Raw genomic sequence first — 60,255 nt, forward strand, 5'->3', positions numbered from 1 at the left:
CGGTCCTTCGGTTAGAACGGATTCCATTTCATCATCTAAGGTGACTAGATGCAGGTGCATGCGTGCCTTCCAGTTGGCAAAGTCATCACCTTCTAGCATTGGAGGCCTATCCTGATACATGTTTGCTTGAGTATTGAAACTAACTGCTCTGATACCAATTGTTAGGATCTAGGTCGCCGCTGGTGGACCGGGGGTTGGACCGGTTAGCGGTTCTCACTCGTAGGGTGGTGATTAATCCGGTTAGAGATTAACACCGGGGTTTCAATACTACACAACCTGTCACAAACCCTTGAACTAGGTTCAAGCGCGGAAGAGGTTTGCTTTCAAGTTGAAGAGGTACACGTGTATGATAGGCGGAGTCGGTTTCGGATGATGGAGATTTGAAGAATGGTGGGTCGGTTTCGGTTATCTGAATATTCGGTATGGTCAGTATGGAGTCGGTTTGGAGCGGTATGGTTAATTTAGTCGGTTATATAATGAAGCCAACAGAAAGTAAATAACACAACAGATTTTATGGATGTTCGAAGATAAAACTCCTACGTCACCCCTTCCTCTCGAAACCGCGAGAAGGATATTCACTAAGGAATACAAGTACAATTCGATCGAGACTTATTTCCTGCTCGATAACACTCTTACAATTTACACCGAAATTGTAGAACACACTTTAACTTTCAACACTTAGGCTTTCTAGAATATCACACTGTTATCACTTGTAGTAAATGCTCTTAGCTCTTGTTATCCCAATGTATGTCCCGCATTTACTCTTCTGCAACTGCCTCCTTTTATAGGTGAAATATGCCAACGGTCATATTTCAAAGCCTTGAATCTGATTGGCTGATCAGAGGTGCAGTGATTCAGTGTCTCAGACCTGCCGGTCGTCTCCTCAGACCTGATATCCTGTTTCAGACTTGCCGGTCTGTAAGGCAAACCTGCTGGGTTTGTCTTTTACTCAATGTAGGCACTGTCTGTTTGGACAGTTGTCTGTACTTTGAAGATTTCCTTTCTGGCTTATCCCGAAGTAGAAGGATCCGGTAGTACTGTTTTCTGCAGCCTACAGTCTTTCCTTAGACTTGTATGGATATGGAAGTATTCAGTCTGTTCCTTTGGTATCATTCTCAACAGATACCTAAAGTGTCTTCTTGTACTAGTCGGCCACTTGACTTGGCCATAGTCGGCCACTTGACTTGGCCGAATATCTTTTGGTAGTGAAGTAACCGGACTTCTTCCGGTTATTCTTGTCTTGTGGATGATCGGTTGTTTGATGGTTCCGGTTTTGAGCTTTGGCCGATCCTTCCTTTGTTTGGTCATGCTCCGAATACTCTTGATCGGTATGGTAACTTGACCGGTTTGGTTTCTTCAGTTGGTTCTCTTATTCATCCGGTCCGGTTCCTTGTTCCTGCATGGAAGGTTTATTTAAGTTAGGTTTATTTGAACCGGTATGAATTTATCTAACACAATTGTTTTATATAATGAAACTCTGAATATGGAATCAAGAGGTACTAAACGAAAGCTAAATAATAATAATTCGGGTACATTATGGCACAAACGCTTAGGTCACATCTCTAGAAATAGAGTTGAACCTCTTATGTCAGATGGGATTCTAAATTCCATTGATTTTACGGACTTTAATGTATGTATTGAATGTATTAAAGGAAAACAAATCAAAGATAGAAAATTGAATGCATATAGAGCTACATAAATACTTGAGTTGATACATACGGATGTTTGTGGGTCGTTTCCGACTCCGTCTTGGAATGGTCAGCGATATTTCGTATCATTCATAGACGATTTCTCTAGATATGCATACATTTTTTCTTATTCAAGGAAATGCTCAAAAATTGGATGTGTTCAAGTCATTTAAGGTTGAAGTTGAAAATCAACTCAACAGAAAGATAAAGAAAGTTAAATTCGATCGTGGTGGTGAATATTACGGTCGGTATGACGGTTCAGGTGAACAACGTCTAGGGCCTTCGCTAAGTACCTAGAGGAGTGTGGTATCGTTCCTCAGTACACCATGTCGTGCTCTCCAAGCATGAATGGTGTAGCAGAAAGACAAAACCGTACTTTACAGGATATAGTGAGGAGTATGGTTAGTCATGCATTCTTACCAAAGTCACTCTGGGGTGAAGCACTAAAGACTGCAGCATACATTTTGAATAGAGTGCCAACAAAAATAACGACTAAAACCCCTTATGAGCTTTGATCAGGGCGAAAACCCAGTCTAAAACATTTTCGTGTTTGGGGATGTTTAGTAGAGGCAAAGCTTTATAAGCCTCATATAGATAAATTGGACCCCAAAATAGTTAGTAGTTACTTTATTGGCTATTCTGAATGATCAAGGGGCTATAAATTTTATGATCAAAACTTAAAGTCAATTTTCGAGACAGGAACAGTTGTATTCTTTGAGGATGTTGAGTTTGGGGTGAAGAATCAAATAAAGGATTTTGTCTTTGAGGAAGAGTCAGCTTCTAATTTGGTTAACAAGGAGTTGACTCTTATTCCAATTTGTATGGACAATGATCAAGATTCTCATCTGATCATTGATAATATTGGAATAATTCCATAAAATCAAGACGATGTTGATCTCCCAGAGGTACAAACTCAACAACCTCAAGAAGAAAGTATTATTGAGGAACAAGTATCATTACGGCGATCCACAAGAGTAAGGAGAAGTACTATGTCGGATGAATATGTATTTCTTCAAGAACATGAGGATAATCTTGGCATTATGGAAGATGATCCAATGAACATTCATCAAGCTATAGATAGTTCTAATTCAACAAAGTGGATTGATGCAATGAATGAAGAGTATAAATCTATGCAAGACAATGAAGTTTGGGAACTTGTCCCTTTACCAGAAGGGGTGAAGTCTATTGGTTGTAAATGGATTTTTAAAACCAAACAGAATTCTAAAGGTAATGTGTAAAAGTATAAAGCACGTCTTGTGGCTAAAGGTTTTACTCAAAAATACGGGATTGATTATAAAGAGACTTTTTCTCCGATTTCAACTAAAGACACTTTTATAATCAATCCCGTATTTTTGAGTAAAACCTTTATCCATGCACCAACGAATATTATTCTTATGCGTACTATCCCATACACTTGGCGTACAACCATCAAAAAGCTGACACGTATCTACGAATTAGATTCGACAGTTTCCATGCATCAAATATAAAAGGGCATCAGAGTACAACGACTAATCTCTTGATTTCTTGATCACCTAATCTCTGACCTCTCGACTCTTTTTGATTGACCTCTCTCTAGCTTTTAAGCATACACGTTACGATATACGTTGAGAGATAATCTTTTGTATTACTTGATAGTAATTTTAGTGTTATAAGTTGGACATAAAGTTGTTTGTTCAACAAAGAGTGTGATAGCAAGGAGTTCAGAATATGCAGTTGTTAAGACTTGTGATCTAATTAGGTTTGTGTAGAGGCTATACAAATCAAAGTTTTCTAGTGGAATCGTTCTGGAAACAGAAGAAATGGTAACGTAGGAGTTTTCTCTCTGCACATCTATAAAATCTTGTTTTGTTACTTTACTACTTTTTATAGTCTTTATCTACCGCTTCAAATCTAGCAAGCATTTTCCGCACTTGAATCCGTTAAAGAGCTTGCTACGATTTGTCAAATAATAGAAATAGATTTTCAATCTCTAACAGGATTAAAATTGCATTGAAAGTGAAGATTATCACAACAATATTCAAACCCCCTTCTATTGTTGACATCGATCCTAACACAGTGCAAATCTCTACTCAGTGAACTTCGAGTCTTGCTACCTTCAGCTCCAATAATTTGGTGTGATAATATTGATGCTGCCTTTTTATAAGCAAATCCAATATTTCATGCGCGAATGAATTGAAGTTGTGACACGGAAAGATTGTGAACAAAATTCACATACGTGCTTCTGATTCATAAGAGATTCTCAATCCGCTTCTTCTCTCTTTTAGTGAACATAATCTCTAATTGTCGATGCTCAGTGCATTGGCGAGATCCTTGAGGAAATGAACCTCCTCATCTTGAAGCGACAAAGAAGTGATGACGATGTGTTCTTCAAGATAAATGGATTCTCGATCTAGAATAGAGCAAGCCTCTACTTCTCTTATCATATTCCTCTAGCAACTAGACATGCACTAGACGACGATTATGACGAGGCGATTTTGAGGACATCTCGAGTAGGCAATTTCTAATCGATCACTAGTGTGCAACTACTGTCTTGGAAATCTGCGAACGGAGCAAGACGACGAACAAGTCGATGCAGCTTTCCAGGATTCCTTTTTCCAATTTCTTGAAGTCTTGAGGCGTGTTCAAATCGGCCCTCACGATTTCAAATCTTTTAAAATATGCCTGTAAGTTATATTATGAATTAATTTAATTAATTCATAATAATTCAGCCCTTGCACTTTCTGTTTTGGTATAAATAGGTCCTTGAACTCTTTTAACGTCCAATTTTGACCACAAATTTCCATTTTCAAATTATTTTTAGAGAAATGATTGGGAGAGAGAATTACACGGCACAATATGATTGGCTGACAAATTAAAATAATTTTTATCTCTTCTCTTTTTGCTCACACTTTTTTCTTTTTTCCAAACTAATGAGGTGATGTTACATCATTTATTCTCTTATTCCTTCATTTAAATTCTCTCTCCCTATCACTACTCTTATTTTTAATAATTTCGAAATGTTTTGCCCATTGGACTATTTTTTCACGTTTAATTAGATTCCTAAACTTTATATATGTCCAATTTTGACTATAAAGTTTTAATCAATTTTTGAAAATTAAGCCTTGTTTAGTTCCCTTTTACATCAAACAACCTTGATTTTTCAATTGTAGCCACTAAATCATTTTAGAAAAAAAATCCAATTTTTAGCCTCTAAATCAAGGATGGTTAAAAAAAAATCTACAAGAATAATATTTTTCCTCAATTTTTAGGGTCCGTTTGGAAAACTACCTAGCGTTGAGGGCTCGTATCTTGAATTCTACACCTCGGAAAATTACAAAATTTCTAAAGCGGGTCCATAAAAATAATTTTGATCACCACGAAATTTTTAGAATTTTCGGAACAAGTTTGGAGTTCTACAGCTCTAAAAATTTCAAACTCGAGTGCAGCTTGCTCCTAAAAATGTGTTTGACATGCACAATTTTTTTTGAAAAATTCAAACATTTTTTGAAAAATTCTTAATTTTGGTGTGTCGTAAATAAGGCTCCAATTACTTATAATTCTCAATCCTCATTTTCTTATATTCGTGAACTCTTTTTCTACAGGGATTCACCTTTTGAACTAAGAAAGCAAATAATAAAGCAAGATGTAAATAAGTGGATTCACATTGATGTTCACATGTGCCCCGGATGTATTCGAGGTTTCATTATATCCTCTTTGTCTAAAATCCTAACAAGTGTTTTGAGTCAACTTTAAACTAAGAATAAGGTTACCTCTTTTAAATAGAAATAAGACATGATAATAAAAAAACCAATAGAATTTGAATAGCTTGATATCAACCTTGTCTAAACTTAATGGAAACAAACTTAGAGTCATTTTTAAATAAGGAATATGGTTAATTCCTTTTCTTAAACACAAGGTTAGGATATTCACAAGCAAAAAAATTTGAATTCAAAATGCATTGTAACATACCTTCACAAAATGCAACGACCAACTACATTCGAGTAAAGATTGTCCTTTTGAATAGGCGTATAGGACATAACGCTACAGTCCTTTCATAAACGTAACCAAGCATCGGACCATTAATACGAAAATACTTTGATTTTCTTTCATTTAGTTTCTTTGTGAAGTAACTAAAGTGACGACTCTTAAAGTCAATAAGTTACTACATTTCACGTACTAATCTAAAATTTGTACGGGTCAACCAAAAAGTTTATGCTGTAGAACTCCACTTTGGTTCATCATCTCTAAGATATCTTACATGGATAGTACTCCTATCTACTTTTATGAGATTCGAAAGAAAGGTAAACTAATGGGTTCTATAACATAACTTCTATAGAAATTTTCTTTCTAAAACAGTGCACGAGTTGTGTCTACTATACAAAATCTTCGTTGTGTCCCTTCCATGGGCGAAGCACTTGAAAGGATAAGTAAGATATGGGATCGTCTAATTTCAGATCGCACAAATCGTCTTTAAAAATGGGACATTCGAATGCATATGAAACATATCATTTCGCGTCTAAAAAGAGAAAAAATTAATTAAAAAAAAAAAGATAGAGAAAAACTCTTTTTAAAAAGAGACGAAAAGTTAAAACTGAAGAGACCCTATTAAAAAAAAAACAGCTTTCAACATGATGTTATTTTTCTACACATTAGGCTCTAACCAGATGGAATGGGTGAGGTATATGAATGTGACATAATTTATGGTAATTTATATTGGACAACTATATTTTCCAGTTTTTAGAAATGATAGTTCATTTAACTCATTAGTACAATTTGATATGATGGTCAAATGAATTATTTTTATTTGATGATATTTGTTCTTCTTTTTTAGGTTATCATGCAGAAAAAAGGAACTGTAGCTTGTTTGGGATTGTTTGGGAGAGGGATAAAAACATACTTTACTATTTGCTCTTAACCAAGTGGAAGCAACAAATTCTTGAGAGATTAAGTTTATAAAATATATTCAAATTAAGTTAGAACTTAAATATATTTAATTTTAAGCATGAGTTAATTAATAAATTACATTTTATACATTAAATAAAATTTAATCAACTTTTAATCTAGAATTTAAAATTTAAATAAGTTATTTGCATAATTAGAATTTGACATTTTACTTTCCTTCTCTCCTTTTTAAATTCAATAGTTTATCTTCTTACAAAATTACTTTGTCCCTAATTTTGAAGGTGGTATATATTATTATCTCATTTTTGTTGTTGTTCCTAATTTTTAAGGCGATGTATATGATTATCTCATTTGTGTGGCTCGAACTCATCCTCGTTGTCCCTAGTTTTGAAGGCGGTGTACAAAATGATTTCCTTTGTGTGGCTCGAACTCATCGTCGTTGAAAACTGAATGCCAATATACGATTCAATTTCGCCTCTCATCTTCTCGTAAAACTGCCATATCATCAATAGAAATAATTCATTGATTCAAAAGAAACCTGCCAACAAGTTTATGAGTTTAATGCAACATGTCGAATTAGGGTTTGCTTCAGGATAGTTTCATTTTTATTTTGTCAAATAGGTCTATTTCAGTTGTTGATTACTTTATTTCCAAACAATTTGTATTAATGTTAATTAATAAGGATAATGATAGAAGGTCTTTATTGATTGACTTAGATTATTTAAAAAACAACATTTGCTAATCGAATAAGATCACATTCATAAATTTTCATTTTGTCTCTGTTCACAATTGTGTATTTAACTTGAATCCATTAAGTTTGTTAAAGTTTAAAAAAATTCTATAAAAGACCAAATATATCATATTTAATTCTCAATAAAAAAAATATCATTATCGAATCATGGTTATAAGAAAAGTTTTACTAAATTAACTCAAGTTAAAAACACCAAATATTTTATAAGTAAGAGTCCTAATTTTAGAAAAATAAGAAAGACATGCTAAGCTAGCTCAAATAAAAAAATTGGTTTAAAAGGGGTTATACCAAGAAAATAAACCAAATTTAACACAAAGTTAGAATTCTAGCAAGTTTCCTCAAAAAGAAAGTATATCTAATTGTTTTAAAATGGAATCATGTAAAACAAAAGATTTTTTCAAAATGGGTTAATTTGAATGCTTAAAGGAGTCATCTAGACTTAACTTGGTGATTCTCATTTACCACAAAAGTAAATGAGCAAAAATGATGGGAGATTTAACCTATCATCATATTAACTAAAACACAAATTCTGTCAAATTACATCTGAGATTAAAATTAAAAAAAGAGTAACAATGTAAGGGTTGATGACAGTAAAATTACAAAAGAGTACAACAAACAAAAAAAGAGTTACTACAATGATATTCTCTCTTTTCCTACTATTGATTGGTTTGATCATCATCCATCATCTCAAAGCTGACTGAAATTATACATACTTTTCCTTTCCTTTCCTTTCCTCTTTTTCTGCAGATATTTCACCACTTTCCCATATACAGATGGAATTTTTTTGTTTTTGTTTTTGTTTTCAATGATTTTCTTTTGTTGTTGGTGGTTATCTATATGTCAAATAAAAAAGGTGTCTACTATACCTGCTGCTGCTGCTGCTTTTTCTCTTAACGAATGACAACACGGAGTAGACCGGGCTGCGGTTCCGTGAAATCAAGGCCTTCTTCCTCCAGAAGATATCGCTGCACCACAATCGGGAGTCTTGCAGGTGTGGCGCGCACCCCGCGAGTTTGGTTGATTGTTCCTACGCATATATAAACCTGGACCCTTTGTTCGTCAGCTCTAGCCGCGAGTTTCAGTAGAGTCAGTTCTCGATTCAGGATATGTACGGCTTCGTTAGCTTGAAGTCCTTGCAGGTCTATTAATCTTTCGTGAACCCTCCCAGCATTCAATTGTTGATGCTGATGCTGATACTGCATCATCATCTCATTGTTCCTGCTGGAAATATATTGATACCAAGGTTCAATCTTTTTGGGACTTGTTGTTTTATCAAATCATTATACAAAATATATATTAGGAGTATAAAGATGGTATTTTAGTATTTCGATTGATGAATAATAGATTGTGATTGGATAATGGGTTCTTTAGAACTAATCTGATATAACCCATTGTCCATTCTACCATCATATCATTCAAATCATCGACTCAAATACCAAATTACCCAGAGTTTAAAAAAAAAGGCGAGAGGAGAGATGAGAAGCAAACCTCTGGCGGAGAAGAGATTCCTGGACTTTCCCATGGGCAGCCTTCATGTGCAAATTGTGTAATTGTCCTTTCATGCTCATTTCTTTTGCTAAAACCTTGTTACCAATATAGTAAGCCTGTCGTGCCTGTGCATTGCAACAAAATAACCATAAACAAACAACATTTAAATTACAGTGAGAGCCAAACACAAATCTCATGTTCTAAGGATTAATAGGATTAAACCAGAAGTTCACAGGAATGCACTATTTGAATCCTCCCCCTTTTTGCACAACTTTTTTTGAGGAAAATGCCAACTTTTTGTTATTAAAAAGGATGGAAAATGAGGGGAGTTCTGGTTTACAATCAAGGAAGAGGGGAAAAATAACAGCAACAAAGTACAGATAGTTACAACCCTATTTAACTCAAAGTAATCCCATCCTGTACAAATCCATAATAGTTGTTTGTTATCCAATTAAACAATCAACCTAGTTCTTACCTATTTTTCTCTTCCATACTCACTTGGATTAAGATGTTAGAAACAATTTAGAGCAAGATAATAGAAGGCCTAATGTTTGAAGTAATGACAAGCCCAAATAACCCACACATCAAACAAAGCCTTACTGTTTGAAGTTAACATTTGTATCTCTTGTGACATGTCATGTCCAGTTCTGAAACTATCATCTCATCAGCTTAACAATCATGCATCAACTAATAAACAAGGAACTGTTCTTCTGCTCTCTCTCTCTTTTCTTTGAACAAATTCATTTCATTAAAAAGATAAATAAAGAAAATGTTATGTACATCAAAGAATGAAAGCAGAGAAAAGAAAAGAATGGAGGTGCAAAAACCCTTTCACATTGAATCAGCTCATTGCCTTCTCCCACAAACAGGTTAACTGTTTTCTTTTACTCTTTCTATAGTAAAAAGAAATGAGTTCCAAGCAACAAACCTGTTCAAAGTAAGCATTACGTAGGCGTGCATGATCACGAGCTTCCTCTCGCGTCTCAGCATACAGATTCCCTGCCATCTCAACAAATTAAGAGTGTATACAGGCAGAAGAATTTGTCACACAAACTAAATCGAAGAACATTACCAACTACTGCATCACCAGTTTCCATCCATGAAGGAGCTGCCCGTGGTGAAGTCCGAATTTGAAACCCATCACCAGTTGTGCCCCTAGCCTGCCCGAATAAATGTGGGTAGCTTGATCCCCCAGTAGCATCAGTAGAGGCATTTCTATCATACATGTTAAAGATAATCATTAATAATTATTTAAATAAAAGGAAATAATGATAATAAATAATTATCTTTAACAATACCTCCCTATATTAGAATCGTGGGATAGCATGTTCCTTATTAGTGCTGATGTAGATGCTAAAGCAGCTCTGTCGTGTGCCCTACGATAAACAAGAGGTTGAGCAAGAGTCTCTTCCCCAGAAGTAGAATACCTTCCTGGTGGACTTTCTGCCCCAGCAGCAAGAGAAGGATAATCCGGCATACCAAAAATTGGATCTGAAATTCTTCTCTCACCTTGCAACTGCAGTTACAAATCAAATGGGCTATTAGGACACTGATAAGAATCAAGAAAGTGTTTTACATTTAAGGCAAGGATGGAAAGCAGGGTTACTATTCATGGTTTTCAAACATTAATATGAAGTTCCACAACAATTGCAAGATGAAAACTACATTTTTTGTGTAAAAGAAAGAGGACTGCAGTAAACAACACATGTAAGACAGGATTCAAAACCTTAAAAAAACAAGAATTATAAGGTGTTCAACTTGGATACACAAACTTCATAGCTCTTATCAAGATACTCCAAGGGCCATCATACTCAACTAAACAAATGAACAACCATAGACATTGTATTAATGGAGATAAAATCTAGCACATTGATGTATATCTTCTTAGAGATGTTTGAGGAGGGATTTTTTTCCAAAAAGATCTGATCTTTTGAGAGAAAAAGAAAACTGTTCGACAAGGGATATGGGTTATTTGGGTTTTTGTCCAATATGTCTGTCGAATTGAAGGTGAAAAGACAATATTTCCCTTTGAAGAAATTAAGAAGAAGGGTAGTTTTAGTATTTTAGAATATGGGTATTTTAGTTGATGGTTTGAATGATTTGATTGATGAAGTGGTTCACAATGGGATAACCCTTCATCAAACAAGGCCTAAAGCTCCGTATTCTTATCTCCTGTGGTAGAATTCCAAATCTAATTATGTTCTATAAAGCTTAAGAAACATCATTACATCTGCTTACCTCCATGCAACCATTTTTTCCTGACAAACAAAATTTCTAAAATTATAATGTAATTTGATAACTCAAAGCTACATCAATCCCAGTTGTAAGAAAACATCTTAACATAAAAGTACAATAAAGGGGATTAGAAAAAAAATCAATTTAATGATTTGAAATATTTTTGTGGCTCCGGAATTTGTTAGACAATGAAAAAGAGTCGTGTAAAGAAGATGATTAGTCTGAAATACCTCTCGTTGATTTAGCGCCTCGAATGTCAGGTTCAAATCGCATCCATTAGAAAAATACAATTCTGCAAGGCTATCTGTAGAAACAGTAGGAAATTGTAAAGTCAGGAGCTCAAAAGGACTAACATTTGGCACTTCTACTGTTGCCCGATCAGGCGGGGCAATGGTTGGTCGTCTTAGAGCAAAACTCCCATTGTGAAGAGACCCCTCATTGGAGGTGGAAGGAAGCTGGTCATTTTTCAGGACTGGATCATCCCATGGTTTAGTTGGCAAATGGAACAAGTTAGCAGAAGAAACATCATCAACATATGATGGAGCTGAAGACCTTAATGGTAGTTCAACTTGATCCTTCATAATGAATCTGCTACCCGAGGAAGCTGAGAACCTGGGCAGTTCATGGTTCTCTTGCAAGGACAAATTCGCAAATGGAAGGTCATTAATCACTTGAGGTTCTTCTTGTGCCATTAGATTGAAATCAGGAATAATATCGTCTGGAAGCTGTTGACGCCAGTATCGATGCACTTCGTCATCTGATATTGATGATTCAGATCTATCAAGCACGGATTTTCCCATTGTCTCTGAGCGAGAACTTTGATGGCTTGAACGAATGTCAGCAGTGCTGGTGCTTCCAGGAGACGGTTTATGAGAAAATGGAACGAATTCTACAGCATCTGGGTTCAAAGACTTGAGATAGCTGTTACCAAGAATGCTCCCTTTTCTAGTAGATAAGCTCATTCTTGTTTCTTCTCTGTTTGTCTATCGCTTTTCGCAAAGACGGGAGAAGAGCGCACAATCCGTTAGCCAAATCCTGCAAAGACAATAAATGCACTAGAAGTTAGATAGAACAATTTAGACTGTGTTTGGTTCAAGCGGAATTGGAATTAGGGGTCCAATTTCATATCCTTTGTCTGTTTGGTGACTTAAAATAGGGAATTATAACTGAAATAATAACTCCAATTGAATTGAATGTATGAGTTTTTATTTTTCCATTTACCTCACTTCCACTTTGGAATTGCAAGTCAATGATTTCTCCAAACATAAGAATTCAATTCCAATCTTATAAAATTGGAATTACAATTACACACATCCAAACATAGAGTCTCTAACTCATTTTGACAAATTAAGAATGACAGTATCACTCAATCATTATTCCCGTAAGCGACAAAAAGAAAACGTCTTTTTCTCTATTAGGGCTCAAGAGAGAACCACACTCACGTCACGACAACGGTGACCATCCCATTTGTCCGTTATGGAAACGACAAAGCTAAGAAACAGTAACTAATTAATACAACACACAAGATTTGCAGAAAAAGTTACAACCAAAAGTACTAGATGAACACCATGCAAGTTTTGGAATTTAATTGAATTATCACATATGACACATTTAACTAATGGAACGAAAATAATTCAGCCAAATCCACATGTACTATCAACTCATAAGAGAAAAAATGCATATCTAAAGGTACATCAAGCACATAAAACCTAAATTTGCAATTAATACAGATGGAAAAGGTTTATATGAACAGCAATTGAACAGTAAAGTTAAAGTTTCTAAACAATCGTTCCAAACCAAAATCTAAACCATGCAACAAACAGAAATCTAAAACAAAACTTCCTTAAGCAGACATACCAAACAAAGTAACATTTCCCATACATTTCAGAATCCAATAAATCTATCTATCCATCCTCCTTATCTCCAAAAAAAACAAAGAAATCCATCTGAAATAACAACAACAAGCCACAACTTTGAATTCTACCTCATGAGGTCAATTCCGATAGATCTCAAGATAAACAGAGCTTCTCAACCACATGCGAAACAAAAGAAACTAATGCTGTTTCAAACTGTACAAAGACTTAGAGATCTGGAAGTGATAGATGAATGAACACCAGCGGATTGATGAAACATAATGAACGGTGTTCATAAACCAGTAGATATATCAAAAAAGAACGAAATACTGAAAAAACAGATTCAGAGAATTGCTTTAACCTGATTTGTAGCTACGATTACCTGTCGATTTGGAGTTCAGATTTCTAGCTAATCCTCGTATCCGTCTTCCTCTTCGAATCCTCCACAGAATATGTATATGTAGAGAGAGAAGTAGAAGAAGAAGCAAACGCAGAAACCCTTCGCCACTCAATTTGACGACCCCTCTTCTCTCTCTATCTATCTCTTTTAGCTTTGCTGACCTCTCTCTCTCTCTCCTTTCTTCAAAGCTCACTAATTACAGTCATATGTGGCTTCCGTAATCATTTAGAGCTGTTTTTTATATAAATTATTTCTAAAAAAATCAAACAAGGCCTTATATTTTTTTATTAGTAAATATATCATAATCAAACTATAATAACAATCATTTTAATATAATTTTTACTATTTATAAACAAGTTAGATATATAGATATTTTTTTTGTTAATTTATTTAAAATAACCTATTTTAATAAAAATTAATTGAACTCTTAGCGTGAGCTTCAATTTATCGTGAGGAGTCGTGATATTTTCATAAATAATCGGTGTTGAAGTTGGTATCTAATACATTACTTAAATTTTGACTATGGATGGTATTGGTATTTGATTTGGTTAAACAGGTAATGCACGGTTTGGTTGGAGGAAGGTTTAGCTTGAAGTCGTGAATATTTTAGGTATAAGGGTTGTTTTATTTCTTATGATGAATCGTAAAATTTTCAACAATGAACGTTGATTTATTAGGTTTTCCGTGTTATCATGTTCTTGATTAGGTTTTGTAAAGGGATTATCGTGTGTTTTGTTTTTATCTCATATTTTGTTTCGGGTCTAATCATTTATTCGCTTTTTAAGTTTTTCTCTTATTTTGTCATTTTCGTTTATTATTTATTGCATTGATATTTTTATTGGTGGTAAACAAGATAATTATGACGGCGAGAAATATTTCTTGTAAAAAATTAAATATACATTATTTTCTACAATTTGTATTGTTTTTTATTTTCTCTATTCATTGTAATATGTTTTTAGAATTGTTATATTTGTTATATAGTCTTATTTTAGGCTTTGTTTAAAATTTTGAGTTATTTAAAAATAAATATAAAGATGTTTTTGTTTAATTAAAAAATAATTATTTAAATAAAATATTTTTAGTATGTAATATTATAAAAAATAAAATAAAATAAAAATATTTTTAGTTTATGATTAGAAAAATAACTCAAATTATGTCAATCAAACAAGGCCTTACCCCCAAAAAAGTATGTCAATTAAACAATCACCATAATAATGTTAACAAACTATATTAAATAAAAATATAAAAGATTCTTATTAAGATTATGATCAATTATCTTTAGATAATGATAATTAATTATTGTAGATAATTATTCATATTTATTTATTATTACTATTAATATTTATTTTATTAACATTTATTACTTTTTGAAAGTAAACAATTAAGTATAAATTTTATAAATATATTGTATAGTCAATTTTATATATTTATGAAAGTTACATCACTGCTATAATTTATTATATATTATTTAGTTTATATATCTACTTTGTTTTCACAAAATAAATATGACTTTTAAAAGTGAGATGTAGACTCAACTATAATTTATTAAAATCATTTTAAATATATTTATTTATTTTTTTTTTTTTTTCTACTTGATTTACATTCATTTTGTCTATAATAATTATGTGAAATATGTTTTATATGAAGTCCATTTCTATTTCTTTTTAAAATTATTTGAAACTGAGTTAATTGTTGCATCAAATTTAAATTTAATGCAATCTTCCCTTAATTGGTATCATTTACTTACATTTTTTTTTTTCAGTTTTAATACAATTTTATCACTTTGACCCATGTACATCTCAACCCACCAAAAACATAAAATAAAAAATAATAAGGAAAAAATTAAGAAAAAAAAATTAAAAATTGGTAAAGAATATTTTATTAAAATTCAATTTTATATATATATATTTTTACTTTTCTTTCAATTTCTTAAGTTTCTATTTAATAGAAGTACACTTTTTATGCTTTTTCTACTGAATACCTAAAAATGACTTCTACTTTTGACTTTCAATCTTTTTTAAATATAACTTTAATTGTGAGTGATATCACAAAATATTTTCATAAAATATTAAAATAAGTCCATTTAAAAATTAATTTATATTGATTCATACTCATGTAATAATATATAATAATATGATGTTCAATAAAACTTAAAATTATGTCTGAATAATAAATTTTAAGTATTCAATAAAGATATATAATAACATAGATATATGAATATAAAAAACTGAATTAATTTACATGCAGAAGATCAGATTTTGATAATAAATTCATTCTGATTCAAAACCATTATATATATATATATATTGAAGTCAAAGTTTGAAAACTATGATAACCACCTGTAGCTAATAATAAATGAAATGAAATAAAAATATTTAAATACTCAAATATAAATATATATATTAAATATATTAGTTAATAAATTATATAATTAGATAAATATGATATTAAATATTAAATAAAAATTAATTGAAAATATTAATATATATTTTCTTTTAATTTGTATATTAGATAATTAATTTATAATTTATTCAAGTAATATATATATATATATATATTAGATAAAAAAATGAAAATATGTATATATATAAATAAATATGAGTTTGATGAAATATATATATAAATAAATGATAGTGTAATGGAAAATATATATACAAGAAAATAAGATGATATATATAATAAGATGATATATATATTTTTATTTTTCATAATTTCTTTAGATCTATTCAGATTCATTCTTCTATTTTAAATTATGTTTAATTAAAGAAAAAGTGTTGTTAAGAGAGAAAATATAAAATCTAATACAATTTTTACTAAATTTTTGTTCAATTTAAAAAAAAAAAAATTGTAGTATTTCTTTTTTTGTTAGAGTAACATATTAATTATTTTCTTCCTTAACATAAACTAAACATTTTAACTTTTTATTTTTAATATATTTTTACTTAATTTTACATAAATAAGTTGGTCATTTTATCAAACACTACCTATCTCACAATTTCTCTATCAAATCAAATCCAAAGTGTTTCCAAATAGAGGAATTACAAACCAAAACAGTAATCCTATGACAAATGTTTTAGCAAAGAACCAAAACAGTCTAATCCTATGACAAATGTTTACTACAAAACAAAAACCACAATTGGATAGTAATGTAAAAATACACTCATTATCTTACCCTGTTTTTCTTCTTGAGAACAAATCTTATCGGTACGAAGTGAGTAGCGAGCGATGTTATGTAAGCCAATCCGAGAGTTTATCTTGCAGTGGAAGAATAGGCAAATGCACGAAGAACAACACTGTGTTCTCTCCTTCGTACTTGTCCCAAAATATTAAAAAAATGTTTCAGTTTTGTCGGTCACGATTTTGCTAATTCTGCTGATCGATTTTTAGTGAAACCAGTTCATTCTCATGTGGTTGGTTTCTGGACTTTGAAATACTATTAGGAATAGGAAGACATCTTCTGAATCGTTCGGGTAACCTACAGAAAGTCAGATGAAAATGCATATTGGTTGTTGTTCATCATTTTAGGATTATTATAAAATCTATTTATTAATAATATAAAAGATTTACAAAATTTTAATGAGATTTTGAATAGGGTATTTAGCTATTTCTGAGACTTACAAATCCAATCTCTCATAAATTGCTCGACGAACAGATGTGTTGAAGCCATATGCTATTGAGTTGAACAAACCCTGTTATCAGATTTTCAAATAAACAAACATTTAGAATCTATCAGATTTCTCATCCAGATTGAGGCATATTGGGATGTTTTGTTATGCATTTTTTTCCATGATCCAAGAAAATTACAACGATCTAGAAAATAATTTGATCATGATCCAAGAAAACTCTACACCAAATGAAACAAAAAAATTATACTATAATTTGGATCATAATTTCGAAAATAATTTGTATATAAAATGAAGCAACGATATTTCAATGGGATCATGAGTGTGACATAGATTGTGATAAAATACCAAATAGGCTCATCAAAAAGTTATTAATGTTTTCTCATCCCGATCAGGAATAGAAAACAAAAGTGTTTCCAAATAGGTTAGAGTTTAGTTTAAGAGGTTTATACTCCTTTTTCACAACAACTACACACATTTAACAGAACCCAGTGTAAACCACAGACATTTATAAACAAGACTAGTTTCCACTTTCCACATATATATAGCAAAAGAGAAATTAGGGTAAGATGGTTACCATTAGTGAGGCCATCCCAACATCAAGAACCGAGAGCCAAAATATTTCATGTCTTGGTTCAATGAAATCATGGATTCGGTTGATTGTCCCAAACATCCATGACACTATTAAAATTAGAGGATAATAACCCCACCTGTTCAAAGCCTGTATAAACCAAGAAAAGAGAAGTCTGAATTGAGAAACATAAATATAAAATGGAAGTTGCCAATTGAGAGAACTATGAGCTGCCAAAGAGGATCACTTATAAGGAAATGAAACCATTGTCATGAAATTAGATCTTTGAGGTACTGTCAACCATCTTGATCATACCAAAGATAACACTACAAGGAAGCTAAACAAAATGGCTTGTTTGTTAAATTTTAATTTGAACAGGTACTCTTGGCATTGTGTAACCGCACTAAACAGACAATGAAATATACACAAGATCGAATAATGTTTGGGTCTTGCATAGCAATGGAAAAGAGACAAAAACAGCTTTTACTCAAAATACAACAACAATTAGAGTCAAATTTCATCACATACTTGAGGGCAATAAATATGCAAAACCCAAAAACAAAAGTTGTAGAAAATAGGCTACCATTTTGATCGACAAATGAGATTCCTAGGTATCAATTCATCGTTTGGTTGGTGTTCCATGGAAGACCATAGACGGAAGGTATTCTAAGAAGGTTCATGGTCATGGACAATGCTCATTGCCTGTTGTGCATAGATGCAGAGAAACATACAACAAGAGAGTTCCAAGAGATTGGCTTCACCTACAGGATTGGGTAATCGAAAATAAAAGAAAATAGCATTTACTCGAAGATCCACAAATGCGCTTTTGGGGAAATGATCTATCTAAAAAAATATGGCGGGAATGAAATGCTAAACATTTCGACAAGACAAGAAAAGTGTGTTGATTCAGAGTAGAGTGTGGAAACAGTGTCCGAACATTACAATCTCACAAAATTGGACGTTGGGCAAAGAATGGAGATTAGATCCCGATCAGATATTTTCCATGACACATGTTTAGGCTAACTTGATGAGTGAAATTTGTGATGTGTATTTTTGCTTTTGAAAATGAGAACTGAGTATGTTCGGCGTCTCACTAAAATTAAATAAATCATTTTCATTATTACTATAAGTTATTCCTTTTCGCCAACAAAAAAAGAAGATAGATCACCACATCATTCTGCATACTGAATAATGTAAAGCTACCCTTTTTATATATAAGCCTTGGCAACGTCTGTTAGGTCACTAACAACAGGAATACAATTTGTTACCAGGGATTATATCCTCTACACCCTATCTATTTATCATTCTCAACACAAACCTTGATCTATTCATGACAATGTTCATATAATCATATTGAATATTAAGATGGATAATTACAAACAACAATGTTTTCACTTCCCCATTAATGCAGACATGATTGTTCTTAGAGCTTGTTTGATGTGGGGTTATTTGGAAAAAAAAATATAGGTTATGAAATCAAAATCTTGTTTGTTGAAAAAGTGGTTTTTTTGGTATTAGATTAAATTGCTAATTTGTCCTTTTGTATTTAAAATTAAACAAAGTAAGGCTATTTTAGTTAATCAATTAAGTGATTTGATGTGATAATTTTTTTTTTAAAATAACCCAAGATTAAACAAGCTCTAATGTAAGGCATACCTTCATGTCTGGTCGTCCATCCGGTTGGTAAAGCCTATTTGACATACCAGCAGCCATCTGAAATATTGTAACAGAATAACTATGATCTCAATTCAAATATTTTCAACCAGCACGAGATTTAAAAGGAAAGAATCCATACACGTGCTACGTTATTCAGCATGCGTATCACTTGAAAGTATGTGATCCCATTGAAAAGAATAGCACCCCAGAGAGGAATATAAAATGTTATGAAGTGAACCGCCTGTGACAACTCAATTCATTAATTAAATTGCAAAACCATAACATATTTCTAGGCACATCTTCTATATACTCACCTTCCCTGTTGTTCCGAGCTGTGTCAGACACCAGGCACCAAGACCCCTTAAATGCCCATGATGGTTTCCAATAGATCGTACGACAGTAGTAACTAGTGAAGTTCCTGTACAAAGAAAAAAAAAGCAACAGAGAATAGGCAAGAAAACCGTCCAAGTGTTAGACAACAATTAAGAAAATCAATATTTCTGTCTCCAAAGAAATGCTTACATACCCCAAACATACAAATGGAACATTGGTTCAATATCCTCAACATCTGTTTTGTGTCGAACAACTGTACGATGAAGAGTAAAGGCAATTGTAGTGGTCCACAAAAAAGATGCCACACAGAAGAAATGTGTGATATATCCTTGAGCATAGCAGAATAGTCCTTTAGATGGATCCCTACATAATGCCAGAGAAATCTTTCAGTGGTTCATGGTAAGACATGAGATCTAATAGTGTATGCACTTGAACTTGAGATCTACACACCCAATAATACTGAAGAAACTGAATAACATGTCCTGCACACAAATAAATGCAATAATTAGGAACTGCATTTTACAAGCAATTGAGTAAACTAGAACAAAGAACAACAACATAAAATCTGATCAAGAGAAGTTTATGGCATTTCAAACAAAGTGTACATGCATTCACTTATCTCCAGCATCTATTCTCTAAGGATGGTCATGAAAATGACTCAATATCCAATTGATGACATATGATCAGGACAAGCATAGAAGTCCCTAAACCTTCTTTTGACAAAAACTTACTAAGAAAAAGCTTATGACATGCTATGCCAATTCAACATATAATACTGTACAAACAGTAAGTCCTACTGTCTCTTTCATCCACAAAAAAACCCATAAAATAAACATTGAACTTCTAAATGCTCAAGTGAAAAAATAACCTATAATAAACCAATAACTGTGTTTCTACATGCTCATCTATTGTCTCCAATATGTAAATCTCAAAGTCTTTCAGAACTATCTTAGAATCTGACAAAAACTCAGTATGAGAGAAAACCCAATTATGAATGATCCTAGTTTAAATTCCTATAAATAGCTTGGCACACTTGTTAATAGCTAGATCAGCACAAGGAATGCATATATCTAGTTCTTACAAATCCTTTAATGTGAACAATGCAACCCAGAAATCGAAAGGTAGCATTCAGCGAAACGCAATAGAAAGAGTAAATTAAGCTTACAGAAAGGGCTAAAAAGAAGACAAGCTTGAAGGAAAACTTGCGGAGGTCCTTGAAAAGGTAGTAGCAGAGAACTATGAATCCTGAACCAAGAAGAGAGAGACTGGAAGTGGCGCTATTGACGGTTGTCAAAATTCGGCGCTCTTCTGACGTCCAATTGCCTAAGAGAGCCTGCACCGTCGCCATATGAAGAAGAAGAAGAAGCAAGTTACTTGATGATGCTCATATTGAAAACTGCAAATCTTGGCTGCTAAGCTATTGATTGATCTTACGCCATTATCAACTATCAAAGAGAAGTGAACAAATATTTTTATAAGTAAATAGAAAGAACGCAAGATTTCAAATATGTCGCTTTGGCCGAGTGGTTAAGGCGTGTGCCTGCTAAGTACATGGGTTTCCCCGCGAGAGTTCGAATCTCTCAGGCGACGATTTATTTTTTATTATCTCGTCTCACGCGAAAGACACACGTTCATGAGTTTGAATCTCTCGTGCGACGGTTTATTGTTTTTTCTTTTATGTGACTATCAAACAAGACTAAAAATAGCTTCAAATGCAATATTCTGACGAAATTATCCCGTCTTACGCGAAGGATTCTGGACTTTTCATATGTCTTCCTTTCGCGTGACGATCTTCCCCTTCGCGTTACACAAATGAAATAACTTCAAATGCAATATTCTGACGAAATTATCCCGTCTTACGCGAAGGATTCTGGACTTTTCACATGTCTTCCCTTCGCGTGACGATCCTCCCTTTCGCGTTACACAAATGAAGTGTTTTTGTCAAAAAAATTTGAAGTGGTCACGCAATTTAATTTATGTGCTGATTCCATCTCACGTGAAGGACAAGATCATTCTAAACTTTTCACCTGCCTTCTCTTCGCGTGACGATCCTCCCTTCGTTACGCGAATGAAGTATATTTGTTAAAAAAAATTAAAGGTATGCAATTTAATTTATGTGCTGGTAAACCCATTTTGGGTTATTTCTTGAAATTTCCCTGAAAACAATCCTTCATAAATCATCTCAGTAGATATCTGACAATCAAATGTTCTACTATATAATTCCAGAATTTAAATAAATAAGAATTATTTGAGTCAAAATTCTCTTTTGATATTTATTTTATTTTGCAGTCTCCAACGAGACTTTAATGTGAATATATATTAGTTTGTTTATGTGTCTAAGATTGAGTAAAATATTTACTAATTGTATTCTAATATTTTTTTAAAATTAGACTCTAAAATAGATACACCTATTGTTAAATAAAATAGTGTATAAAGTAATAAAATAAAACCAAAAAATTAAGTATGTTTGGATAAACAAACCTAGAATCAACTAAGAAAACAAATGTTCTAAACCTTTAGAATTTGTAATCTGTATTTGGGATAAAGTATTTTGATATGTCACTGCTCTTTTATCTTTCTTAATAGAATATGAAATTATTTTTCTTCAATCATCCTCATATGATGTCGGCTAGCATACAATTAGTGTGGCATGTGTTTTGGACTGCCCAACCTCCTCAAAATAGAAAAACGTGAAAGAAAATTTTAGCTACCCTAGTTTGAATTAAAAAGTTTATTCTTAAGTAAAATTTGAACATGTGATCAAATAAAAATTATCAATTTATATCTTGAACCATTACACTAAACCTTTTAAGTTTAAGAAACAATTAAATTTAATTAAAACTTTTTTTTTGCGTTAAATGTAGGGATGAAAGAAATTACCGGTATTATAGGTATATCGAAAATATCGTACCGCAATATATCGAAAATATCGAATTTTAAGGTATACCGAAAAAATGTAAGGTATGATAGCGATACCGAAATTATTGGTATAGTAAAGTAAAAAAAAAAATTAAAATTTTGGTATATCGAGATATACCGAAATAGTATTTATAAATGAAAATATAATATATATATATATATATATTATTTATAAGGAAATAATTAAATAATTAAATAATTAAATAAATTTAATATTAATTTAAGTATAGAAATATAATTTTTGAATAATATTAAAATATAATTATAATAAAATATTATTTAATATATACAATCTCTATCTACTGATGAGATTGAAAAAAAGATCCAACCAAAATTTCAATTTCTTCGAGTGTTGGAAAGGAAGTGAAATTTGGTATTCAATCATTTCACTTATTGTTAAAGATATTTTTACAATCTAGTCATTAACAGTTGTTAGTGAGTCTGTTTCAACTTGGATAAAAGAATAGTGGTTATTTTTAGAAATAATTTAAGTCATAAAATGGTTGAAACATTGATTTACACAAATGATTGACAGTAAAAAAAATTGATCTTATAAAAATATCTTACCAATAATGATGAACTTAAATTTAAAAAAAAAATCAAAAAAAAATGAGAAGAGTGATTTTATTTATTAATTAAGTCTAAATTAACTAATATTTATTATTAATATTATTATCTAACCTAAATTGTATTATCAATTTATAAAACAAATTTGTAGATACAAATGAATTTCACTCTCTCGTTTTTATTTTAGTCTAACTTGAAGATTATACTTATGTTTATTCTTATTAACTTAATTTTTTTAACTAACTTTAATTTATAATATTTGTTAATTTTTATAAATGTTGGATTTTAAAACGAATATTTTAATTTATGATAAATTTGTTTTTTAGTTTTGTATTAACTATATTAAATTGATTTTTTAAAGTTAATATATTTTTTAGGTATAAAAGATATAATATCGATATCGTACCTAAATTAAGATATACCGAAATCAAAGTAAGGTAAATGTATGATTTTTTTTATATACCGAAATTAAGGTATACCGAAATCAATGTAAGATAAAGATATGTATTTTTTATATACCGAAATTTTTGATAAAATATAAGGCATGAATAAAACATTAAAATATACCGCAGTACAGGTACCCTATCCTAGTTAGATGACAGTCTGCATATAATTGTTGCAAAATAAATAAGAAAAAAAATGTATTTTGAGCCAAAATTTACCTTCCATAGTCCTCTATTTGACTTCACAAACATAAACATGTAACAAAAATGATTGGATTTTAATTATTAAATATTATATATATATATATATATATATATATATATATATATATATATATATATATATATATATATATATATATATATCATTAATGATTTTACAACTTTCTAGAGGATTTGAAAAAAATTAAATTAATATGGTTTTTTTTTCAATGATTCCTATATTAAAATTAAATAAATGAGTAGTTAAGTACAAAAACAAATATGACAGAACCATAATAAAAATCAATAACAAAAGATAAATTAATAAGTGAACTATTTGATTTTTTCTATCTATATATGCATATATTTTTGTTTGAAAAATCCCTTTAAATAAATTAATATATCATAATCACAACCATCTCAATGTTTAAAAGAATAAGTCAATTATTATAATTCAATTTAGTACCATAAAACAATATAAAATATTCTCATACTAATTCCATAGACAACATAGGCTTACACAGGGTCATCCATATTTAATAGGATATTTAATAGGGTCATCATATTTATATAGCCTTATTTTTTAATATTTAATAGTATTATTAATTATATATTATATTATTAATCTTATTTTTTCTTTTTTTTCTTTTCTTTAATATTAAATATATATTATAATATATATATATATATATATCATTTTTTTAATCTCTTCTTTTTGTATTATAATATATTAACTATTTCTCATTATTTTTTTAAATAATAAAAAATTTATTTATTATTTTAGGGGACTCAAATTTAAATTTGCATTGATTCAAAATTCTAAAGACATACCCTGCATACCATGATCAAAAATATTTAGTGTAATTATTTAATAGATAAAAATAAAGACATATAACCTTATTTTATATATATATATATATATATATATATATGATATTTCACCTAAAATTTTGGTTCCGCCTATTTTAGTATATACATTATGCAATTTATTAAAATATATTTTGTCCCTCAAACTGCATTTTTTTAAGGGATCAAACTAGGCCTACTTATAGATAAAAAAAAAGTAAAAAAAATAAATAAGGCCTACATCTATATGTAGAGCTGGTTTGATCTTGAGTTTATTCAAATTTTCGGTAAATTTTTTTTTTGACTAAATTAAAAAAAATGTTTTTTAAAGTTAAAGGACCATTATACTTTTTATATAAATTTTGAGAGAGAAAATATTGAAAGAATTTTATTGCTTGCACTTTTTCGGTACATAAAAAGTTTAGTTTAAATAATAAAAATTATATTTAAAAAAAATGTTTAAACAAATTAAAATCATAAGAATTATAATTGATCTGTCAATCAAAAGAGAATTTTCAATCAATTATTCTAATTGATTAGTGGCAACAAGAGCGGAATATTCTCAACCTCTTTAAGAGCCAAGAGTCAAGTGCCAAGAGCCAAGAGCCAAGAGCCAAGAGCCAAGAGCCAAGAGCCAAGAGCCAAGAGCCAAGAGCCAAGAGCCAAGAGCCAAGAGCCAAGAGCCAAGAGCCAAGAGCCAAGTGCCAAGAGTCAAGAGCCAAGAGCCAAGAGCCAAGAGCCAAGAGCCAAGAGCCAAGAGCCAAGAGCCAAGAGCCAAGAGCCAAGAGCCAAGAGCCAAGAGCCAAGAGCCAAGAGCCAAGAGCCAAGAGCCAAGAGCCAAGAGCCAAGAGCCAAGAGCCAAGAGCCAAGAGCCAAGAGCCAAGAGCCAAGAGCCAAGAGCCAAGAGCCAAGAGCCAAGAGCCAAGAGCCAAGAGCCAAGAGCCAAGAGCCAAGAGCCAAGAGCCAAGAGCCAAGAGCCAAGAGCCAAGAGCCAAGAGCCAAGAGTCAAGAGTCAAGAGTCAAGAGTCAAGAGTCAAGAGTCAAGAGTCAAGAGTCAGAGTCAAGAGTCAAGAGTCAAGAGTCAAGAGCCAAGAGTCAAGAGCCAAGAGCCAAGAGTCAAGAGTCAAGAGTCAAGAGTCAAGAGTCAAGAGTCAAGAGTCAAGAGTCAAGAGTCAAGAGTCAAGAGTCAAGAGTCAAGAGTCAAGAGCCAAGAGCCAAGAGCCAAGAGCCAAGAGCCAAGAGCTAAGAGCCAAGAGCCAAGAACTCTTCCCAAGTGGAATTTCGAAGAAATATGTGACAAGTTGGGTACTCTCAATATCCTTTATCTAACTTGAGGGGAAGTGTAAAATTACCTCTCTATCATCCTTAGAAAGAAATATGGAAAATCAAACAATTCTAAGAATGAAATGTTAATAGTAGCAAATCAATTAGTCTAATTGATTTGCTACTAATAACATTCCATTCTCGGATTAACAAATCAATTAGTTTAATTGATTTGCTACTGATAACATTCCATTTTGGAATTGTTTCATTTTTCATATTTCCTTCCAAGGAAGATAAAGAGATAATTCTACACTTCCCTCAAGTTGGGTAAAGGTTATTGAGAGTACCCAACTTGCCACATAGTTCTTCGAAATTCCACTTGGGAAGAGTTATTGGCTCTTGACACTTGGCACTTGGCTCTTAGCATTTGACTCTTGACACTTGCCTCTTGACACTTGACACTTAACACTTGACTCTTGACACTTGGTACTTGACACTTGACTCTTGTCTCTTGTCTCTTGACACTTGACACTTGACTTTTGACTTTTGGCACTTGGCTCTTGATCTGGCTCGTGCAACTCTTGAAGTGAAAGATTTGCTAATTTTTGGACTGATAAAATGTTGGAAGAAATCCGTCGAGACACAAAGACGATGCTCGATACAGATTCGAATGAAGTGTAGTTTCGAAACGACAAAATTGTAAAAAAAAGAGAAAAAAAATGCAATAGGATTTGTGATAAATAATTTTAAAAGAATATGAGATTATAGAATCATTTGAATTCTCATCCAATGACTATTTACACCATTGGAGGGGCAGCGGAAAATTGCGAATCGGTTTCTTCAAAATGGAAAAACCCGCTCTAATACCATGTAGAAATTTTGAGAGATAAAATATTTAGAAAAATTTTTTACTTACATTTTTTCAATAAATAAGAAGTCTAGTTTAAATAATAAAAATTATATTTATAATAAAGGAAATGATTTAAACAATAAATCAATTAAAATCATATGAATTCTAATTGATTTGTCAATCAGTAACGAATCTTCAATCAATTAGCAAATTAATTAGTCTCTGATAACATTTCATTCTCAGAATGGTTTGATTTTTCATATTTCTTTTCAAATAAAATAGAGATAATTCTACATCTTTAAATATATAAGATAAAAATATGAGAAAGAATATATATAAAAAATATATATTTTAGGCCTAGTTGGAATATAAGTTATTTAAGTCATTTGGTTAACCTATTTTTTTTTAAATAATGATTAAGGATAATTTTGATAAAGTAAAGATTTTGTTTTTGTTTTGAATAGATATTAATATATAATGATAAAATAAAAAATTTAAAAAATTTGGTATTTTAGTATTTCGATAATAAATTTAGGCGAGTGAGAATATGATTGATGTGATGAGTTTTGATTTTTATTATTCAAATAACTCACAGCTTTAGGATTTGTGGGTTTATCTCAAATGAGTTATTTGGGGATTTTATCTCAAAATTCAATATTAATTTATATATTTTCATTAATCAAATCAATTAATTTATTAAATAAAATATCAAATTATTCTTATTTAAATATTTTATTATTTATTAAAGATGAGTGTATTTAAATAATATATATATTAAAAAATCATTTTTTCTCCAAATTATATCAAACTGTTTATTTTTACTCCGTATTTACCTCCAAATAACTCATATCAGACCGAGCTTTTAGTATTTTTGTTGGATAAAATGAATGTTGGAATAAATAAAGTGAAATGAAAAAAATTAAATTTTGGATAAAAAAAATGAATATGAAACAAAGTCCTTACAAGTAGTTGACCAGGGGACAAGACAAAATTAACTTGTCTCCTCTTTGATTAAGACATTAATTCTTCATATCCTCCATTAATAATATTGATCTATTGTGTAATTTAATAAGTGCCGATCTTAGATATGGATTTAAATTAATTAGTTTATGCCAATTGGGTTGGATTTTAATTAATCAATTGAACATCAACTTAAGTTACGTACTCCAATTACTTGGTAGCACGTGAATTGTTGTTAGGATGTGTTTGATTTCTAAGTTATGTTACAAAAACAACACATTTTATACTCTCATTTTGTTTGGGTAATATATTATCAATACCAACTAAATTATATCATATTCTACCTTTTAAATCATTAAATATTAATAAAATTAACTCAAAAGTTTTCTTATATCTTTTTATAAAGTTATTTAAATAATCTTAAAATAATTAATATATTTTTTAAATAATAAAGATTAATTAACTTAAAAAAATTCACTCAGACCCAATATTTTCAAATAACAAATACAATTATTTAAATAACCAAATATTTTTTTAAAATAACTCAAATCTCACTTAGGTTCAATTTTAAATTAGGATAAATAAATAACATCTTTCCTAAATTTTCTTTTGAAGTAGTGAGAAAGCCCTAACATTTTTTTTACTTTCATATTTTAATAGATCATAGCTTTCAAATAATTTATAAATACTATATTTCTTTTACACTCAATATATCATTTAGAACTTTGTTTAGTACTTTTTTTTTATACAAATTTTAATATAATTATTAATTCAACATCATTTCTTACATTTTTATTTATATATTTTTATTTGAATGTAAAATACTAACAATCTAGCATAACTCTTCAATTATTATATCCACTTCAACTTAAAACATTTTAAGTGAGAATCGAATAATCTTAAGTCTATCAATAATCCATCATTTCATACTTTCTCATTTCAAAAATTACTATTATATATTAATATTTTTTAAATTATTTTTTATATAAAACAATATTTTACCCTTCAAAATTACCACTAAAAAAATATATTTTTTAATAAAATAAAACATAATCAAACAATATTTCATAACTCTTTTATCAATTATATCACTAGTAAAACTAGGAATAATAACGATGGGTATAAAAACCATCAAGGTAGTAATAACTATTAGTCTTCAAAGCCTTCAAATAGTTTATAAATATTATACTTCTTTTACATTCAATTTATCATTTAGAACTTGTTTAGTAGTTTTTTTTCTTTATACAAAATTTAATATAATTATTAATTCACATCATTTCATACATTTTTATTTATATTTTTTATTTGAAAATAAAAGACTAGCAATCTAGTATGACTCTTTAATTATTAAACCCACTTCAACTTAAAACATTTTAAATAAGAATCGAGTAATCTTAGGTCTATAAGTAATTCATCGATTCATACTTTCTCATTACAAAAATTATTATTATATATTAATATTCTTTAAATTATTTTTTATAAAAAAAATATATTACTCTTCAAAATTACCACTCGAATTGAAATTTTTTTTTTTAATAAAATAAAACATAGGATAATAGGGATAATAACGAACAATAATAGTGATTGGTCTTTATACCAATCATTATTACCCTACATATAACGCCAATTGGTTACAAAAACTAATCGGTATACTCCCAATTAAAATCGCGAAAAAAGGCGCTAAGTTTTGTCGCATTTTGGAAGCGTTAGTAGCGATTGGAATAACAACCAATCGGCTTTAATTCCTTAATAAGTGATCAATCGCTATCACTCAATTCATTAATTAAAATATTAAATTTTTTATTTTAAAAAAAATATATATTTTATTATTATATATTAATACATTTTCTACTTTTTAAAATAAAAATAAAAATTATATCTATTTAAAATCATTATTAATATATATTTTTTAAATAAATCAAGATTTATTTAAAAACCCCACTACCAAACAAGGAAGTAAATGTAATAAACCGTACAAAAGTGGTCATACAAGTTTAAACCACTACTTTATGGTCATTATCTTTGCAATCTATTAATTAATGAGCTAAACAAGCCTTCTTAAACAAATTTATATTACAGATACTTTTATTAAAATAATCTTCAAGATAAGCTTTTTTAATATTGCTTGATTTGTAAACACTTGATCTAGATTCAATTTTATATTAGAATAAATTTTGAACTATAATTTTATACATGAAAGATATAATTGATAGAGATTCACCAAGCTATCTGTTTTGTTTGAAAAACTTAGATCCAGCCTGCTCCTGATCAGGTTTGAACAAACAGGAAATTTATAAATTCATTTAAAAATATTTTTTATTATTAAATATCTAGTTCAAATATTTACTTAAATTAGATAATATTTTAAAATACATATTTTAATTATATATATTAATAAATTCAATCATATTTCTTCGAAGTATACTCTTATTATTTATTAAAATAGTTTATATATATTAAAAATTATAATAATCATTAAAGAAAAACGAAAAAATATGAAAATAATAATAATAATAAAAAGATAAAAATAAAGCCACGTGACCTAATAAGTTTTTAAACTAGTAAGTTCTCGAAATTTTTTTTATTAACTTTTCAATCTTTTTCACCGGCTTTCCGGAATGTTTACGAATCTACGATCATGGAATGTTCGACGTTTTTTTCCAACCAAAAGTCCAGATAGGATGATAACTCAAATATGTAGGTCTATCATATTAGTCACATTAATTTAAACTTTGTAACAATTACCTTAGTGAAACTCAGTAGGTGAACGGCTGATTCAATCTCCTCGTGACCAATTGAAAAACTACATAGATGGCGGATGTGGGCTTTAGCCTAGGTAAAGTTATTAAAACATTATATAAGTTTAAACAAGAAAAGAGTCGTGAATGTTGTTGTGATCTTATATAATTATATAAGTTAAAATATAAGGAATTATATATAAAATAATATAAATTTATTATTTATTTTAAAACTATATTTATATGATAATTATATAATATTTTTTTTATTAATTTCAATATAATTAATAATACAGATTATTTATAAGATAAAGATTATATATAATAATTTATATAAATATAAGGACAAAATAGTCTTTTATATTTCTTACTATTTTTTTATTCCATTAACCAAAAATAAAATAATAAAATATATATAATTCTTTTCGAGTGTCTACTCACTTAATAATCTGTTTTTGGTAATGATTTTATATTTTTATTCTTATTTTCATGTTTGGTGTCTTTTTTACCTATTTTTTCACCGAAGTATTTGAAATATACTAAATTAGACTTTCATATTTTCTTTATTTATATATTTAGTCTTCACTTATTTAAAATCTAATTAATTAAAATTTTCACATTTTTTTAACCTAATTTTTCTTTAACTATATAATTTTAAATGTATAAATTTGTTTTTTAAATCGATATTATTATCACTTTTTAAATTTCATGTATTTATTTTATTATGGGTATTAGTGGAAAAACTCTATTAATATGTTAACTTATTGCCCGTGTAACAATAATACCTATAATCTTTAAAACCCATAAAAAAAAATCTTGAATTTGCTCTTGCTCGTGACGCATATAATTTACTATAATATAACATTTTTTTTATACACCTATTATCAGTCAGAATTACACTCTTAATAACGTTTAATCCAAAAAAAAATATTTAATAGAATTTTTGACTCCTAAATTTTCTAATAACAAAATTATATAATTTTTTTTATCAAATAATTTATATATCTTGTATAATCCATAGTAAAACTAATTTTCAAAAATGTCCAATTTTTTTTTTTTAAGAAATGATACATAGAAATGAATATTATCACGCGCCCGTTGATCTATGTCAGTCTTTGACTGATTTTTGTTTTCTCTCTCCTCTCTTCTCTTCTCCACACAGTCACACACTCTCAGTCTCTCACTCTTAAAACCACTTTACAGAGAGAGGTTAAGGTCTGTGAATGTGAACTGCATTTCCACTTCCCGATCACCGCCATCGTCACCGCAGATCATCCGTTTTTCCAGCAGATCCAAGCGTTGCTTTGTTTCAATCTGGTTTGTTATCATTCTGCTTCTATCCACAATGTTGTTTATTTTAAGGTGTTTTTTTATGTAATTATGAGAATTTGACAATGCATTTTATGTGCATTGGAGTATTTCCTGGATGAACAAAACAATCTACGAGTGAAATCCATTCAATTTTGTTCATTCAAGCTTTAGCATCATTTAGGAAGAAGTTTTGTAGAGTTGGAAATTAAGAAATTCATTAGGTGTAGCTTAATTTTCCTTTTATGCTATTCTGCAGTTAGGTGAGCTTGAAATTGAACTGCTCCTCCGAGGTCACAAATAGTTGGCAAATTGAAGATTTTTTCTCATATGTAGGGCTCTGCCTTCTTCATTGCTATTATATGTTGTCTACAACAATAAAAAGTATGGGTATATTTTGTGGTAAACACCAACATCGCAAGAAAGCAGATTCACGAGAGAACACTCACGTATGTATCCTACATGAAAACTTGTAGATTGTATGTAAATCTATAATACATTATGTTATTCATTTCAATTAGGCTATGAGTGTTGATGAAACACTTTCTGGAGCTGGATCTGAGTATAGGTTTGGATGAGAATAAGTTAACAAATTTATGAATATATGTCTAATTAAGTTATGTTTCAAAACATGATCTCATCTAAATCAACATCCGGAGGAGACACCAGTAAAAAAAGTGTTTCCAAACCCTGACTCAGCTCTAGTTCCAGAAAGTGTTTCCAAATGGATGGGTGCCATGAAATCACTTACCTGTCTTGTTCAATCAGACTGCAGAAATTGAAAGACGGATCGTGGAAGAGACGAAGGCAGAGAAACATATACAAAAACTTCTACTACTTGGTACATAACAATCAAATATTTTCTTCTTTTGTTTTTTTGGTACTTGCCTACTACAAATATCACTCTCTCTTTTGGTTGGGAGGGGGAAGTTTCTTGATTTCTAGAAAACTGATTAACATTCACCTTAGTGATTGCTGATGTATTTAAGTGAGATGAATGCTTCAGTTATACCATTAGAAAGTGTGTCTATGCTTTGAATTCCCTTCTAAATGAAACAAGTGTTCATGCTTTCACTTGCTTGCACATGGTATATTCTTGATGAAGAATTGAGTTTTACGCAAGAATATTTTCTTCACAGAACTGTATTTTCTATTCGGTTTATTTATGTATTTGCTTATTCTGAAGTGTTTCTCACAATGCCTCCATTTGATTGCAACAAGATGCTCAAATTTTTCCATGTTTGGTACAACTCTCTTCACATTTTTATGCCTGATTTTTTTACTCAGGTGCTGGAGAGTCTGGGAAATCAACTATTTTTAAGCAGGCAAGAATTGAATTATGATTTGCGTATTGCTATATTATGTGCAAAATTTGAAATTTACATGTTATGCACCAATGGGGTTTATGATTATTTTGCAGATCAGGCTTTTGTTTCAAACTGGCTTTGACGATAAAGAGCTAAAAACCTACACTCCTGTCATTCATGCCAACGTGTATCAGACTATAAAAGTATGTGTACAACTATGTGATAAGACTTTTTGCTTTTTCAATGACTGTTAAATGTAAAATCTTCTCTATGTCAGATATTGTATGATGGATCCAAAGAACTAGCTCAAAATGGAACTGATTCTTCAAAATATGATGTATCTGCTGAGAATAAGGTCTGATCCTTCATTTTCTAACCAATGGTTGATTGTTCACCATAAATTGTGTTGGAAACACTACGTGAAAGACATTTCTAGTGCCAAAATTGCTTCTCTCACTGTTCTAACATCAATGGAGGTTCTTTTGCTAATGACAAAAGTATATTCTATGCCAGACAATTGGAGATAAACTATCTGATATTGGTAGTAAGCTGGATTACCCACGACTAACAAAAGAGCTTGCAGAGGAAATAGAAACCTTGTGGAAAGATGTTGCGATACAGGTACCTTCACTTTATTTGTTGTAAATTTCTGGTCAAGTAAAACTTGATACCCACAATAACTTCCAAAACTTAAGTTTGTTTTATATGTCATGTAGGAGACATATTCTCGTGGCAATGAACTTCAAGTTCCTGACTGCACGTACTATTTTATGCAAAATGTACAAAGAATGTCTGCAACAGATTACGTTCCAACGAAGGTACCTCGTTGTACAATTCATCATAAGTTTATCTTCACTTATTCAAGTTTTAAAAAACTGGGGATTAGCAATCTTCTTCCACAATCAGAAGAAATTCTTCCAAATCTTCTCAAATTAATGACAAATATTGTCTGTTAATCTCTCTTTTATAGGATACACCAAATTATAGTTTTGGAAAGATTGACACTTTCATTAAAACTACTGTAAATGCGAAATTTGCATCAACTTTAGAAATGTGTTATGAGATAACTAGAAATTAGGGTTGAGAAGATAGAAGAAGCCATTAAAGATGAGAATGGAAGAATCCATTAAGATAGAGAAGCATAATTACATCAACATATTTAATAACTACAAATATATGGGCCACTTTTTATGTTACTACTAAATCCATTAAAAATATTAACCAAGGCCAACTAACAAGACTCTAACACCCCAACTACTGCATACTTAACCTTAACACGTATCAAAATGATACACTAGTGAAGGACAGTGTAAATAGTTAAGGCAAATAAATAAATCAAAATGGAAAATAAGTAAAGGAAACAATTAGAAGTAGGCATCATCACTTACTCCCTATGTCACTGCCTCCATATAGGTACCTGAATCATAAATCATATTGCTGAAAAAATCAAATAGATACAACAAATTACAGTTGAAGCTTAAATTTAGGGCTTTGGCCTATTTGGATTATGACATTCATGTGTTTGACCGATCTTATAATATGGATTCCATGTATATTGTTGGGAGAAGACTGTCTCGAGCTAGGCAGCACAAATTTAAAATAGAGAGATGGAGTGGAACAGTATGCGAAGGCTGATAATTTGTTTGAGCGCATGCAATAGTCTCCGAGTCTACTACAGTGATTCCTCTTTTCTTTGTTTCGTAGGAAGACGTTCTCTATGCTAGGGTTCGTACAACAGGTGTTGTAGAAATTCAATTCAGGTGAAGTTTTTTAAATATACTTCCTTCTATCATCTTCTTTTAATGGTTTACCAACACGATTCTTGTCTCAAATTAGTGCATTCATTGATATACCGTCTAGGGCTGAATCATATACTAAAGTTTCATCATCAAAGAAATCTGAATTTTCTGTGATCTTGAGAAACATCATGAATGGAGGACTTAAAATCAATCATGATTCCTTTTTCTTTTTCTTTTTGCATGAGTTTGTTCAAAATTATATGGTTTGTTATACTCATATAATTCATCCACACCCTCTTGCATTTGCAGTCCTGTTGGGGACAATAAAAAAAGTGGGGAAGTATATAGGCTTTTTGACGTTGGGGGGCAGAGAAACGAAAGAAGGAAGTGGATTCATCTGTTTGAAGGTGTAACGGCTGTTATATTTTGCGCTGCCATCAGCGAGTAAGAAGGAATATGTTTAAGTTTGACTTCAATTTGTTTTGGCATTTATGGTCAATGGAGACTGGATATTAAATTGACTGTTTTTTCAGGTATGACCAGACACTATTTGAAGATGAAACAAGGAATAGGATGATGGAGACCAAAGAACTATTTGAATGGGTTCTTAAGCAGCCTTGTTTCGAGGTTGTCATCCCTATTTCTTTTCTCTTATTCTTTCTTTATTTATAATCTATCATCTTATTCCTCAAATAACCTTGTTTGAGTTAGGTTATTTAGAATCAGGTTATTTGGAGTTATTTTAGGCCGTATTTGAAAATGTTTCCTAATACGGAAACATTTGGAAATGAAATCTAGTTTTTTTTTATATCTAGATAAAAATTCAAAATTGTTTCCAAATGGGGATTATATAATGAATGTATATTTTTTAGATTAAGGGTGTTACTTTATTTTGATTGATGATTTGAATGATGTTAGTAGATAGTTGATTGAATAGTGGGTTATTTGAAATTAATCTCCAATAACCCATATCAAAATAAGGCCTTTCTCACTAAGTGTGTTTATGACTTTACTACTTATCTTGTTTTTTATTTTATTTCTGTTTTGGGTGCAGAAAACATCTTTCATGTTGTTCTTAAACAAGTTTGACCTGTTTGAGAAGAAGGTTCCCAATGTAAGAGCTAATTAAGCATCACTAATTTAGTCCTCTAGTTGGAAAATATGATTTCAAATGGGAATTTTGATGTTTCATTCTCCTAGGTGCCACTAAATGTTTGCGAATGGTACAAGGATTATCAGCCGGTTTCGACTGGGAAACAAGAAGTTGAGCACGCTTACGAGTAAGCATCTTAAATCTATTCCCATTAATTATGCTTGTCCCTAATAATCCTGAACAAAATATAATGGATTTACAGATTCGTGAAAAAGAAATTTGAGGAGTTGTATTTCCAGAGCACAGCTCCAGATCAGGTTGATCGGTTCTTCAAAATTTACAGGACAACTGCCCTCGATCAAAAGCTCGTGAAGAAGACATTCAAACTGGTTGACGAAACCTTAAGAAGGAGACATCTATTCGAAGCAGGATTATTGTGATTTATGACGAACAACAAACGCTGATCTGAAGAAAAGAAAGATGAAGAAATGAATATTGTCAATATCCTAAAGTAAGTTTTACTGAAATTCTTGATTCAATATCCATTTGTTTAGATTTTTATTTGAGTGCTGGATTCTCCTTTATTGGTCTGTTATTCTCGTTTCTGGGAAAGTAAGATGAAATTGAAATACAGAAATATTTGTTGTATTCTTTAACACACAGTAGTACTATTTGGAAATACTTTATGGATTTGAATTCGAATTTAGATGAGAAATCGTTATTAAAATTTTAATTTATGTTTTACTAAGTTTTATTTTCAGGATCTTTTCTCATATACATCCGGATTCAGCCGCCAAACCTATTTTGAAATAGTTTTTGTATATGGATTTCAATAATATATATCTGATTAAGGCCTTGTTCGGTTATGGGTTATTTTAAAAACCAAGAGAGAGAAAAATTGATTGATGGGTGATGATTTTGAGGAAATAATAATTATTTTGGGTAAAAAGACTTAAAGGGTATTAATATATATAAATAAAATATAAAATAATAATTTAAATTAGAGGGTATTTTAGTATTTTGGTTAATGAAATGAATAATGTGATTGATGAGAAGTGATTGATTGGAAAACTGATTTGGTTTGGGTTTTTTAAATAACCCAAGGAGAACAAGGCCTAAGTTATTTTTGTAAAACCTATATCATCTACATTCTTCTGACTATATTTTGTTTTTTAATTTAGGCTCAAGATGGAGTAAAATGAGTTGGAAGAAAACTAATTTTATTAATTAAACAAAAATATTAATTTGGACAAAAAAAATTTACACTAAATTTAAAATGTGAATTAATGTGAAATTTAATTTAAATAAAATTTGCACTAAATTCAAATATGAATTAAAGTAAAATTTAATTTAAATGAAAATAAATTTATTAATTGTTACCATTAATATTAATATTAATATTAATATTAATATTAATGTTAATATTAATATTAATGTTAATATTAATATTAATATTAATGTTAATATTAATGTTAATGTTAATATTAATATTAATATTAATATTAATATTAATGTTTACTATATAAATATCAATGTAACGGAAGATACAAGCAAGACTAATGAATGCTTTTAGGGTTTAATTTCCAAATATATATATATATATATATCATTCATTCTAATTTCTTTACACACATCATCTTATTATATCTTTCTAAAATTCTAAAAGTTTTTCAATATATTTTTAAGTGTTATTCGAGTCTCCTGATTCAATTATTTTTTTTAAACTCGGTCATTGAATTAAGGTAATTTTGTCAAGTTCATTGTTGTAGTGATTATTTTTGTTCTAAACTATTGCATATTCCGTTGTACCATGAGAGACGGTTAAACTATTTTAAGTGAACTATGATCCTCATAGGCCTCAGACCAATCAAGAAAAGTTTCTTTATTTATTTTCTTTAATAAATTATTATATTTCTTATATTATCATTTAGTTGTAGTGTGATAATATTTTTGTGTATTTGTTACGAGATAAAATTACTAACAATATTAAAACAGTTATTGTAATCCCCGTAAAAACTCTTAGTTTCGGTTTTGCTGAAAAACTTGATGTTTAAAAATTTCAACATCGGGTTACGTGTTAGAAATTTTGTTTTAAAATAAAACATTATTTTTAAAGATTTTTTTAATTATTCCTGAAAACTTTTGAAATTAATTAAAAATAATTAATTTAGGGTTTAATTTTAAATAATTCGGGAATTTATGATAATCAAATCACAATTTAATTTTTTAGAAATTATTTTAGTTTAAATTAATTAACCATAATTAATTAAAAAGATTATTTATTTTAAAACAGAGTCGCCAATTGATTTTTAAAAATTAATAAAAGTCGGCACACGTGTACAAATGTATTGGCCATTGTTTCTTATAGTTTATAGTTTAGTGATACTCGGGAAATGATTTTCACACTTCATCCTTCGTACCCGTTTTTAAAAACGGTCTCTACTTAAGAGTTGAATTTTTAAAATTAGTTGTATGACATTTTATTTTACCGATTATTTTTCCGGTCCTAAGCATGCATAAGGTTTGCGCGTTATTTAAAATATTGTAATAACAATATTTAAATGCTGATACATGTTGTTGATGACGCTGACTTAGGTAGGAAATATCTGAAAAACATCAGTTATTTTAAGGATGTTAGTTTATAAATAAACACCAAACAAACCTTAGTCAAAATATATTTTTTTGTGGAAATATCCCAAAAATATTTTGAAAGCATTTTCTACTTTTTCAAAAATTTTAGAAAATGGTTTGAGAGTCCAAAATTATAAAAATAATTTTGGAACTTTAAAAAGAGAACCAAACAGGCCTAACCGAAGTTCTAAGCCTTGGGTTCTTTTTTATCGGTCAGGTCTAAAAACCCTCGGTCTAAGTCGAGACTTGGCATCTTCGGTCGGAGTGCCGAAGTCCCTCAGTCTAGGTGCTAAGGACTCTCGGTCCTTGGCTGAGATCATCGGTGTGGGTGTATAAACTCATCGATCTTGGGCTAGCTCTAGGCTAAGTTCATCGGCCAGGGTCAAGATTCATCTGTCCCAGGTTTAGACCTATATGTCCTAGGTTAGACCTCTCGGTCCTAGATATAAAAATCCTCGGTCGGACCTCTCAGTCCTAGCTCAAGAACATTGGTCAGACTTATCGGTCCTATTTGATTTCTCGATTGGATCTCTCGGTCCTAGGTTCGAATTTCCCGATACTAGGTCTCGATCCGGACCAATGATTGTTGGTTGGACCTCTCGGTCCTCAAGAATACAAAGGTTGTATATTTTGTAATTTTTATTTAAGCTTGGATTCTCTGATCCAAGATCTTGGGTAACTTTACAAAGCTGTGTTGATCAATATCTCAAGGTATCAATCAACTTGGATGATGATCAAATCGATCAAAACAGTTTGTGATAAAAAATAGATTTTTGATTTTAAAATTGTTTTGAGGAGAAAAGAACTATCCAATAGTTTCCTTATATCTCATATACTTGATTAGTACAAAAACAAGAACATTGATTGTTCGTTTTGACCGAATTAAGAACTCAAATTTTTTAATTATTTTAATTTTTTTTATTTTGATCAAACATGACCGGGATGAATCAAACATGATCCAAACATTTACCCAACATGATTACAATCATGTTGGGATGCTTTTTGGGATGTGATTTAAGAGATTAATCCAAGAACAATAAATACGTTTTTTGATTTTTATAATTCAAATTTGGGTTTTTCAATTTTAGGTGGATTGATTGTTTCCAACCTATCCATAAAGTTTATAAATGATCATATGATCGATTTCCAACCATAAAAAACAAATAAACAACAAGCATACAAGCTTATGCAATTTGAAATATAAAAAGTTAAAATTCAAATTGTAAATATGAATTAAAGGGTGATTGAAACATTACCAAGGATTGGAGAACACTCATTGATAGATGATCACCTAAAGACTATTTATATTAGCTTTAGGTCGTTCGAGGAGGATGAATTCAACTCCAAATTGATCACCGAAGTTCTTATCTCTAATTCTATTTCATTCGTGGCAGCCTAGTTCAAAGGTAAAATAAGGTTAATAGGTTTAAGGTAATGATGGTGAGGATAAGGCGAGAACATGGGTGAAAAAATCAGAGGATAAGATTAGGCGGAGATAATCCTTCTAGAAGATCGCCGGAGTTCGTCACAGCCGCCTAAAATTCACGAAGAAGACGATCAAAACGACACCATTTTGACCAGTCCAAAATGTGTTGTTGGTGGTGCGTCAGCGTTCCATTGGCGCTTGGGCAATTAGACTAACGGGGTTGACGTCCCGTTAGTTAATCCCATGTAGACTGGGCGCGCGCGTGCTTATGCTACAACGAGGTGTGTGGTATCTTCCTAGGCGCTGGATGAAAATCTAGCGGTGATCCGATGACTAATATTCTGGTTGCAACAATTAAACATAATTTTTGCTACACAAAATTGTTAATTTTATTTTTAATAAAAGAGTTATTTGAAATCAAATTTAACTCCTTTCTTGCGTTTTTCTTCACCAAAAATTCCACAAAATATTTTTGGAAACATAATAAAAATTATGTCCATTATTTTATTTTTAGGTATTTGGGGTATTTATTTAATTGTTTTAAAGCATAAATTATACATAATTTATGTTTAAAATCATAATAAAATAGTTTTAACCCCTTCTTATATATATATATTCACTTTAGAATTCCGAAAGTCTTTTATTATCTTTGTGAGTGTTTTTAGTGTGTGGTTTGTGACTCGATTATTTCTGTTTAAAACCCGATGATTGGATTATGGTAATTTTGTCAAGTTCGTTGTTAGGCTAAACTATTGCAGGTTATGTTGTACCTTAGGAATTAGCCACAGACGAAAAAGTTTCAACACAAATAGAAGACGGTGAAATTGTTTTAAGAAAACTGTGGTCCTCGCATGCCTCGGAACAATCAATAATAGTTTCTTCATTTTTTTTTTTTAATAAACTATTGAATTTATTATATTATAATTTAGTTGTATTATGATAATATTTGTATGTATTTGTTACTAGATATGATTATCAAATTTATCCATTTTCAAATGACTCAAAGAGCTTGAATAATTATTTAATATTTAATGATAAAATAAAAATAGCTTTGCAAGAATACCTAAAAAGTTAGAACTACATTAAATAAATAAATAAATAATTAAAATGTGTAACAGTTGCTATCTTTGACCATTGTTTCATTTGTGGCACGTGCAAGTTCATAATGCATTGTTTGGAATGAATTTGTTTCTTTTATGGATAGTTTGACATGTTTTTAAAGAATATTATAATATGAGAAAAAATAAATATATTATAAAAATTCTCTCTAACTAAAAAATAAATTGTAATTAGATTGTATTTATATTTATTTCTCAAGAAGTTGCGGGTCTTGTTTCGGTAGGTCAAAATATTTTTTTTTTCTCTTATTTTTTATTTTAAATAAATATTTAATTATTTTAGTTTATCTCCATATTTTTAAAATTAATTTAGATCATATATTTTCTTTATTCTCAATGAAATTCATTAACTGTTTATATCATTGTCAAATATTGGTTACAATTTTACTTAAATTTCTTTTTTAGTAAGTAAGTTCTTAAGTTATTGAAATTCAAAATATTTTACTTAAAATATAATAAATATTTAGGTTAAATCAATTTATAAGTAGTTTATTATTATTATTGCAACTATTTTTTTTAGAACATATTTTAGTATAATTTATTATTTAACAAAATAAATAAAAAAAATATTCATTTTATTTAGTTCCATATCCAAAATTAAATTGTAAAATATTATTAACAAAATAAAAATTTAGGTGTTAATAATACGACATATTTGTAATAATAAATATTCTTCTAACGACAATATCAAACAATCTTGTAATTTTTGAGTGTGACTCCACCTAGGGCTACAAATGAGTCAAGTTGTTCGTGAGTTACTCGGTCGAAGCTCGACTTGGGTTTGACTTTGAACAAATTCGAGTCGAGTTGAGCCGACTCGTTTAATATTCGTGTCGAGCTCGATGTCATATATAACTTGCTCGTTGACTTGTCGAGCTTTTTCGAACATGATAATAAAAAATATTTAATATTAAAATCGTAAATTTTAAGATAAATATTTATTCTTTACAAATATTTAAAATTTTAATTTTAAATTAAGTTTTTCGAGTCGAACTCAAACACAAATTTATAAATTCGTTCGAGTCGAGTTAATAACTATTCAATCGAGCAGAGCTGAAACGGCTGGACTCATTTACGATCCTTCCAAATCTTTTTTACCAAATATTTGAAGAGGTTCTCCCGATAAAAAGAATATGCCGAGTATATAAATAACCCGTCTCTCTCGTCATAAATAAAAAATGAAAAGAAAAGAAAGAAGAATGGAACTGGTTATGAATGAACATGGACTAAGAAAGCGGGTATAGAGAGAGAAGGACGAAAGAGAACCAGATGGAGGAAGAGAGAGAAACAATGGAAACAGAAAAGTAAGACAAAGGCAGGCAGACTGAGATTCCTTTGATAGTCACCGACATTGACATCTTCTTCTTCAAACAAACGAATATTCCTTTCCTCTCTCCTCTCTTTCTCTGTTCCTTCCTACGCGGATCATCATCCGCGCCGCGCCAGAGACCCTAAGAACCCTAAAACTCTATTCATGCATCATTTCCGTTGATTCAGGTTAGTTTTCTTACGGCTGATTGAATATTTTCGATTGTGGTAGCGATCGTCGATGTTTTCTACAGATCACAAACACGCATGCATTTACGCAAATAGTATTTAATTTATTTCTTGGAAATTTTGAATTTGATTAGAATGTGATCCTTGTTATTGATTGATTGATTGATTGATCAGGCGCTTTGTTTCGTTTGGCTGAAGAAATCTTTAATTAGATTACAAATTTCATATATGAGGCATAATTGGTCAGTTTTCCTTGATCCTGACGGTGGATCATCGCCTTACATCTTGCCAGCAGATCCAATCGTGTCTCATAGTTTTGAATTGCTGTGTCAAATTGGTTCATTAGTGAACAATTCTATTAACAACTCTAGATACTTGTATTCCCATGGCAGCCTGGCTCTTCAGGAAGCTTTGAGTTGTATATCAAAGTTTGCTGGAACATTGTTATTATGGTGTGCCAGTCGATCAAACTCCAATTTTTGTCATGGATCGTCAAGGAATTCTTCTACTGTACAATCAACAACTATAACCTCAACTAGGAATAATAATAATCTCTTGGGATTTCGCTTCGATTTTAACTCGAAAGGTGAAATTTCCTACCCAGTGATTTTGGGGAATGGAGCACAAGAGTTTTACTCATTTCCAATTTTCTCCTTGGCTGCTGCTCTAATACCGCCGTTTGACAATATGTAAGTATTCTTGTGTTACTTTTTACATAGCTCAATGATCTTTCTCATCCTATGGTGTTGTTATCAGCTCCTCCAAGACATTTAAAATTCCGTTGGAGGATATGGATATGCAAATGCAAAGATGCTTAGATAAAGGAGGGCCATGTGATGTTCATTATCGTGGTTGTGGTGATCTTTCATTTTTGGATTCCGATTGGAGAAGACACACAACTGAGCCTAGAACCGGCATTGAGTTTCCAACTATGTTGGAAAACATGATTGATGACGAAAACAATTTTAGCTCAAACCCTGAGGTTAGTAAAAAAAAAAGCTAAGGCTATTTTCGGTTATGGTGAAATTTGAATTAAGTTGTTTGTTTGATCAAATCAAATAAGGAATTAGGCTTGGAATTAAAATTCTTGGATTTCTCCTAACAAAAGAATTGAATTGTGATTCAATTGCAATTCTTACAATTTCAATTCCATTTACATGAATCCAAATATAGACTAGTGTAAAATTATGCTGATCAATTGGCTGTAAAATTGTCACACTTATCTAAACTTAAGCATTTGGAGATTCCAGGTCCTTGTTGGAACGGGATCTAAGACAATGAAGATAATCAAGATCAAAACTCTGAAAGTTTATGCGTTTGGCTTCTGTAAGTTAATCAAATAATTGACTTTATAAGTTTTAGCATGTTTGAAAATCCTTCCCTTGAATAATTTTTGTCTCTATGTCTCTTACAGATATTCATCCTTATGATGTTTGTAGAAAGTTGGGTCCAAAGTATGCATCAGTTCCATTCGCTGACTTAACAAAATGCCCAGATTTCCTTAAAGACATTCTCAGGTACCTTCACCAAAACAATACAATGGAATTGTTTTAAGTCAAATGCAGTGTTTTTTTTTTCTAGAAAAATTCCTGTTTGTTAAATTAAATTTAAGCCTTCTAGAAAGTCCTAACAAATGACAGGAACTGTAAATCAGCTTGTAGATCTGTTTTAGCTATTCTGTGAAGAATAAGGAAGACAACTGATTCATCATCAATCCTAAATTGTTGTATCTCAATCCCATCAAGAAATCGCACAACTTGTAAACATATTCGTTTGACAAATGAAATTGTGCTTAGATTATGATCTTAGAGCCGGTTTGATAGGGCTTATTTGAGATTATTTTCAAATAATCGACTTCTTCAATCACATTATTCAAATCTTACACTAAAAATACTAAAATACCATTAATTTTATAATATTTTAAAATATAAAATACTATTTTGGTCATGTTATCCAAATAATCCACTTTAACATGAAAAAAGAAATTTCCAAATAACCCTAAGATTATTCAAATAAGTCAAGGCCTCGTACATATAAATATTCTAATATTTCTGCTTGTTAAATTAAATCAAATTTAAAGCCTTCAAGAAAGTTTAACAAATATTAAATTCTTTTCCTAAAACATTCCATTGCATCCTATATGGAAGAACTAAAAAAATGACGGAACTGTATATCATCTTGTAGATCTGTTTAGTTTTTCTGTGAAGAACAAGGCGGGCAATTGAATTATCATCAATTCTAAAGTGTTGTACTTGTATCTCGATCCCATTGAGAAATCGTCAAATTTTTATTATCATATATTTCTGTTTGGCAAATGAAATTGTGGCTGGATTAGAGCTGATTTGATCTGAGATGTTTGAAATTATTTTCAAATAATTCACTATTCAATCAACTAGCACTTCTTCAAATCATTAATCACAATACCAAATATCACTATTTTATCTTTTTAAGTAATAAATACTAAAGAGGCTTTAATTCCAGGATTGAATTTCATATTCGAATGAAACTCGTAATCATAAAAAAGTAATGGTCATTTTATCCAAATAATCATCCACTTTAACATCAAACAATTTCCAAATAACTCAAGATCAAACAAGGATCCATATTTGTTGAGAAACATTTTATATATATATTGCAAAAATTGTCTTTAGATATATGTCCTTAATTGTGTGTTGGCTGCCTGTAGGGAGGACATCAACATGAGTATAAGGCTTGTGGTTAACTATAATGGGATGAAAGTTAGCTCGGTAAAAGAGTAAGTTACTAATGCCCATATCAATGCTAATACTTGTTAGATTGATCTTATAAGTTTGAAGAGCATTTTATTTTTTTCTCTATTTATCGATATTCGTACTTATGTCTTTGGTTTCCATTTATTCTAGGGCCTTTGAGAAATCACTTAGAGCGCGTTTGTTGAAGGTGAGCTATGAATGTTCATAGTAGAGAATGAACAATTTGTATCTTTTAAGTCCAAACTGCTGACAAAATACCTGAAATTTATTTTGCAAGGCAAACCCAGAGACTGATTATGCCTGTGTAAAGACATTTGGATCTCTTTTCACACAAGATGTTCCTTTACATGTGGTGAGCGTCCCTAACTAATGGCTTTAAACACATTTCGGTTAGATTCCTGAATCGATGAAATTTAATATTAAGTGCTAAATGTTGAATACTGAATTTTAAACGCCGAATCAGTTAAGTTCTAAAAAATCAATTAAATGAAAATATCTAAATTTCTATGTATTTAATATGTTAGTTGATTTGATAAAATGTGGACTTATATTGTGGGGAAAGTTACAAAAGACTATTTTACTTTTATACTGACTGACATGGTGTACTAATCCATAGCTTACCACATTAAGCTAGATATTTAAGCTTAACTTTTTTAACTTAATTTGAGCTAAATCTAAATAATTACACATTTTGCATCTGAATTTGGTTCTAAATTTATAAATATATGTATAACTAAGTTATGTTTCATAACTCTTCTTAATTCTAAACATAACTTTTCTTAATTCTTGTCTAAATCGTCATCCAGACCTAAAATGTGTTCTCAAACGAGCCAATATTTATGAGATGAACTTCATACAAAAAAACACTTAATCATTTACCTCACATAAACTGAGAAATGTTTGCAAATAGGCCATAAGTAATTCAACTCTTCACATTCCTTGCTGAAATTGAAATTATTAATTGCTCGTTTCTTCTTCTTTAGGGAACAATAATAGATTTCCGAAGAACAGCTGATGGAAGATTAATAACTGAAAGTAAGTTCGCACAGTGAAGACATCTTTGGCCAAGTTTCTTATTCCTTTCGATTTCAAATGTTTTCATTCGCTTTCTTTTTGTAGTTGGCGGTAATAGGATTGGTGCAGTCCAAAGCAGAGATTTATGCAGTAAGTGAAGAAATAACCTTTTCTTGACTTGAATTTGTTTTGGTGGGCTCATTCCTTTTTGCTGTTGTTTCATTTAGGAGCTTTTTTCGATATGTATATTGGAGATTACCCAGTCTCGGAGAAAACGAAGGAAGAAGTTGGGAAAAACATCGTTAGTATAATCAGATGGTGCTAATTACCAATCCAAACATGTAGCAACTCTTAATCTAGCGGTTTAGATTTGGAAACAGGCTTAAACAAAGCGGGAAATATTGAACCAACCGCGTTAGTATATTCTTTGTAAAATGTTTTTTAGGATAGAAAATTCATTTGTTATCTTACAAGTTCAAATAAAATTTATGTTGCAGTAATCTTTATTAGAGGTGGTCATCAAGTAAACTCATTAAACCATTAAAAACTGATTTTCATTGTAACTACTCAGACAAAAGTTCAATATTTTATTTCATAATCTTAAAGACACATTAATTTTATTTATGTAAATTTTATAAACAAACAAAGTATAACCAATTATTTAATAGAAGAACATTTAGTCAATTAAATGAACTCTCTATTGTAGATTTATTTATTTCGATTAAATTGTAAAATTCAAACAGAAAACTTTTCAATAATAAATATTAGTCCTAACTTTCAAGATCAAATGAATTAGTGAAATAGTTTTGCATTTAAAAAAAATATCAATCATTAAATGAAACGTCATTTTTAAAAAAAAATTCTTACCTTACATTTTTTAAATAACATTAAAAATTGAATATTTAAGATATTTTTATTAAAATTATATAACAAAATTCAAATAAAAATTAACAAAAATCAAGTCAGAATATTCATTAAAAATGTTGTTCTCTATATAACTTTATAAATTTTTGTCATAGTTATAAGAGCACAAAAAAATAGCATGTTAATCTTTTGAAAGGTCACTTCTTTTTTACCAGAAAAAAAAAATCTTAAGATTTGTCATTTTATTATGTTTATTTCAATATTTATTATTTAATATTTTTCTTTTAATTTTGTAAGAATTTTGAAATTATTCTTTAAAATAATTTTATATGAAAATTTGTTTTATCTTATTTTACAAAATAAATATTATTATTTTTAATAATATTAAAATAATATTTTAAAATTTTAAATTTAAAATAACTCAAAAAAGGAATTAAAACCAAATTAGAGTTAATTATTGTGATAATTAAATCCTTATTAGGAAAATTATTCAAAATTCTAAAAATAATTTGAGATAAAATAATGTATTTATTTTCCCAAAAATAAACTTAATAAGGGGTTAAAACTATTTAATTAGAATTTAATCATGAATTATGTGTAATTTATGACTTAAAAAATAATTAAATAAATACTCCAAAATACAAAAATAAAAATAAAAGTATGATCATAATTTTTATTATTATTCTAAATATATTTTTTTTGTGAAGTAAAACGCAAAAAAAGATTAAAAATCAGTTTTAAATAACCATTTTAAAAAAAATAAATATGATAATCTAGTGTAGCAGCAGTATTCCAATCCAACAGATGAACGCCAAGGCATCATTCAACGTCGAGGAACGCACCACACAACCCGTTGTAACGAAGCTAGCACGCCTACCACATACGATCAACTAACGGTATAAGCTAACCCCGTTAGCCTAATCATTGACGAATGGACAAAACGTCTAACGGCACCATGAAACGACGTCGTTTCAAGTCGTCTTCAGCGCTGGAGTCGAACGCTCGTCGAAATCGCGGCGCTCATCGGCGCGTATCTTCTAGAAGCTTTAGCGCCTTCATCTCTTATCCTTATCCGGTGATTCTTTTGCCCTTATCTTCGTCTAGTCATCACCTACAATATCCCTCGGGTTGGCCACATTGCCCTAGAAATAGTCTATCACAAAGAGGATAAGAATTATAGATAAGATCGGAGATCATCAAAAGATCCGACAATGAATTAGTTTTTGTCAAAACCTTCTCCAACGATCCCAACACTGATCCAGGATTCTAAATAGCCTCCAACACATCCAAGGAGTGTTCTCCAATTGTTTGTATGAATCCAAAAACTCTGTATTTTGATTTGTAATTGAAAGTTTGAATTTTTTAAATTTCTTTTAGTTTGATCATTTTGACTTGTTCTAGGGCTTGTTTATGTGAATTCTTTGTTTAGAATCTGTTAGGATCTAGGTCGCGGCTGGGGAACCGGGGTCTGGCCGGTTAGCACTCTTCACTCAACGGTTTGATGTGTAATCCGGTTAGAGATTAACACCGGGTTTCAATACTACACAGGCTGTCACAAACCCTTGAACTGAGTTCAAGTGCGGAAGATGTTTGTTTCGGACTGAAGCAACACGCACACGGGATGAATGAAGCCGAATTTGGATAAAGTCGGTTTGGAGTTTAGTGGGTCAGTTTGGGATTTAGTAAATCGGTTTAGGTAATATTTAATCGGTTGGGGCGATGTGAGTCGGTTAGTATAAATTGGTTAGAATGCAGAGCCGGCAAAAAGTAAATAATAAGACAGGTTTTTATGGATGTTCGGAGATAAAACTCCTACGTCACCCTTTCTTCTCGAAACCGCGAGAAGGATATTCACTAATGAATACACAAACACAATCTGATCGAGACTTATTTGCTGCTCGATAAACACTCGTACAATTTTTCACTGAAGTTGTAATCTTACTTCTAATTAGGGATGGCAATGGGGCGGTTCGGGGCGGGGAATGCAATTACCATCCCCGCACCGTTTTAATTTCGGGGATTTTTTTAATACCATCCCCGCCCCGTTCGGTTTTTTTCGGTTTCGGGGAATCCCGCGGTGCACCGTTAATAATTTTTATTTAAAAAAATAAATAAATATTATACAATAAAATTATATAAACTAATTTTTTAATATAATATATATTGTAATATATTAAAATTTTATATTATTATAAAGAAATAATTTCAATACTCTTATAAAATATAGTAAATAAATAAATATATTAGTGATTTAATATATTTAATTATGTTTATGGTATTCGGGGCAGAATCGGGGTGAAATCGGGGCGGGGCGGGTCGGGGGACACAAATACCATCCCCGCCCCATCCTCGTTCGGTTTCGGGGAAAAACCGTCCCAAACGGGGCAATTCGGTTCGGTTTTTGCGGGGCGGTTTTAAATTGCCATCCTTACTTCTAATGCACACTTAAAACCTTGATCTTGTAGAGAGATAACCTTGTAATTAATAATTCTTAGAGCTTGTAGCTGGTGGAACTTATTGTTGCATTTACTCCTCTTCAGCTCCTTTTATAGGTGAAATGTGCCAACGGTCACATTTCTTCTCCTTGATTCTGATTGGCTGAGCAGAGGTTCAGTGATTCAGACCTGGCGGTTTAGGTTTTCAGTGCATAGGTCAAACCGGCTAGGTTTGTATTTTACTTGATGTAGCAACTGTCGGCTTGGTAGTTGCCTGCACCTGGAAGGTTGCGCCTCTAATTTATCCCAGAGGGGAAAGATCTCTTCAGGCGGTCTTCTGCAGCCTGCAGAGTATCCTCAGACTTGTATGAATATGGTAATGTTACAGTCTGTTCCTTTGGTATCATCTTCCGCAGATACTCAAAGTATCTGTTTGCACCGTTTTATAGATTGTACTTAGTTTGATGTTTTTGGCTTCTTTCTCTAAGTAGCTTCTTCGTCGGTTTTCCGATTGGATGCATTTTGGTTTAGGATGTCTACCGGTTGTTTGGGTTAACCGGATGTCTTCAGGTTTTTCATAGCTTCAGGTTAACCGGATGACTTCCCGTTTTGGTTACATCTTTTTCATTGTCTTCTAACCGGTCTTGTTTTCCTGATTGGTTAGAATCTTGGCCGGTTGGGTTGCTTGACTGGTTGGATTACTTGACCGGTTTTGGTTCTTTGACCGTTCCTGCACAGGAAGTTTGTTTTTGTTAAGTTCTATTAACCGGTCTAATTTTATCTAACATAATCATTCCCTATATCATGTATGAACTTTATGTTGAAAGAAATCGGATCAAATTAACCTGAATCAATTTTTTTTAAAAAATAAACTTAAAAACTAGATTTTGTAAAATTTTGTGTTCTTGAGTTTAATCTGGATTTTATTGATTCAAATAGCTACTAAACATGTTTGTAAACATGATTAGATGAATTCCAAATGACTGTAACATCGTTTTTGTCATGTTTGATCAAACTGTATTTTTGAAATTTTTTGGATTTTGATTCCATCTTCAAAAATTGTTTTAATGTTTGAACGATGTTCTTGCTTTGGTTGTGTTCAACTATATTCATCATTGTAAAACTAATGGAACAAAAATCAGATCTTTTTTTTGGAAAACGGTTAAAACCATTTCATTAAAATCTCAAAAGTGGGAAGGTCAAGAATCAAACCTAAATTTTTTCTTTCGACGACAAAACCCTAGGTGAAGTGCGAACTGTGCGATCAGCGTGCCGTGTGTGCCGCGATATGCTGTCGCGGTCGTAATCGTCGTTGAAGAAACCCTCGATCGCAGTCGCAAAGAAATCACACACCATTCGTTGCCGTGCGAACTGTGCCATCTGTGCGATTTGTGCGATCCGTGTTCTGTGTGCGTCGTGATTTCATCTCTCGGCCGGAAGGGTCGTCTTTTCGCAGAAATCTACTAAATCTACTCATCGATCTCTCGGTCAAGACTAGAGTACATCAGGAAATCAATTTCAAACCTATGTGTACTGTAAAGTTGTTAAAAGCTTCGCTGACACGAATCCGTCCGTGTCAGCCACTTTAAATATGACTTTTGCAAACATTGTAGCTTCAGCAGTACGGGAAATTCCCTCTTTGTCAACAGTTGGTACAAGTCCGGCCAACTCTCTTAATCGGGCAATGGGTGAATCCAACACATGCTCCCTTGATCCTAAGATAGAAAATTCGAATGCAACTAACCTCCATATAGGTTCAGGAGAGAATCACACGAATATCATCTTTGAAAATCATGGGTCTCCAAAGCCAGGAGGAAATGGTGGAAATCTGACTGACGTGAGCAAGAGCAATAATAAAGATTTTGCAGTCAACACGCCAGGTATGTTTTTTACCAATCCCAATAACACTCATGAGATGAATTAAAATGATAATAGAACTTTTAGTGGAATACATGCTAATAGCCTAGATTGTGATAGTCTAGGACATGCTCTAGGAAAAGATAGAGTAGTTCTGGAAAATAGTCTAGGAAATAAAAATGCGCAGGTCATTAACTCGGATTCTAATGGGAATCAAATTCAACTTGAGACTATTAAGATACCTGACTCAGACGAAGAAGCAGAGAAAATAATTCAGAAAGAATTGAAAAGAGAAAGAATTAATGCAGAAAATCTGGGTGAAACAGGAAAAATGCAAAGAATGGCAGCGAAAGTATTGGGTAAAGAAACAGACCCGAGGAAATGGAGGGTTGGTTTTAATGAAAGGGCCAATCTGAAAGGACTTAGAAATCAGATAACGAAATTATTGATACTGGGAAAGAAAGGTCAAATCGTTTTAAGTAAAGAGAAAAGCCAACAGTACACAGAGCAGCTCAACCTACATTACCTACAAGACTGGAATCTCCTAAAAAAAGAGGAGTACGATACTATTATGAGCTGGTCTGTTGAAACTTTGAGAGAGCTCTCTAAATGTCTCAAAACCAGAGTCTACTTCATCAAGAACAATTCTAATTGGAATGTAGACCAGGTCTGGAAGAAAGCTGAAGAACAAAGAAAAACTCAAGGGAAGGATCAGAAAACAGGGCAAAACCAGAGTAACGAGCAGAATGAACAACAGAAACAGAATGTAGGGCAGAAGAACATAGGGGAAACAAAAGCTGACAATCCAGTTCAAGAGAGGGGAAAGATTTTCCTTGGAACATTTAAGCCAAAAGTTGAAATTATCGGCTCCCCGTTTGAATTCAAACTACCCCAAGAAGTTGAGGAAAACTGCGTAAATTCATGGAAGAATGTCATAGTGGGAAACTTCATCGGAAGAAACAAGGTGCCATTTCTAGTAACCAAAAAAACTCTAATGGAACAATTGAGGGAAAATGGTCTAGAAAAGGTAACATCAAACATTCATGACTTGTACTTTCTCAAATTCAAAGAAGGATCAGATCTCGAAAGTATTCTAATCAATGGGCACACATTTGTTGGAAAAAACTACATGAAACTCGAAAATGGACAGAAGGTATGAACCTCTTCAGCAAGCCCAAAGAAACTGCGCAAATCTGGTTCCAATTGTGCAACATCCCTCCCCACATGTATAACCCTAAAGCATTAAGTCACGTTGCGAGCCTATTGGGGAGTCCACTCTACATGGACCCAACTAGAGAAAAAGGTGAGCATATGACTTATGCTAGGATGTGCATTGGGATACACCCGAGATCAAATCTTCCATACCAGATGACGGTAACAGACAGAAAATGTGAACCCACAATTATGAGAATCTCATATGAGTGGAGGCCGAATAGATGCTTTGAATGTAATACATTCGAACATGTTTGTTACAAGTGTCCGAAAATAATTGAAGAAGAAATGAAGAAGAAGATCGAGAAAGAGACAAAGACAAAGACAAACAGAAACAGAAAGAAGAACAAGAAATGTTGGAAAAGGAAAAGGTTGAGAATGAAAGACAGAAAATGGTTACTAAAGAATCAGTATTGAGTAAACAGAAGGATTAAGATAAGGAAGGAAATTCAGAACATGGTTTTGAAGAACAGTGGAAGGAAGATAGAGTGGTAAGAGATTCAGAATCAAAGGCTGAGAATGAAGAGGTAACAAAGAAACTTGATCTGGAAGCAAGAATCAATACCGAAGAGGTTGTGGAAAGGGAAAGTGTGGGAGAAAGCAAGAAAGGGGAAGTGGGTGAAGGAAATGTGAAAGATAAAGAAGAGGCAGCTGAATCGATTGAAACTGTACAATCTCCAATTCAAAAAAAAGTTGACCAAAGAAACACAAAAATCCCAAAACAAGAAGGTAAGAAAATTAAGGAAAATACAATTCCTTATAGCCCTGCTATATGGGAAAAACAGAAAGGAAAAAAAAGTAAAGGGGAAGTAAAGCTGGAACATCTTCTTTTCATTAATGAACTTAATGACATGGAATATTAGAGGGTTAAATGACCCCATAAAAAGAAGAGAAGTTAGAAAAATAGCAAAAAAGAATGAAATCACAGTATTTGGAATTATTGAAACAAAAGTCAGACAAAGTCAAATAGAGAATGTTGCCCAAGGTTGCTTCAAAGAAGAATGGGAATTTATTCATAATTCTGATGGGATTAAAAGTAGAATCTGGGTAGGATGGGATAAAAGAAGGGTTGAAATCAAGAAAATTTTTGAAAGCAAGCAAGTTATTTTGACAGAGGTTATCAATCTGGTAACAAGGGTAAAAATATTCTTTGCGGTAGTCTATGCAAGCAACTATGGGACTGAGAGGAAGACACTTTGGAATGATTTAAGAAGAAGCATTACGGACGACGAACCGTGGGTTATTATGGGAGATTTTAACGTTACAAGATTCAGAAATGAAAGAGAGCCTGAGACAGACATAACACAAGACATGCAGGATTTCAATGAATGCATTCGAGACATAAACTACATTGAACCGTCTTTCTCAGGTAATCTATTTTCATGGTCAACTACAAGAGGGGCGGACAACATGAGAAAGAGAAGAATTGATAGAGGCCTAGTGAATGAAAAATGGGTGGAATTTTACCCAAGAAGCCAAATCCAGGTTTTGCAACCAGGTATCTCTGATCACTGCCCTTTGAAATTCTTTTGGGAAAAGGAAAAAAAAACAGAAAAGACCCTTAAAGTTCTTCAACTTCTTGATGAAAGATGAAAAATTTAATAAAATCCTTAATGAAACTTGGAACATCAGAATTAATGGAACAAAGATGTTTAGAGTTTGTGAGAAACTAAAATTACTGAAAGGGAAGCTGAATAAACTAGACCGGAAAAAATATAGTGGGATTTCTAAAAGAGTAGAGGAAGTCAGAACGAAACTAGAGGAAATACAAAGCAAGGCACTAAGAGCCTCAAATCTACCTTATAACAGGGAAGAGGAAAAAGAGGCTCTTACGCGATTCAGAGACCTCTATTCTAAAGAGGAAAGTTTTGCTAAGCAAAAATCTAGAGAAAATTGGCTTTCATTAGGAGACAAGAATACTTCTTTCTTCTATAAAAAATGTTCATCAAGGAATTTCAGAAATCAGGTCCTAAGGCTCACAAACTCAAATGGAGATGTTTTACAGGGACAAAAGGCAGTTCATGAGGAAGCAATAAGTTTCTACAAAGAGCTGATTGGAATAGAAACTAGCACAATAATAGAGGACAGCCGAAGATTGCTTTAACAGATTGTGCAAAGGAAAATCAGTGAAGAAAGTGGTAACAAATTGATTATAAGAGTCAGTATGGAAGAAGTTAGAAAAGTTGTGTTTTCGATGAAAGGGGATAAAAGCCCAGAGCCAGATGGTTTCAACGCGAACTTCTTCAAAGAAAACTGGGAAATAGTGGGTAAAGATGTAAGCGAAGGGGTTTTGGAATTCTTCCAAAATAGGAAAATGTTGAAGCAATGGAACGTCACAGTGTTGAATTTGATTCCTAAGAATTCAATTCCGGAAAAAATTCAGGACTTTCGTCCTATTTCATGCTGCAATGTTATTTATAAAATTATTTCAAAAATTATTTCGCAACGTTTGAAAACAGTTATTGATAAACTTGTAGGATTAGGGCAATCAACATTTATTCCCAAACGCTCTATTTCCCATAACATCCTACTCATGCAGAGCTTATTAAATGGATATGGAAAGAAAAACATATCGCCACGCGTGGCTTTCAAAATTGACATTAAAAAAGCTTTTGACTCGATTAGATGGGGATCAATCCACGAATTCCTCCTTGCTGCAGGTTTTCCAATTATTTTCATTGATTGGATTATGCAATGTGTTTCCACTCCTCACTTTGTTGTGAACGTGAATGGTATTAATGGAGGTTTTTTCAAGGGTGAAAGGGGAGTAAGGCAAGGAGACCCTATATCTCCTTACCTATTCGTCTTGATAATGGAAATTCTTGACTGCATTTTAAAAATGCTTCTGAGAAGTCATCATTTCAAATTTCACCCGTACTGCAAAGAAGAAGCAATAACCCATATATGTTTTGCAGATGATCTATTTTTTGTGGCTTATGCGGATGTTGAATCGTTTAGTATAATCAAAGAAGCTCTAACAATCTTTTCGAGTATTACAGGTCTATACATCAATGAGGACAAAAGTTAGGCTTTCTATGGAGGGGTTAATGAAGAAATGAAAGAAAACATTTTCAATATTATGGGAATCAAGGAAGGTGAACTACCAGTGAAATACCTTGGAGTACCCTTGTCATCAAAACAACTCCGATACAATCACTTTAGACAACTGGTAGAAAATGTTAGAAATTCTGTCTTGGGTTGGACTACGAAAAAACTGTCTTATGCAAGTAGAATCGAGCTCGTTAAAAGAGTCATTTTTGGAATTATTGGCTACTGGGCACAACAGATAGTCATCCCAAAGAAAGTAATGGCTGAACTCGATAGAATCATGAGAGACTACATATGGGGAACACAAGGCAGATGAGGAAAAAAAGTCAAATGGGATGATGTTTGCACTCCCATAGAAGGAGGACTAGGAATAAAAAGTTGTGTTGAATGGAACAAAGCCTTCACCATCAAGAGCTTATGGGAGTTGGAGCAAAAAGCGGACTCCCTATAGGTTAAATGGGTGCATACAAGATTTATGAAAGAAGAGCAGAGTATCTGGACACTAAGCATCAACGAAAGAATGGCATGGTCATTGAAGAAAATCCTAAAAACAAGAAAAGATGCCTTTCAAATGGTGAAAACCACAATTGGAAATGGAAGAGGGGTACTATTCTGGCATGATCCTTGGCTGGATAATATTCTCATTATATTCAAAGAAGAAATGCAAGGAAACAGAGTTAGAAGAGAATACATCAAGTACTCATTTAGAGACGTATATGAAGGTAAATGTGATTCACTTTTGAGGCGTATTCCAGAAGGTGATAGAATCCTAAACCTAATGAGGCAGAAGCAACTCAGTGAAAATAATGATGAAATAAGCTGGAAAACATAAAGATGAGAAATTTATTACAAGAAAGGCATGGGAACTGGTTAGAACAAGAGGACAGGAGGTAGATTGGCATAATGTGGTATGGTCTCCAAAGATTATTCCTCGTCACCAATTTATTCTCTGGATGGTATACAGGAAAATGTTGACAACAAAAGACAGAATTCGAAAATATATAAACATTCCTGATATCAACTGTGTCCTATGTTTGGGAGTTGAGGAAAGCATAAACCATTTATTTGGGGAATGCTCTTTTGTAATACAAATCTGGAGGATGTATGCTGCAAACATGAACATCATCAACTTTCCAAGAATATGGGAAGAAATCCAAGAGTGGATGAAGAATAAAGCAAAAGGAAGATCCTTCTATGTAAGTATGTTGAAATGCTACTTTGGAGCAGTAATCTACAATATCTGGAAAGAAAGAAATTCAAGAACTCACAGTGGAAGAAGTAGAACCGCTGAAGATATTTGGAGAGATATAACTTCAGATGGAAATGCACTCATTCAATCCTGGAGAGGAATCGAAAAGAATGAAGGGAATAGAAAGTTCTGCCATATATGGGATATTTCGTTTGAGAAAGTCACAAGTAGAATAAAAGTAAAAACGTTGTAGGCACTAATTGATTATTGTTATTGTCTGTAATTCAATTATTGTTTCATTGTCAAATCTAGAAATTGTCTAGATCTGATCTTAAACTTTTATATTTTTTTTCCCTCTTTTGGGTTTTTTTAAATGAAATGGCACTAAGCTGTTTTCCAAAAAAAAAGAATCAAACCTAGACAAACCCTAACTATGATTAAAAGATGACAATCAAACGATCCTAAAAAACCTGATTAGTAGCAAAAAATCAGATCTTGAAATAACCTAATTTGAAAGATCACAAATATTGACCTAAAAATAGTTTTTAGAAATTGATCTTTATAAAGATCCAATAATCATGATTTATGTTAGGACTTTTGTTCTTCATAATCATATGAACTAACTATAGCTTACATATCATGATTCCATGATTTGGATCAAAAGTTATAGTACCTACAATATTGACCAAATCAAGAACACCTCGATCCTATCAGTCATAGGCAAATGATCGAGATTCTTAGTCTAGGATCGAGAGCGAGGACCGAGGATCTTAGCCAGGACCGAGGATCCCGACCGAGAATCTTCAGTCCAGACCGAGACTGAGGACCATTGTTCTTTAGTTAGGACCGAGATCGAGGACCGGTGTTCTTGAGCCAAGACCGAAGATCGCGACCGGTGTTCTTGAGGAATGACCGAGCCCGAGGACCGATGGTTTTGGCCTAATACCATGGACTCTGACCGATTTTTCTAACCCTAGGCCTGAGTACCTATAACCCTAGGACCGCTAACTACCTAATCTTAGGATCGAGGACCAGGAACGATGAGCTTGACCTAGGACCGAGCCTCCTAACCGAGGACCGAGTACTCTGAGTTCGGGACCAAGCCTCCTAAACCTATGACCGAGCCCTTCCGATCTAATGACCCATGCGCTTAAGCCCTAGTCGACTAGTACAGACCACCCTAGTCTAGACCGAGACTAGATCTACAAAACCGAACCCATACCCTATGACCCGTATCCTAAGGCCTATTTGGTTCCATTTTTCAAAATCCAAAATTAGTTTCGTAATTTTGGAACTCGAACCCATTTTCAAATAATCCCGAAAGGTTAGAAGATGATATTTAAATATTTTTGGGATATTTCCTAAACCAATATTTTGGCTAAGGTCCTGTTTGGAATTTATTTTTAAATTCTAACACTTTTCTGATAGTTTTCAAGATTTTACTTAGTAATATATCAACGCAATCGCAGGTACACATTCTAAATAATTTTGTATAATTATTTACACATTCTAAACTTATTTTTGTTTAGGACCCTTAGATTAGTATAGTATTAACTGAAATAAATGTTATAAATAAATTTTAAATATCGAAATTTGTTTATTTCAAAATTTTAAAACTGTCATTTGACGGACGCAGAGAACATAGCGCGAAAGTCTTTCCCGAGCGTAATTAAAATACGAACTCCCTACAGAAATTCTGGTATAAATACGTTTATATACGTATCATTTTAATGATTTTCATAAAATCATTTGGCGACTCTAATTTTCAAATAAATAATCTTTTAAACTAGTTATGTTTAATTAATTTAAATCGGGTTTTAGCCAAATTATTATTTAGCCTCAAGATTATTAAAATTTGAACAAATTAATTTTTTTACATAATTAATTTTAAAAACTCACAAATATTAAAAGAAGCTTGACACACAAATCAAGATTAAAACGTATCGAATCTCGAGCCACCCCGCAATGTATTTCCCGTATTAGGATGAAGAGTGATAAGCAACACAGTGGAGCCTATTCCGGGGCTTACAATACCATGTATATATATCACTAAATTTAAAAATTATTCATTTTAGCTAAACATATTTTTTCCTTTATTTATTATTTAAATATATATTTTTCTTATTTATCATTTAAATATATTATTTTAGAACTTTTTAAATCATTTCAATTTGTTTTTTATTTAAATCTTTTTATTTAATAATATAGATTTTTTTAATAATATAATTATTTTTTTAAAATAGTATGTATAAAATATTTAAAATATATACAAATATCAAAATATTTTTTAATTTTCAACAGTTTATATATTACAACTAAATAAATAAGAATCATTTAATTACAATTAAATGAACAGTCAACCATTAAAACTATTAAATTATTATTTAAATATTAATATTTTAAAACTATTAATTAAAAACATATATATATATATATATATAAATTTTAAAAACATAATATATATATATATATTAAATATCAAATACAAATACCTAATTATATTTCATATATTTATTTATTTATAAAAAAATATTATGCTATTTTTATTATTAAATAAAATATTAATAATATTTAATGTTATTACTTATTAAAAAAAATGTTACTAAATACAAAAGTTTTAAATAAAAAGTTTTAAAAAAAACTAAAATTAATTTTTAATAGTTGAAAAACAAATTTTAAAAAATATTTAAATTTGAAAATAAAATAAATTTTATATTTAAGTATTAAAAAATATATTTTATAATTGTTATCTTTTTTTTAATATATATTAATTTTTAAATATTATTCAATAATAAAAATAAATACAATTTTTTAATAAAAATAAATTAAAATTTAAAAAGAAAAATATTTACAAATAAAATAAAAACACAATATAAAATTATATTAAAGTGTTTAAAATGAATTAATAAATTATTTCATATTTATTTAATAGTAAAATTACATCTTATATATTTTAAAAAATAAAAATTCTTTCAATTCTTATCAGTATATATTTAAATTAGTTAATGATTTATTTAATAAACATTAAAAATAATATTAAATTTATAGAAAATAATTATATTACTTCCTTTTAATTAATACTTAATAATTTTATTTATAAAAAAATGTTTAATCGTGGAATATAATATTTATATAAACTTTATATTTTTATATAATATATTAATTATTTAATTAATATATTATATTAAAATGTTTAATAAATAAAAAAATATGTCTACGCAAAAAAATATTTTATATTTTTACCAATAATAAATATTATAAAAAATAAGAATAATTTAATTAAAAAAAAATAAATTATAAAATTATTTAAATATATATATATATATAAATATCAAATAAAAATAATTAATGATACTTAAAATATTTAATAAACATTTATTATTTTAATTTATAAAGTTATTACATTTTTATATAAATATTATGATATATTTGTTAAATAAAATGATAATTAATATTATAATTTATCAAAAACAAATATATATTATTTTTTGAAAAGTATTATTAAATAAAAATAATAAT

At 30.9% G+C, this 60,255-nt stretch overlaps 4 protein-coding genes and 1 non-coding gene across 9 annotated transcripts; 3 read left to right on the forward strand and 2 right to left on the reverse strand.

Annotated features, from left to right (window-relative positions):
* Positions 1-7,810: 7,810 nt before the first annotated feature.
* Positions 7,811-13,490, reverse strand: LOC124917045 (polyadenylate-binding protein-interacting protein 7-like). Of its 5 annotated transcripts, none has more exons than XM_047457615.1 (7): positions 13,279-13,490; positions 11,274-12,078; positions 10,107-10,324; positions 9,881-10,032; positions 9,737-9,807; positions 8,809-8,933; positions 7,811-8,538 (listed from the first exon to the last, which is right to left on the reverse strand). In XM_047457615.1, the coding sequence occupies exons 2-7, from the start codon at positions 12,003-12,005 to the stop codon at positions 8,211-8,213; spliced, it is 1,626 nt and encodes a 541-aa protein (XP_047313571.1). In that variant the 5' UTR covers positions 12,006-12,078; positions 13,279-13,490; the 3' UTR covers positions 7,811-8,210. The 5 variants fall into 5 exon arrangements, with proteins under 5 accessions (XP_047313571.1, XP_047313569.1, XP_047313570.1 ...); XM_047457613.1 differs by having other exon boundaries at positions 7,811-8,541; XM_047457614.1 differs by having other exon boundaries at positions 7,811-8,541; positions 13,258-13,490.
* A 2,795-nt stretch (positions 13,491-16,285) lies between these two features.
* Positions 16,286-20,869, reverse strand: LOC124917043 (G-protein coupled receptor 1-like). Its single transcript, XM_047457611.1, has 9 exons — positions 20,645-20,869; positions 19,930-19,961; positions 19,673-19,842; positions 19,461-19,564; positions 19,286-19,387; positions 19,147-19,203; positions 17,497-17,640; positions 16,915-16,985; positions 16,286-16,771 (listed from the first exon to the last, which is right to left on the reverse strand). The coding sequence occupies exons 1-9, from the start codon at positions 20,825-20,827 to the stop codon at positions 16,660-16,662; spliced, it is 975 nt and encodes a 324-aa protein (XP_047313567.1). The 5' UTR covers positions 20,828-20,869; the 3' UTR covers positions 16,286-16,659.
* Positions 20,870-20,988: 119 nt separating this feature from the next.
* TRNAS-GCU lies at positions 20,989-21,069 on the forward strand. The gene has a single exon. It is a non-coding gene; the product is annotated as a tRNA-Ser (tRNA).
* Positions 21,070-31,412: 10,343 nt separating this feature from the next.
* On the forward strand, positions 31,413-36,367 carry LOC124917047 (guanine nucleotide-binding protein alpha-1 subunit-like). Its single transcript, XM_047457618.1, has 14 exons — positions 31,413-31,583; positions 31,834-32,023; positions 32,343-32,415; positions 32,862-32,899; positions 32,995-33,084; positions 33,159-33,236; positions 33,395-33,502; positions 33,598-33,699; positions 34,586-34,641; positions 34,930-35,064; positions 35,154-35,247; positions 35,675-35,734; positions 35,821-35,900; positions 35,976-36,367. Exons 2-14 carry the CDS (start codon positions 31,937-31,939, stop codon positions 36,151-36,153), a joined length of 1,179 nt encoding a protein of 392 aa, XP_047313574.1. The 5' UTR covers positions 31,413-31,583; positions 31,834-31,936; the 3' UTR covers positions 36,154-36,367.
* A 5,740-nt stretch (positions 36,368-42,107) lies between these two features.
* Positions 42,108-46,627, forward strand: LOC124917044 (fatty-acid-binding protein 2-like). The gene is made up of 11 exons (XM_047457612.1): positions 42,108-42,385; positions 42,560-43,074; positions 43,142-43,367; positions 43,636-43,711; positions 43,800-43,902; positions 45,072-45,140; positions 45,268-45,304; positions 45,395-45,469; positions 46,101-46,152; positions 46,237-46,281; positions 46,359-46,627. Exons 2-11 carry the CDS (start codon positions 42,614-42,616, stop codon positions 46,454-46,456), a joined length of 1,242 nt encoding a protein of 413 aa, XP_047313568.1. The 5' UTR covers positions 42,108-42,385; positions 42,560-42,613; the 3' UTR covers positions 46,457-46,627.
* Positions 46,628-60,255: the final 13,628 nt, after the last annotated feature.

The sequence above is a fragment of the Impatiens glandulifera genome, unplaced genomic scaffold (assembly GCF_907164915.1).
Source record: "Impatiens glandulifera unplaced genomic scaffold, dImpGla2.1, whole genome shotgun sequence".
Taxonomy (NCBI): domain Eukaryota; kingdom Viridiplantae; phylum Streptophyta; class Magnoliopsida; order Ericales; family Balsaminaceae; genus Impatiens; species Impatiens glandulifera.

What these genes read in the sequence shown, in the direction of transcription:
- LOC124917045 (XM_047457613.1), bottom strand. Translation starts at nt 12,005, where the DNA reads ATGAGCTTATCTACTAGAAAAGGGAGCATTCTTGGTAACAGCTATCTC. An exon ending in CACGATTCTAATATAGGGAG is followed by an intron (nt 10,033 to 10,106) that starts GTATTGTTAAAG and finishes TATCTTTAACAT; the next exon opens with GTATGATAGAAATGCCTCTA. An exon ending in AACTGGTGATGCAGTAGTTG is followed by an intron (nt 9,808 to 9,880) that starts GTAATGTTCTTC and finishes TTGAGATGGCAG; the next exon opens with GGAATCTGTATGCTGAGACG.
- LOC124917047 (XM_047457618.1), top strand. Translation starts at nt 31,937, where the DNA reads ATGTTGTCTACAACAATAAAAAGTATGGGTATATTTTGTGGTAAACAC. An exon ending in ACAAAAACTTCTACTACTTG is followed by an intron (nt 32,416 to 32,861) that starts GTACATAACAAT and finishes TTTTTTACTCAG; the next exon opens with GTGCTGGAGAGTCTGGGAAA. An exon ending in ACGTGTATCAGACTATAAAA is followed by an intron (nt 33,085 to 33,158) that starts GTATGTGTACAA and finishes TCTCTATGTCAG; the next exon opens with ATATTGTATGATGGATCCAA.
- LOC124917044 (XM_047457612.1), top strand. Translation starts at nt 42,614, where the DNA reads ATGAGGCATAATTGGTCAGTTTTCCTTGATCCTGACGGTGGATCATCG. An exon ending in AAAGTTAGCTCGGTAAAAGA is followed by an intron (nt 45,141 to 45,267) that starts GTAAGTTACTAA and finishes CATTTATTCTAG; the next exon opens with GGCCTTTGAGAAATCACTTA. An exon ending in AAGATGTTCCTTTACATGTG is followed by an intron (nt 45,470 to 46,100) that starts GTGAGCGTCCCT and finishes CTTCTTCTTTAG; the next exon opens with GGAACAATAATAGATTTCCG.
- LOC124917043 (XM_047457611.1), bottom strand. Translation starts at nt 20,827, where the DNA reads ATGGCGACGGTGCAGGCTCTCTTAGGCAATTGGACGTCAGAAGAGCGC. An exon ending in TCTTCTTTTTAGCCCTTTCT is followed by an intron (nt 19,962 to 20,644) that starts GTAAGCTTAATT and finishes ATTTGTGTGCAG; the next exon opens with GACATGTTATTCAGTTTCTT. An exon ending in GTTCCATTTGTATGTTTGGG is followed by an intron (nt 19,565 to 19,672) that starts GTATGTAAGCAT and finishes TTCTTTGTACAG; the next exon opens with GAACTTCACTAGTTACTACT.